This window comes from Papaver somniferum, chromosome 2 (genome assembly GCF_003573695.1).
Source record: "Papaver somniferum cultivar HN1 chromosome 2, ASM357369v1, whole genome shotgun sequence".
Classification (NCBI taxonomy): Eukaryota; Viridiplantae; Streptophyta; class Magnoliopsida; order Ranunculales; family Papaveraceae; genus Papaver; species Papaver somniferum.
The window spans coordinates 191,487,888-191,559,976 of record NC_039359.1 but is presented as its reverse complement, the minus strand read 5'-3'; the positions used below and the strand labels follow the sequence as shown (position 1 = coordinate 191,559,976).

General features: G+C 35.2%; 5 protein-coding genes and 1 non-coding gene across 7 annotated transcripts; 4 read left to right on the top strand and 2 right to left on the bottom strand.

Annotated features, from left to right (window-relative positions):
* Positions 1 to 32,973: 32,973 nt before the first annotated feature.
* Positions 32,974 to 33,886, bottom strand: LOC113354328 (non-specific lipid-transfer protein-like protein At2g13820). The gene is made up of 2 exons (XM_026597684.1): positions 33,484 to 33,886; positions 32,974 to 33,358 (listed from the first exon to the last, which is right to left on the bottom strand). Exons 1-2 carry the CDS (start codon positions 33,809 to 33,811, stop codon positions 33,282 to 33,284), a joined length of 405 nt encoding a protein of 134 aa, XP_026453469.1. The 5' UTR covers positions 33,812 to 33,886; the 3' UTR covers positions 32,974 to 33,281.
* A 399-nt stretch (positions 33,887 to 34,285) lies between these two features.
* LOC113354326 (classical arabinogalactan protein 1-like) lies at positions 34,286 to 35,371 on the top strand. The gene is made up of 3 exons (XM_026597683.1): positions 34,286 to 34,740; positions 34,841 to 34,933; positions 35,042 to 35,371. The coding sequence occupies exons 1-3, from the start codon at positions 34,407 to 34,409 to the stop codon at positions 35,233 to 35,235; spliced, it is 621 nt and encodes a 206-aa protein (XP_026453468.1). The 5' UTR covers positions 34,286 to 34,406; the 3' UTR covers positions 35,236 to 35,371.
* Positions 35,372 to 35,394: 23 nt separating this feature from the next.
* On the top strand, positions 35,395 to 35,476 carry TRNAS-GCU. Its single transcript has one exon. It is a non-coding gene; the product is annotated as a tRNA-Ser (tRNA).
* A 79-nt stretch (positions 35,477 to 35,555) lies between these two features.
* LOC113354325 lies at positions 35,556 to 37,564 on the top strand. Of its 2 annotated transcripts, none has more exons than XM_026597681.1 (3): positions 35,556 to 36,100; positions 36,840 to 36,884; positions 36,976 to 37,564. In XM_026597681.1, the coding sequence occupies exons 1-3, from the start codon at positions 35,662 to 35,664 to the stop codon at positions 37,224 to 37,226; spliced, it is 735 nt and encodes a 244-aa protein (XP_026453466.1). In that variant the 5' UTR covers positions 35,556 to 35,661; the 3' UTR covers positions 37,227 to 37,564. The 2 variants fall into 2 exon arrangements, with proteins under 2 accessions (XP_026453466.1, XP_026453467.1); XM_026597682.1 differs by having other exon boundaries at positions 36,959 to 37,564.
* A 180-nt stretch (positions 37,565 to 37,744) lies between these two features.
* LOC113350070 (probable RNA helicase SDE3) lies at positions 37,745 to 42,127 on the bottom strand. The gene is made up of 5 exons (XM_026594148.1): positions 41,931 to 42,127; positions 40,844 to 41,663; positions 40,395 to 40,565; positions 38,757 to 40,214; positions 37,745 to 38,342 (listed from the first exon to the last, which is right to left on the bottom strand). Exons 2-5 carry the CDS (start codon positions 41,621 to 41,623, stop codon positions 38,007 to 38,009), a joined length of 2,745 nt encoding a protein of 914 aa, XP_026449933.1. The 5' UTR covers positions 41,624 to 41,663; positions 41,931 to 42,127; the 3' UTR covers positions 37,745 to 38,006.
* An 8,946-nt stretch (positions 42,128 to 51,073) lies between these two features.
* Positions 51,074 to 52,846, top strand: LOC113354324. The gene is made up of 3 exons (XM_026597680.1): positions 51,074 to 51,501; positions 51,669 to 51,682; positions 52,462 to 52,846. The coding sequence occupies exons 1-3, from the start codon at positions 51,294 to 51,296 to the stop codon at positions 52,594 to 52,596; spliced, it is 357 nt and encodes a 118-aa protein (XP_026453465.1). The 5' UTR covers positions 51,074 to 51,293; the 3' UTR covers positions 52,597 to 52,846.
* The last annotated feature ends 19,243 nt before the right edge of the window (positions 52,847 to 72,089 follow it).

Here is a 72,089-nt window from a genome sequence, read left to right as displayed (position 1 = left end):
AACAATTTTGTTGAAAAACTTTAATACCTCTGATAATACCATTCCAAGTATATGAGCAGTTAACAACTTTAAAATTTTGACGAAGAATATCTCAATTACTGAAATATTTGCTGCCCATTATCTGAGTCCAAAGTGCATATGATTCTGTACACAGTCTCCATGCTAGCTTAGTAAGAAGAGATAAGTTCAACATTTCTAAGTCCTTAAAAACCATAACACCCATATCTTTAGGTTTACAAACTTTGAGCCAAGCAAGAGGATTAGAACCTCTGTTAGAATGATAACCCCAAAATAATTTTCTCCGGATAGTTGTAAGTTTACTGAGGAGATTATTAGGAAACCTAAATTTACCCATTTGATAAATTGGTACCGAATTCAACACACGTTTTATCATTATTGACCTGTCATACTGAGTGAGGGGTGTAGATGACCATGCTGAATACCTGTTCATGAAATTTTCTTCAATAGACTTGAATGCTTCTTGTTTAGAGTGACCCAAAAGAAAAGGAGAACCAAGATATCTTCCTTTGGAATTCATAGTCTTAACTCCTAAAATATGAGTAAGAGTTTCAGCTATAAAAGGGTTGGTTTTTTTACTGAAATGCACAGAAGATTTTTTCAAAGTTGATGACCTGACTTAATTGTGAGTTGAAGTTTTGAAAAAGTTCCAAAAGATTGTTGACTGAGTAGAGATTTTCCTGAGTGAAAATAAAGCAGTCATCTGCAAATAGCAAAATCATTAATGGATGAAGAGTTGGCATCCACTTTAATACCTTTGATGGCGTTATTTTGATGAGCAGAATTAGATTTTGCTAATGGACGAATTATGCACTTACCAAATTCCCCCACACTTAGCTTTTTCTAGTCCTCGAGCAAACTAAATAATACTAATCCTAAATACAACAACTCCATGTCGTTGAGAAAACGGTTGCACCTAGCTAATGCAACATGCCTTTAAACCCCTAGGTGTCCCTAGTGGACGAGTTATTGTCTCGTGAGGGTTTACAATAGGTATACCCACAAAACCTACTCCAATTTATCGCCTTGGAAGAACCACTAAGGATAGACACAAAGTACTAGCTAAATAATTATCCTGCATAAGTTCTTTAGCTGCAAACATCCCACATACATTCTAATCATCACATACAAGCAATTACTATACGTGTGACATTCAACCTGATTGCAAAACTCTACTAAGATAGTCATCGTACTTGTTGTAACGTTTGCCATAACATTCGCATACTGAAATCACATGGATAGATAAGAGAATGGAAATAGAAAAGTAAAGAGTGCAAATGTTAACTAAAGTGAAAGATGTTACCCACAATACTTGCACGAATGTCGTCAAAGGATTCTTATTTATAGCGAAATAGTTGAGAGAAGCACCCATTTAACTCGACCACATGATTAGATACTCTAAGCGCATGTTCCTTTTCAGCAAGTATGTGATAGTTTCCTTGGATTCTGAGTTCCACGCTTGTTTAGATAGGGACAACGTTTCACAAATACTGCTATCCAAGTGTCGAGAACCTCATCAATAGTCTTTTTGACTTGTTATATAATGACAATAGTTTTTTTTTTCATCGACTATATGATTACTCCGCAATTCCAGACTTATCATAGAATTATTAATGTCGATAAAAGAAGAGGTGCCTTATATATATATATATTTCTTTTTCTTTTTCTCTCTTTTTTTTTTCTTTTTTCGGCTCACTCTTTATGAGTGTAAGAAAATTGTCTATGAGGCTTTTATATACTCAACCAATGATTACCTTGATACAACATCCATGGCAGTATCAGGATCCCACCAAATCACTTTAGAAAAACATATAACTGCAAAAATAAAAAGAAAGTGATTTAGTAATGATTAATCGCGAGGATGAATCTTTCAAACGACTACCATGCCATTTCTAGCATCTGAGTTTCGCATTCAATTATGAACGTATGTATAAGGATTTTAGAACGATAAAGTGGAACTCAATCTATAGCCGTAAGAACTGTTTCAACCTAAAAAAGTTTAGAGTGTCATCCTAAATATCTCATAATTAACTCCAAAAGATGGAGTCTCAAGAACGCAAAAAATCAAAGAGTATTATTTATATATTTTTATTTTTATTTTATATGCAAGCCAAACATCCTTAACTACTCCCCCACACTTAAACCCAACATTGTCCTCAATGTTCAAAACCGAAAATTCTGATTTCTGACATAACAACCCTGAAAAACTCGAAAACTGTACAAATGGGTAGGGAACTAGGAAAAACATATTAAATGAAAGTTGTTTGCCTACGTCTTTTCTATGATGTGTCAAAAGGGAACAATGTTTCGATAAGAGGTCTAAAAGTTGTTGGAAACAATATTTATTAATTATTATTTTTAGGTTTTTAACTAAATAAAATTAATTTATTGTTTTCTTTGTGAATGAAACTTATTAGTCCCACATTGTGGAGTTTCCATTTTTTAGTAGTTTTAAGAGACTATATAAACCTTTTAGTCCCATATCGGGAAATTCACTACTTTTGTAAAATCTATGGGAAAGGGGTTTCTCTATATTTTAGAGGTACCCCCAAGGGAAAATATTTTATATTGTTTTCTTATGCGTTCGCGATTTTCCTTAAGGGTTTTTTCGGAGTTACCAAGCTCAAGTTGAGCATCTACTAAATATGCTAGTAGTAGGTGTAGTAGGGTGTTTTATCATGGGATATCTGTCCTGTGAGGGCTATAGCATCACTCTTGAGTGTAGTCGGGCGCTAATGTCTTAAGGGCAGCGTGTTGAACACGTGACTCACTCTGTTTTTCCAAAGTTTTGTCTTGTTGCTGTCGCCGAGATATGGGGAGCTTGTCTTTTTTGTCAAATCGATCACTTCTATTATAAAGGAGCTAAGTATCAATAACTTTTGCTTATTTGATTTTTCCTTGTTTTTGATTATTGCACCCAACAAAAGTTATGGCCTCCGACTGACAGACATGCAATCTGAAAAATTTCTGGAAAAATACCGAAACTCAAATGTCCAGGCCTATAAGTAAAACTTAACAGACTCCGAGTTCAAATTTTATTTTTGGAAAATAAAGGTGATTCTATCCTCTTTAAAATTTGGGGTCAAACACTCAAGTCGGACTCCGTATGAAGTCTCGAGAGCTATTTTCGTGACAACTACGCAGTCAGAATATTTCGACGAGAATTTGTCAAAACTTTCATTATAGATATAGGATTTTGTAAAATCTAAGATGGGAATACAGGATATGATATGAAAAACTAAAAAAACTAAAAACAAAATGGATAGAGATACAAAACCGATGGGTTGCATCCCATGTAGTGCTTGGTTTAACGTCGTCAGCCCGACGTTATTGTTATTGAAAAGGTGAGGGTACCCAAATATACCTCAAGCTAAAACTTTTCCTACCTATAAGTCCTATCTACGAAAGTGATTGTCTATGGACTGAGTCGAGACAATACAACTAATCGGTTTCGTGTGATCGTTTATGGATACGGGATCGAGACAATACAACAACGAAGTATGTTTACTTGATACAAAGGTTCGGACTTAATCAAACACAATAGGATTGCTTATCAAGTAAATAGGAATTAACGTTTGTGTAATTTATTTTAATTATAATAAAATAATTATAATGCGAAAAATAAAAGTAAATGACGCATCAAGATTTTGTTGACGAGGAAAACTGCAAATGCAGAAAAACCCCGGGACCTAGTCCAAAATTGAATACTCCCAGGAGTTGCCAAGCTCAAGTTGAGCATCTACTACATATGCTAGTAGTAGGTGTAGTAGGGTGTTTTACCCTGGAGATATCCGTCCTGTGAGGGTAATAGCATCACTCTTGAGTGTAGCCGGGCGCTAATGTCTTAAAGGCAGCGTGTTGAACACGTGACTCACTCTGTTTTTCCAAAGTTTTGTCTTGTTGCTATCGCGGAGATATAGGAAGCTTGTCCGTTTTGTCAAATCGATCACTTCCATTATAAAGGAGCTAAGTATCAATAACTTTTGATTATTTGATTTTTCCTTGTTTTTGATTATTGCACCCAACAATCTTAAGACATTATAATTTGTAATAATCATGGATGCTATTTGTGGAGTGAAAAACGAAAAACGAATTTTTGTTCAGCTGTAGAGTTTCGAGGTTATCTCTTAGCCTAAAAGGAATTTAGTTGAGACCTTTTGACATGATGTATGAGACATCCTTATAGTTAACCACACAAAATTTCATATTTTTTAGAGTTGTAAAGGTATTTTTTTGATATTTTACAAAACAGAGAAACGTTTCTGAAAAATTCTGACGAGCAGAAATTTGTTGTTGATTAAATTAGTTTTTATGGGGTAACCATGAGTTTTTTTTTTAAATGATGATTCAAACGAACTTTGTAAATCTAGATGTTATCTTAAAAACTCATATTTTACTTTCCTATTTGGAATTATGGTTTGTGAATAAAGGTGTCATCTGCAAGGGACATGTCTAATAGGCGCATGAGGCTGAAAATAAATCTTCCAAAGCTGACAAAGGTGAGAAAATCAGAAGCAACTCTAGTCGTAGTCTTCATAAGAAAGGTATGTTTCGTAAACCTAAATATAGCATTACTTTAATTAAGGATGATTTTTTATGTTTGTAAATTCCTGGCCATATGTCAGTAAATTGTAGACAACGTAAAAGCCTTAATAAGTAGAAAGTTAATGCTAATTTAGTAGAAACAAACTAGAATAAGTTCAGTGGCATGATGTCGAAAGTTATTTTAATAACTAATGTGAGAGATTGGTGGGTGGACTCTGGACCAAGCATGTTTGTTGAAATAGAGACCTGTTCACCTTCTATCAGAGGATAGAGGATGTTGAGAAACGTTGTATGAGTAACTCATTTGCAACAAAGGTTGCATAAAAGGGAAAGGTCGAGCAGAAGCTCATATCTGTAATATTCTCACGTCGAATGAAGTTTTCATGTTCTGGGCATATGCAAGAATCTTGTATCTTGTTCTGTTGTAGATGGTAAAAGATTTAACATTTTAATTGAATCTAGAAAACTTGTTGTAACTAAGGGAAGTGATTTTTTTAGGAAACGGTTAATAGACTTGGGGTCTATATAAGCTTAACGGAAAAACTGATGTGAACTAGTTGATTCTTGTGCTTTCTTTTGTGTGATTGAATGTTTTGCGTGGTAGACTTGGAAACGTAAACTTATAAGTCAATGCATAAACTGGCTAGCGTAGGCTGCGTACCCAAATTTAGGTTGGATATTGAACACAAAAGTTAAATCTTCGTAGAATCAAAATATGCTATAGAACATTTGAGTGATATTGTTCAGAGTAATTCTAAGCCTTTAGAATTAATTCGGTTAGACCTAGTTGACATGAAATCAACCCAAACTAAGGTGGTAAAAGGTGATATATAACTTTCATAGATGATTGTACGAGCTACTATCTTGTATACTTGCTTAGGGATAAGGATGATGCCTTAGAAGCCTTAAGGATGTAAACTTAAAATTGAATGTGAAGTATATGTTACCACTAAAAGGGTTAGGTCTGAACGTGATGGCAAGTATAAAATTCATATAAGAATCGCACCTCCTTATTCACCATAGTTTAATGGTATAGTTGAACTTAAGAGCAGAACCATTAAGGAGATGATATATGCCATGTTGATTAAAGGATTAGCTGCCAAATTATGGGGGAGGTCGTGCTCTAAATTTGTCCTGAATAGAGTAACTTTTAAAGGATCAGATAGAACTCCATATGAGTATGGAAAGATAAGCAACCTACTTATGCATACATCAAAGTGTAGGGGTGTTTGACAAAGATTGTCATTCCTCTTCCTAAAAGAACTAGATATAAACCAAAAATGTTGATTGTGTCTTCATATAAGGTATAATGGGTATACTTCTACATATAGATTTTTGGTTGTGTGTTTTGGTTTTTCAGACTTTGGTTTGATTTTTCTGACTTTGTTGTGAATATTATTGCGGAATCTAGAGATGTTGAGTTCTTTGAACATGTTTATTCTTAATCATGTACCTCATTAGAGATATGATGTTGATACCCTAGATTTATTTTCAAATAGTCAGAACTTATGTTAAAGTAATATGAAGCTGAGGTTGAGCCTAAGAGAAGTAAAACAATTAGACTTGAGACTTCTTATGAAGCCGAATTCATAACATACCTAGCTTAGTCTGATCCCAGAATTGTAAAGAATCCTTGACATCTACTGAAACTCCATTCTGGTAAGAAGTTTCATTTAGTAAAATGGACTCAGTCCGTCGGAACCGGACTTGATCATGGGATGTAAATGAGTTTCTAAGAGGAAATGTTAGGTATATGGAACTGTGTAAAAATATTAGGCTTAGTTGGTAGCTAAAAGCTATAAACTAAAAGAAGGTGTAGATTTTCTTGATTCGTATTCACTTGTGACGAGAATTACTTTTGTCAAGATGTTAACTGATATTGCTTCCATAAACAAATTTGGAGATACATCATATGGATGTCAAGACAGCTTTTCTGAAACCATGAATTAGATAAAGAAATTTACATAGACCAACCTGATGAGGACTTTGTAGTGAAAGGTTATGAAGAAAAAGTTTGTAAGTTGAATAAATCTTTATATGGTTTTTAAAATAAGCACGTAAACAGTGACATGGAGAATTTGATCATGTGATAATGTGTAGTGGATTTAAGTTAATGAATTTGACAAGTATATTTACAAGTAACTTGTTAAGGATGCCTGTATGATTGTATGTTGATGATATGCTTATACTTGATACAAACATAGTGTTATTAATTCCACTAAAAACATGCACTGAATGAGGACGTTAACTTGAAAGACTTAGGCCCTTTTGATGTAATCTTGGGGATGAGGATTAGAAGAAAATTTTAGATTTATAGTCTTAGTCATTCTCATTATGTTGAATTTGTGCTTATGAGATACAATTAGTCTGATTGTAAGCCTGCGTGTACTCCATACGATTCTTCTTGTAGACTCGAGACAAATAAGGGTAACAGAGTATCTTAACTTGAATACTCAAGAGTTATAGGATGTCTGATGAATTTAATGAACTGTAAGAGTCCAGAGATTGCCTATATTATGAGTAAGTTAAGTAGATATTCTTGTAGTCCAGAGCAAGAGCATTTGTATGCACTTAGTAGAGTATTATGGTATCTAAAATACTTTATTACCTTTTGTTTGATTTATGAAAGGTATCTTGTTATCCTTGAGGGACTTTGTGATGCAAAATGGATAGTTGACTCAGATGATTCTAAGTCTACGAGTGGATATGTTTTCACTCTAGCAGGAGGGTTTATTTTTGGAAGATTTCCAAACATACTTATATTGCTCAATTCATTATGGAATCTGCGAGTATTGTGTTAGATAAAGCACGAGAGGGGGCCGAGTGCCTAAGATGCTTTTTAGAAGACATTCCTCTCTGGCATAGGCCCGTGCCATCTATATCTATACATTGTGTTAGCCAAGCTATAATAGCTAAAGCTAAAAATAACTAATCTCAATTGGCGTTATTTCCATATTGATTGGATAAATTCCAAGGAGAATATCGCATAACCTTTGACGAAAGGTTTGTACAAAGAGATAGTTAAAAATGCATCGAGGGGGATGGGACTTAAGTGTTATGTATCTGGGGTGCTCTGAGTGTTGTTCCGGGTGCCTATATAATAAGTTTTTATTGGTCCACTGAGAATGTTAGGAGCCAGGCAGATGTTTCCACGCGTCTGTCTGAGAGTGGTAGATGTTAGGGCACCATATTGGGTGTATTTATTCTATAATAGAGAGAGAGGAGGATCAATGAATGAATGAATATCTTCTTTGGCTGCGTTCACTTGAACCAGTTTTCTTCTTCATCTTCCCCTTAATTCGTCTAATCTTCTCCTTGTATTCGTCTAAACTTCCCTGTCTATCTCTGAGAACCTTCTTATCTCTCAGATCTTAATACAAATTGTATTGAGTACAGTACATTTGGCATCAGAGCCGTTATTTCCTTCAACAATGGGTACCAACAACTTTACAATCAAAGAGCTATCTGATTTTCATAGACAGAACCTACAAAAATTTAATTATCTAGAAGCTAAAGTAACGAAGCTGAGTTAACAATTAGATGAACAATCAACAGATTCGAAAGCTTTTCAGGAGAAGACGAGTAATAGTTTTGATCTTCTAGCCAATAAAATGACTGAGCTACTTCAGAATTCTAGACGCAACAATGGCGATCCAGGAATTTTGGGTACCTGGATTTACACCTCCAGGAGGTAACATTCAATTTGGTCATGGATTTGCAGGAGATACATCTCATACTAGACAACAACGTACCCCAAAGCTCGATTTTCCTAAGTTTGATGGAGAGAATCCGCGTGGATGGGTACAAAAGAGTGAGAGGTATTTGCAGATCCATAATACTGAGGAACATCAGAAGGTCGGTGTAGCTTCTATTTATCTTGAAGGTAAGGCTGATAAATGGTTTCTTAACTTTCAAATTGGCGAACCTTTTTTTTATCATGGAAAGAGCTATCTAAGGGTGTTTGTGCTAGATTTGAAAATCCTGTAGATGATAAATTTATTGGGAGTTTTAATAAATTGTGTCAAGTCACCACTGTAGAGGAGTACTTTGAGCAATTTGAAGCTCTTAAGTCTCTTATGCTGAATAGTAACCCTCACTTGAGTGAGCAATACTTTGTGATGAGTTTTATCAGTGGGCTGAAAGCTGAAATCAAAAACTCTGTGCTCATGTTTCGTCCTGCTACCCTCTTACAAGGCTTTTCACTAGCTAGGATGCAAGAACAGAAATGTGTGCAACAAGATAAACCCACAAAGCCATTCTAAAGGCCTTTTAATTACTAATTTACCGTCAACAAGTCTTATCAGACTACTACTCCTCAATTCCCACCTAAGCCAATCCTAACTTCTACCACAACTTCTCATTCTTTCACACCAAGATATGGTAACACTACCCCAAAGTCCAGTCCCCCAATACCACCTATAAAAAGATTGACTCAGGAACAAATGAGGGCAAGAAGAGAGAAGGGTTTGTGTTACAATTGTGATGTTGTTTACACTCCAGGCCATATCTGCAAGAGGCAACAATTGTTCATGGTACAAGTATAACAACCTGAATCTTCTGAAGAAGTAAAGGAAGAAATTTATGAAGAAGCTGTGGAATCTCCAATGGATTCTGATATGGAAATATACCTTCATGCTCTCACAGGCAATGCAAATGGAGATACAATTAGAATACCAGGTACCATTAAGAAGCTGAAAATATCAATTCTCATTGACACTGGAAGTACCCATAGTTTCATTGATTGTGCTTTGGTCAAGTCCTTAAAGTGTCAGGTAGAACAGATAGCTCCGATGTTGGTTACTGTAGCTAATGGAGACAGAACTGTCAGTACTGGTGGTTGCACTCAACTTCATTGGTCCATGCAAGGTCACAAATTCTATGAAGACTTGAGGATGCTACCTTTAGGAAGGTGTGATATGGTACTTGGTGATGACTGGCTAAGGAAGCAAGGTGATGTAATATTTAATCTCTCTAAGCTATGCATTTCCTTCATTTACCAGGGAAAGAAGATTAATCTATAGGGAACTACTGAGAAGGTAACACTCCAGATGATGAGTTGCAAGGATTTTAAGATTTTCTTGTCCAAAACTTCCCATGGGCTTATTGGACAACTATCTTCCATAACACTTTCTGAAATTCCAACCTTAGTCCCTGAACCCTTTACAAAACTCATTCATGGATTTCAAGACATATTTGATGAGCCAAAACAGTTACCTCCCACCAGAAGCTTAGATCACTCCATTCCACTTAAACCAAATTCAGAACCAGTCAACCTCAGACCATATAAATGCCCATACATACAGAAGGGAGTTGTTGAACAATTGGTTAAAGAGATGTTACACTCTAGAATTATACAAAACAGCCACAGTCCATTTTCCTCTCCAATATTATTAGTCAAAAATAAGGACAATTTTCATGGAGGTTCTGTGTAGATTATAGAAGACTCAATGAAATTACTATTAAGGATAAATTTCCTATACCTATTATTGTTGAATTGTTAGATGAACTACAAGGATTCTTCATATTTTCAAAGATTGATCTCAGGGCTGGATACCATCAGATCAGAGTTTATGGTCCTGATATTCACAAGACTGCCTTCAGAACCCACCAGGGACACTATGAGTTCAAGGTGATGCCCTTTGGGCTCATAAATGCTCCAGCCACTTTTCAAGCCCTTATGAATGAAATATTTCATCCTTACTTGAGAAAGTTTGTTCTAGTCTTCTTTGATGACATTTTGTTCTATAGATCATCAGTGCAAGAACATCAAGAGCACCTTCACATGGTATTCTCCTTACCAAGAAAGCATCAGTTGTATGCCAATCTATCTAAGTGATGTTTTGGCCAAAGAGAGCTAGAATACTTGGGCCACATTGTCACAACAAATGGGGTAGCTTCAGACCCAAACAAAATTGCTAGTATGAGGGATTGGCCACTTCCAAGCAACATCAAGGAGCTAAGGGGATTTCTTGGTCTTACTGGGTATTACAGAAAATTTGTCCAAGGTTATGGAGCCATATGCAAGCCACTCACTGACCTACTAAAAAAGAACTCATTCCACTGGACAGAAGAAGCCACTCAAGCATTTGAGCAATTGAAGCTTTCCATGACCAAGACTCTAATACTAGCACTGCCTGACTTCTCCAAGAAATTCACTGTGGAAACTGATGCAAGCAACAGTTGTATTGGAGCTGTATTAAATCAAGAAGGTAGGCCCATTGCTTTTTACAGCAAGCCACTGGGGCCTAGAGCAAGGGCTCTCTCTACCTATGAAAAGGAGCTACTGGCTGCTGTGATAGCAGTAACTAAGTGGAGGCACTATCTGTTGGGGGTAAATTTATTATTCAAACATACCACCAAAGCATTAAATATTTTTTAAAACAGAAGATTACTACAATACTTCAGCAAAGGTGGTTAATGAAATTTCTTGGCTTTGATTATGAGATCAATTACAAGAAGGGAGCAGAGAATGTTGTTGCAGATGCCTTATCAAGAAGGTCACACCCACAAACCAATTGCAATATGATGGCATTGTCAAGACCTAACTGGACTCAAGAATTAGTTAGCAGTTACACTCAAGATGCTATGGCAAAACATCTAATTTCTATATTGATTTTAGCCCCTACATCTGTGGAGCACTACACTTATACTGATGAAGTACCAAGGTACAAGAACAGATTGTATGTGTGTGACAACAACAATAGAAGAGCCACCATTTTGGATTCAATTCATGCCTCAGCTATAGGGGGTCACTCAGGAAATCAGGCCACTTACATGAGAGCTAAGAGCTACTTCTATTGGCCAGGTATGAAGAAGGATGTGCTCTCTTATGTTTCTTCTTGTGATATATGTCAAAGAAACAAGGGAAATCATCAATTTCCTGGAGGTCTCCTTCACCCCTTACCAATTCCATACCAAGCATGGTAACACATTACTATGGATTTCATTGAACGACTTCCAATGAGTGAAGGGAGAACTGTCATACTAGTAGTGGTGGATAGGTTAACTAAGTATAGCCATGTTATAGGACTGCGACACCCTTTCACTGGTAGTGGTGGATAGGTTAACTAAGTATAGCCATGTTATAGGACTGCAACACCCTTTCACAGCAGCTGCAGTGGCTAAGGCTTATTTGAATCAATTTTTCAAGCTTCATGGGCTTCCTTCTTCCATTGTATCAGACAGGGACAAGGTGTTTACCAGCAATTTTTGGAAAGATGTATTTAAGGCTATGGGTACAAGTTTGAATTTAAGCACAACTTATCACCCCCAAACTGATGGGCAGACTGAAAGGGTAAATGCATGTCTTAAGAATTACTTAAGGTGTTTTATAGGGCATCAACTTGGTAAGTGGTTCAAGTGGCTGGCACTAGAAGAATGGTGGTACAATACCAGCTAGAACACAAGCCTAAAAATGACTCCATTCAAGGCCCTATATGATTACAATCCTCCCCATATGGATTTTCCAACCACAGCAATTACTTCTGTTGCAGGAGTGGAAGAGTATTTAAAGCAAAGAGATGCTATGATGGACCTGCTGAAGGAGAGTCTCCACAAATCCCAATAGAGAATGAAGTTCTTTGCTGACAAGAACAGGACTGACAGGTCATTTGAAGTGAGAGATAAAGTTTACTTAAAGCTGCAGCCATATATACAAGCTTCAATCTCCTTGCGCAAGAACTTCAAGTTATCAGCTAAGCACTATGGTACCTTCACCATTTTGAAGAAAATTGGGTCCCTAGCATATAAGTTAGATTTACCATCTAGTGCTAGAATACACCCTGTATTCCATGTTTCTCAACTGAAGAAACAAATTGGTCAGGCTCATATACCATCACCAGTACTGCCTGTAGTTGATCATGCATGAGAAATCATTATGGTGCCTGAAAAGGTTTTGGCTACTAGGTCACTTACCACAATAAAGAAGGAATATACATAACTACTCATCCAATGGACTAACTCGGCTCCTGAGGATGCCACTTGGGAGGACAAGTTGCAGATTCAAGCTCACTATCCAAACTTCATCCTTGAGGACAAGGATACTTTCTAAGGGGAGAGTAATGTTATGCATCTGGGGTGCTCCGAGTGTTGTTCCGGGTGCCTATATAATAAGTTGTTATTGGTCCACTGAGAATGTTAGGAGCCAGGTAGATCTTGCCACGCGTCTGTCTGAGAGTGGTAGATGTTTGGCACCAGATTGAGTGTATTTATTTTGTAATAGAGAGAGAGGAGGATCAATCAATGAATGAATGAATATCTTCTTTGGCTGAGTTCACCTGGACCAGTTTTCTTCTTCATCTTCCCCTTAATTCTTCTAATATTCTCCTTGCATTCGTCTAAACTTCCCTGTCTATCTATGATAACCTTCTTATCTCCCGTATCTTGATACAAATTGTACTGAGTACAGTACATTAAGCTCATAATTAAACTTTCCATGAAGGATACTCAACCTTGCTGACTTGAGATCCCAAGATCAAGGTTTCGAATGAGACAACTAATTTGTGGTGGGTAAAGGTAAAAACTATCAGAGAATTTATTCTCAGTCCCTTCCCTATGGTGTAGACGTGATAGTGCTACTGCATGTGAAGGATGACTTTTTAGAAGTCTTAATGAGGTTTATAGGTTCAATTTAAGATTGAAGTGGGGTGTAGCAGTAACATTCTTTATGGAAACTCACCTATCTGAATGAGGAAGTGGGGACACTTCCTATGAGAATATGAGCTTTGATTCTCTAGAGCATTCTGAGAAACATGATATGTCCAGGGGAGAAATTGTACAAAACGACACGAGCTTGGCAACAACCTTGGAGATATCATCCGTGGTTGTTATCATGAATTACATCATACGCTAGCAGTTCAAGACATAGTTCACTGTCTCTATCAAGTAATTACGGTAATATCTCACTAAGCAAAGGTTCAAGACCTCATGGACACCTCTGCCTAAAATGGTATTTCCTGCGTTTTTTATGTGATTTTCGTTTTTGATGGTTTTGGTATTACTGGATTTTAGGACCTAAGGGTTACTAAGGGTTCTAGTTCATTCATTTTCACTTTGGTGAAAGATACCTTTAGTCTCACCTATGAGAAACTAAATATAAAATCTCTCTATATTATTATGATTTGTGCAATCCATAGTATGGCCCTGGGGTCAATACACTTTTGTGTGAGAGAGAGGACGTAGAAATGACTAGTATGATTTCAACACTTTCACGATCCGTCTGTCTGTTCAGTCTGTTCGGGTTGTGAGATTGAGATGTCGATTTACCAGAATCTATCTGTGTTTTCATGTTTTATTGAGGTTTTCATTCATGTGCGGGATTGTTGGAAACAATATTTATTAATTATTATTTTAAGGTTTTTTAACTAAATAAAATTAATTTATTGTTTTCTTTGTGAATGAAACTTATTAGTCCCACATTGTGGAGTTTCCATTTTTTAGTAGTTTTAAGAGACTATATAAACCTTTTAGTCCCATATCGGGAAATTCACTACTTTTGTAAAATCTATGGGAAAGGGGTTTCTCTATATTTTAGAGGTACCCCCAAGGGAAAATATTTTATATTGTTTTCTTATGCGTTCGCGATTTTCCTTAAGGGTTTTTTCGGAGTTACCAAGCTCAAGTTGAGCATCTACTACATATGCTAGTAGTAGGTGTAGTAGGGTGTTTTATCCTGGAGATATCTGTCCTGTGAGGGCTATAGCATCACTCTTGAGTGTAGCCGGGCGCTAATGTCTTAAGGGCAGCGTGTTGAACACGTGACTCACTCTGTTTTTCCAAAGTTTTGTCTTGTTGCTGTCGCCGAGATATGGGGAGCTTGTCTTTTTTGTAAAATCGATCACTTCTATTATAAAAGACCTAAGTATCAATAACGTTTGCTTATTTGATTTTTCCTTGTTTTTGATTATTGCACCCAACAAAAGTTATGGCCTCCGACTGACAGACATGCAAACTGAAAAATTTCTAGAAAAATACCGAAACTCAAATGTCCAGGCCTATCAGTAAAACTTAACAGACTCCGAGTTCAAATTTTATTTTTGGAAAAGAAAGGTGAGTCTATCCTCTTTAAAATTTGGGGTCAACCACTCAAGGCGGACTCCGTATGAAGTCTCGAGAGCTATTTTCGTGACAACTGCGCAGTCAGAATTTTCCGACGAGAATTTGTCAAAACTTGAATTATAGATATAGTCTTTTGTAAAATCTAAGATGGGAATACAATATATGATATGAAAAACTAAAAAAACTAAAAACAAAAGGGATAGAGATACAAAACCGATGGGTTGCCTCCCATGTAGCGCTTGGTTTAACGTCGTCAGCCCGACGTTATTGTTATTGAAAAGGTGAGGTACCCAAATATACCTCAAGCTAAAACTTTTCCTACCTATAAGTCCTTTCTCCGAAAGTGATTTTCTATGGACTGAGTCGAGACAATACAACTAATCGGTTCACACTTCGTGTGATCGTCTATGGATACGGGATCGAGACAATATAACAACGAAGTATGTTTACTTGATACAAAGGTTCGGACTTAACCAAACACAATAGGATTGCTTATCAAGTAAATAGGAATTAACGTTTGTGTAATTTATTTTAATTATAATAAAACAATTATAATGCGGAAAATAAAAGTAAATGACACAGCAAGATTTTGTTGACGAGGAAAACTGCAAATGCAGAAAAACCCCGGGACCTAGTCCAGAATTGAATACTCTCAGGATTAAGCCGCTACACAAAATTACACTAACTTCGTATAGTCGAGACCAAGTAACTAACCCTATAGTTCACCTAGTTCCGTCTGTATTTCCACGCCTCCAACTTATAAATAAGTCACGTACTTGGATCAATCCCTTTGGTTCGTATTCCAAACAGTAAAGGAACAAGAAATCTATTTGGTATCAACTCTATTCAACCAAGTGATATGAGTCGGACAAAGGCTCTTCCGTTTATCTCAACGTAAACTCCTTCGTCAGGTCTAGATTTATCTTATGTTCAATCACCCAAAAGTAATCGATTAAGATTAAGCCAACACCTTTAAGTCGAAGAACCGTGTTGATGTCGATCTACTCAATTAATCAATTCAATCTACCACAAGGATAAACCGATTATTAATTGGATCCTCTTTTACCGAAACAAGTATTGTGCGCACCAAAGATTGTAAAACCCAAGTCAGATCTTCAATATCTTCTTTGTCGTCAAATCTTCTTAAATCTTCAATAAAAATCTGCACACAATCACTTGAATTTGTTGTGATCAATCACGCACAGAAAGGAGTCTGTTAACAATGGATTATCACAAGATCGTCTTTAGAACTGACAACAGTCTAAAGATCCCTGTCGAAACTCTGAACTAGTTTGAGTGAATCTTATATCAGAAGAGAAGATTCTCAAGAATAAACAAACTAGGTGCAATCATATTTCAACCACCGTTAGTCAATCAAATCAATCGAAAACAAAGATATACCGCAATTATCTAGTTTCCCACCAACGGGTCGCGCTAGAGCTTCTCAATCCCAAAGAAGACTTTAAACTGAGCGGCCGTAAGAGATTTCACCTAAGTAGATTACTCTCCTCTCCGATAGGCGGCTACACCAGTAACAACAACAAAAGAGTAAATCTGTTGTTACGAATGATTAGTTTGCTAGAAAGGAAAACTTAGTGTATTTATAGACAAGGAAGTTTGGACATCAAGGAATTTCCAAAACCGAAAACATTCTCAAGATATTCATAAAAGCACAAATTCGGTTTCCATAATTCCTGGAAATGCTCTGTCCAAAAATAACGATCGAAATCTCTCGGAAAATCTAATTAGTAAATGCACATTACTAATTCTGTAATTTCCCTACAAAAAGAAATTAATAACCTTAATTAAAAGATTCTTAACTTACTTATGTTTCGATCCTGGGATTCTCTTCCCTTAGCCGTTAAGGAATATCTTTGAACAATTATTCACAACACGTGTTCAAAGTTTGCCGACATCTTTACTTTGTAAGTTCTCTTTCACACTTACAACCTTGAAACCGATTTGCCACACTTCCAAACAAGTTTAGAATTGGTTCATCTGATTTTCAAGAACTATGTGATTGATCAAACCAACATTCAATCACAATCATGAGTTTAACGGTTCTACCAAAACAAGTTTCGGTTCTACCTCCATGTGAGTACTACGCATAGTCACACTAGCTTCCCAAAGATTCGGTTGACTAGGTACTAGGACCGGTTCCCCATATATATATGGTATATAACTTATATGTGTTGCACATGTCCATAGGATCGATTCCCATTTCTGCTATAAACCTTGTTGCACCCCATACAAGGATCGGTTCCCCTTGATGTACTGCACCCCTTACAAGGATCGGTTCCCTTTCCCTTACTAGGATCGGTTCCCTTTCCCCAAGGTCATACATAATATGATCATACCAAAGGTGATTACTTAAGATTGGTTTTACTAATAAAAGTTATACAAATACATAAGTCAGGACTTTGTGAATAGTTCTACCAAGAAGACAACAAGTTGTGAGAGGTTATACTCTATCACACATATTGGTTGTTCATAAGATATGCAATGAATAACAAAACCAATAACTCCTGGCAATTTCCTTTTCGGTTCACAAACAAGATTATGAACTTACTTCCTTAGAACACATGTAAACATTGTTCCCTAGATGAAATCCTCACCTCATACCCATACATAATCACAATAGCATTCAAATGATTATGGCGATGTCTTATCTACAAAGTTTAATGGTTAAGCAATAAACTTCGTATTGTATTCCTTAATACTATGTCTATCTAGAGTTCATATATGCTTCGCAGTTATGTTTTCAATATGCACGACTTGAAAGATACGTTAGGGAATAAAACAGTTCAAGTCAAATATCACTAACCCCAAGTGGAAGGATGATTGTTGTCGTTGTAGCTCCTTGCTTCTTCACATCTTCAAGAATTTGCAATACTTGTAATGTCTCATATCCTAATACTTTCAAGCTAACCTATACGAAGTTTAACTCTAGTACATAATCAAGCGACTCTTAACATGAGTTTTGATTCACTAAAATATGACAACCAAACTTGACATACCAACGCTTGGTGGGTTCAACCGAGCAATGCTCTAACATTTATCGTTCGTACACCAACAATATGAAAATTTGGTAATCCTTCCAAATAACAATCTGCAATTCAAATAACAGGTTCACAAAAACATTAGCACAAAAGATAAATATTGAAGATATCATTTTATTGAAGTTTCCCCCACACTTAGTCCTGTCTACACTCTGAAGTGGATAGAGAACATAGAATTTGGGAACTTCAAAAGGTTCCTCAGCTTGGTGAACCTGCACAATACTCGAATCAAACACATGAAGTGGTGTATACTTAGAAGAAAAATAATCCGTTAAAACTTTTGAAGCACACAACTCCAATCTTAGTGAGGTATTTTCTTAAAATTCGGGTTAACAACTCTTTCGGAAACTACTTCAATTGGATGAAAAGTATCAATAGATATAGAATTATGAAAAGGATTAGACAAACCTTGTATCGGATCCTCATCTTTCTTAATTAACATTGAATTATTTATCTCAAGTATATCGTGGTCCTCTATCGAACTATTATTATCTAGCTCAATTGGGTCTTCCACGACTTTAATCAATTTGGTTTTATTCTCAATCTTCATCTCTTCCACAACCTCGTCATCCGAATCAAATTCCACTCTCATGAAATCTTCTTCAGTATAAATATTGGAGTACTCTGTATGAGTCTCCATTGAGGGAATAATCGGGTCTATTTCTTGCAAATCAACCGGCCTAAAAATATTTTAATCCGGATATTCATTGTAACATTGATATGCATTTGAGTATGCCACACCGTTCATAACAATGGTTCGGTCATGCCAAGACTCCTCCTTTTGAATAGGCGAATGATCATTGTAATGATCGGGAGTCGGTATAACTTCATCATTGTTAAAACAATTCTCCAAGGGTTGCTCATCTTTTTCCATTTCTTACTTAATTTGATTCATGTCTCTTCTTAAGTTTTTCATGCCCTCTTGAAGTTCTTGGAGTGATTTATCAACACTCTGCGAATATTGGTCCAATCCTTGTTGATGTTGCGCCATTGCTTGGATCAGTTAGTCAAGACGTTCTTCAGAACCTGCACTTTCACTCACCACAAGATTTCCAGAACAAGTCTCCTCCTTTTGAATAGGTGAACAATGATAAAAACATTCATGAGTTTGGTTAGATATATTGTAGTAAGATCCGGTTGATGTATTGTTCTCCATGCTTTGTTCTTCATTCAGGGGTTCCGGCGTGGACAAACTGGCCTTTAACTGAAGAATCAACCAATTAAGCTTCTATTCATCATTGAAACATAAACGATTAGAAGAATAACTATCCTACCATCCTTGTGATTGTTCCCTTACATACCCGTCATAAGGTTGTTGACATGTATGAGAATATCCATAAGATTCCGTAGGATATTGATCGTAACCAAAAAATTGGTTTGATTATACCCATAGGATGGTTGGTAGTTTTTATATGAATGAGATTGAAAACCATATTGATTACCACTATTATATGATTGATCTTGTCCTCCGTACATGTTATTTACATAAGGAAACATGACACTCACAAGAACAAAAGAGAAAATAAAAACAAGAATCTAAAAAAAACAAAAACAAATAAGCTAAACAAATAACAAATCAATTAGCAACTGCTCCCCGGCAGCGGCGCCAAAATTTGATGTGTGTCGTTAATGCAACAAATTAATAAATATATTTTCCACTAATTAACTAGTAATATAGCGGCAATAAGAGATCGTTTCCACAGAAAGCTGTGTAATTGATAGGTTATTTGATCAACACAATAAAATAAATTAACAATGGGGTTTTTGATTGTAATATAAATATAAAGACAATAATAAGGAAAAGAGATGATTAAGGAATCCTTCACCGTTACCAAGCGTTAACAGGATTAGAATACTTATCTATCTTCCGTTGGAACCATTCATCACCAACTGTAGAATAGCAGGTACGCTTAGCTATCCCCAAAACTCCTTGTATCACCGGATAACAGGTACGCGTAGTCACCCTATCCAACTGAGCCGCCTTGAGGTACGCTTACAAGGTGTAACTCAATCGAACGTTTTAGATTTTGTGTATTTAGGTTTGATTCCAACAGTTAAACTCAGTACGCTCGGTTCACTTACTGGTGTTGTTTCTGCACACGATTGCTTTATAGAATCCCTCTGGAAGGTTTTATGTTTCTACTTGTGTAGGATATGCACGAAAATTACGGATCTCTCAACTCTCCACTAGCAATATAATGATCAATAGACTAATCTAGTTGCGCACCCAAATCAATCTAAGAATCAATCATAAACCCTAGATATTATGAAAACAAACGATGATGATTAAAACCTCAAATAGACTTGTATTATTAATAAAGCTTCACACTTAGAACATTGAATTCATCCTTAATCAGCAAGAATTTAGCTACTTATATTACAAAGAAGATGAATAATGGTGGTTTCCCCCTAAAAGGGTAAACCCTAGGTTTTGATATAGAACTTGTGATATGAGATGATTGTTTTCACACCTTCTATGAAAGGCCTAATATGTATTTGTACTAGCCCTTAACCCGTGTCGTAACGGCACGGGCCATGATGTTGGTTCATTTTTAATATATCGTATAATTTATTTCCCGAATACTTATCAACTCCTTATGATTTAATACGGGTTTGTCATAAAAATAGTTGGGATTTTCCTCTCTTTTTTTCTTGTTTTTTTCCTTTAATATTTTACCGCCGTAGATTTGTTCAAACGAAAGAAATATAATCTTAACTTGCAGACACTTTTTTATTTAGGTTCATTGCTTATAATGAGATAATGCTCTACATGAACATGGAATTTTAAATATTTTTTGGAAATATGTCGTCAGCAGCGCTCATCTCGGTGAAATCAACTAATCAATATCGTCCATATAAGTCTCCACATGCTCCTATTTCTCTCCAGATGACTCATCTATCATGGTCATGTTGTCGATCCTCCAAATAGGCAGAGAATAGTATTTTTTTTGCATCGAACGGATGATACAAACTCTCCAATGTGACATGATTTTCCTGTAATTTTTCAACACCCATTAGATGACAATGTTTAAAATGTGCACCCATTATCTTTTCGAAGGGATTGTATATATGCGAACCTCTGTTATTAAATCTTCAACAAAGTATTGTGCCCAGCAGTTCGTCTTAATGAAGGCTATGGTAACTTCAAAAGTCTTGGACATTTTGTCACTTCTATATGTTCCTACCTTCATTTGGAATACAATCTGGCGACACATTACCTCATAAAGAACCTTGAACACATATCGTAATCCATGATCCTATTTCAAATTAATAGGTTGTCAATAGATCCTTTACCAAAAGTTGACATCTTCTACGTTGAATATTTATAAAAAAAAAATTATGGTATTGTGGATCGTTGCTTTCTAAGATTGTAGTTTTCAAAATTGGCCTCTTCAAGTCCCACGACTTTCTAAGTTTATATATCCTATTTGTTTTTAACATTTAGTTAGCCATATTATGTTTGTTACTAACTTTAAACTTGATGTCATCTCTACTGTGAACTTTATGTGATTTCAGAATCGAAATAGTTATACCTCTTTCATTCGTATCAAGTAATCCGTTGTATATCCCAACAATTCTTCTACAACAATTCCATTATTTTGCCGTTTCCGTACCATCAGTAGCCATTATTGTCAAACGCAATCTGCCTATTTTTTGTTGATGTTATGTATTTGCAATGTTCATTTTTCTTAAATAAATAGATTGTGGAAAAACTAAAAAAAAAAAAACATAAGTATTACATCGGGTCTAAGTTACTATATCCAAAATACTCCGGACACTGCTTCTGGTGCCTTGTTTTCTCAAATTCCTCGTTGCATTCTAGACAATACATGCAACACTAATCATTTGCGAAGTGAGCTATTTGCGCAAATGTGGTCAATGTATCCCTTACCTGTAATAATAATAACAACACGTCAATATTTTTTCAAGGCATCCAGTTGTAAATGGTACGAATCTAATATATTTGAATTGTACCTCAATCTTAGATATCACCTTCTTCTCACATAACATAGCAATTGAGGAAGGAAAAATCTTGACCATTATTTACATAGACAGAGTTAGCCAAACTATGCTTTGTAATTATCTTACGTGGAAATCATTATTAATCCATATTTTAGTCGGCTCCTATCAAAGCCGATCTAATTAGTCCTACAGAAAGTTAATCTTAAAATTTTGACTTTATTTTTTGACCAAATTATTGAAGTATTCTCAGTCATGTTCTGCTTTGTGTGATCTACCCATTTGTATCTACTATAACTTCTAATCCAGTGAATGAAACCTATACATATTGATCCTTAATTTGATATTGTTGATCTGTAATCAAGAGGTCGCATGATTTGAGAATGTAAAATATAAAAAATATTCTATAAACATCGGAGGCGAAATTTAGATTTATGATTTAGAATTTTTTATGATGATTTTGATGAACAAACATAATTTTCAAACAAATATTTTAGAATACAAATACATTTTCCAGGTCAATAAGGTTTTATATCGGGAATTGAGTGAAAGTTGTTGTATTTGTAGGTAGTTGTCGCGAAACAACTCGACATTGATGTTCTTTCAGGAAAAAGAATGTAATAGTACTTGAGAGAGCGATAATGTTCTCTTACGCGGGTACACCAATTGACTTTACATAATATGGATACCGTTTCGGTGATCCAATAGTGATGATCATATTGTCTTATACGTTCCGGTATCATCCTCGAAATATTTGGTTTTTGTCCTTATCAATCCTGCTAAAAACAACCAATTACATCTTTCACAATACAATGTTGCATGTTTTGTGAAGATTTTTTTTTTACTCGGTCAATAAAACTCACTAAAAGCAAAAACTATTATTATCCACTACTATTACCAACACCCACCACCATAAAAACCATCCACCGCCACTATTTCTTCCATCAATAGTAATGTTACCGCCTCCACCATTCACAAACACCCTCCACCGTTTATACTAACCCTACTTCCACTACCACCATTAGAATTAATATAGTTTTTAGTAAAATTATTTATTAATAAAATTATGTATTTATATTAGATTATTAAAGGGACATTTATAATAGAAATTTAATTAATCATTATGAACAATCAATGAGACACTAATTAATAAAACATTTAAAAACGGTTAAGTTGAACAAACCCCAGCGGTAAATTTATCTTTGCCAAGGACAAATTCTGACCACTCTTTACATAGACAAATCGATAATAAATAATTTCATATGTTCTGATCTTGATTCGTGTCGTTCGTTTAGTTATTACATAACATGGCAATTGATTGCACCAATTTTTTAAAATGGACATGTGTTTTATCGAGTTTATTTTAACATTAGAATGATCAACCACGTTTTATACTTTATAATATAACGTTGCATATTTTGTGGCGTTACGAAATTAACATAATATGTTTTTTTTCACCAATACTCGCCACCACCATAAAACCATATGAATCCATTTTTTTATCCACCACCACCTAGTGGCAGAGCCAAGGGTTGACTAACCTGGCTCTAACTCCTTAAATTTTTAATAACTACATAAATTTTTTAGTTTATTTTATAAATAGTACTTTGTCCATATATATTTATGGTTTAGTACACCAAAGTTTACATGTTTCTTTTAAAAAAAAAAGAGTAGGCCTCCTCAATTTCAATTTTTGACTCCACCACTGACACCATCATTGCCGTCCACCCCATATAGGTTGTTGGAAGCAATTCTAATTTTCAATCACAAATGCCATGTATGAGGTTTATATTGAACAAAATGTCGTCAATTGATTAGTTTCATTATTTTTTTTCCGTGTATATATTCTTTTTTGTACTGCAATCAATTTTATTTTAACATTAAAAAATCATGATTTATACGATATAGTACCAAAGATAACAGGGGTACCATTTGGGTGATCCAACTACGATCATGAAAATATTGTCTTGTATGATATCATCCCTGAAATATATGGTACCTTCATTTATCAAAAGTGTTAAAAACAACCAACCACATCTTCCACACTACGATGTTATCGATGTTGTAATGACAACAGAGAATTAATATTGTCCATCACTACTCACCAGCACTCACCATCACTACTTCTTCCACCACAAACCAGGGGCGGAGACAGGATTTTGAGGAAAGAGGGAGAAAAAATTCTTGGCAAGTTGGATACATGTGAAAAATGGACTTTGTACCCCATTTTACGATAAAAGAACAAAAATAAATAAAATTGTGCTTGGCTCCGCCCTTAACCACCACTAATCTTTCGGCCTCCACCTCTTCTACTACTCATTGTCGCCAAAAATGTTTATTGATATTATTTATCAAAATTACTTATTATTATAAATAAATATTATAATTAATTAAGAAAACATTTATAATTAAAAAATGATTAGTCATTTATTATGAGCAATTAGTGAAACACTAATTAAAGAACACTTTATAATGAATAGATTATTTCTTATGTGCAATTAGTGAAACACTAATTAATAAAGCAATTATGATATTTAAGTTGAATAAACCACCAACGTTGATTTATCTTTTCTATTAATTCCAACCAAGGTGGAACACTAGTTAGAGGCCACTCTTATGACACAATAGGTCATGAGTTCGAACCTCCCCGTTATAATTTTTGAAAATCCATATCCTGACTTGAGTATTCATTTTTCATTCATAATATTGGAATTAATGCCACGTGTGCGAGTTGTAGGGGGTGGTTAGGAGAACCACAACCCTTGATTTATCTTTGTCTGGACAAATCCTGACCACCACTAACAAAGGCAAACTTATCCTAGCTTTGTTTTGTACTAATGATAGGTTTACATTGCTTTGCCATCAAGTATCTAGTTCGGTTCAAGAACCCAACCCGAAACTATGAAATAAAGACCTTAACCGTGAGTTTTGGCCTTCCATGGTATGCATACCCTTTTGCGTACCGGTAAAGCTAAGTACGTGTACCACAAAGTCCAGCAGAAATTCACGGAACTAAGTATGCGTACCGGTAAAGTCTTCGGCATTCCATCAAAAGCTTGTTTTGGCCGTAACTCTTCGTCCGAACTCGGAATGACCTCATTATTTTTGCATTCTTTTTATCTTTCAATTATATTCAAGATGATGATGAGAAATACTTAATTTGAATGAGTTAATCTCGGTCTTTGGCCCGTCTCTTGATTTTGAGCGTTTTGCTCCTTTTCGCCGCACTTCTTCAACTTCTCTTGGACTTGGGCACTTGGATACTTGGAATACTTATCTTATTAGATCTTTTTAGCAATTTGTAGCTCCTTTTTGGATGATTCACATAATAGAGATAAATAAGAGAAAACAAGAGTAATAATACGAAAATATGCAAGAATAATAGCTAAAACAAGTATGGAATGGACACTAAAATCATATGAATTATGCACTTATCATCTATTCAGATTGCCAAATGAAATATCGGGTGTGGTTGTTGTACCCCCATTTTTACAGTATTGCAACTGTTTTGCACTTTATCAATGTCTACATTAACCAACCTGACACAATGAAATAACATACATTCCATGGTTTCTGCATTATCACCACATATTGTACACTGAGTTTCCATCTTGGTATTGTATAGATCAAGCTTACACCGAGTAGAATTAATTTCATGTATGTATTTCCATGCAAAAAACTAAAACCTGTGAGTTATATTACACTTCCATAACACCTTCCATACAATGTTTGGAATAACTCTTCCATTAACTTGAACTTATGTGTTACTCATAGTGAGCTTCTTGTAAGCACTTTTAACAGTGAATTTACCATCCTTTGTTGGCATCCAGACCACTATGTCTTCCTTTGAAGTATTGAGAAATAAAGTCTGAATTCTCTGAGAAGTATCAGCATCAAAGAGCAGGTTAAGAAGTTCTATGTTCCAGTTATTGGTGTTTGGTAGAATTAGTTCTTCCACTTCTTGATAAAATATGTGAAACCCATTAACAGGTTGAGGTAGTGAAGTAAGACCAGGAACCCATCTATCCAACTATATTTTAGTCTTCTTACCATTATTGACTTCCATGAAATAATTTTGTTGAAAAAGTTGAATACCTATGATAATACCATTCCAAGTATATGAGCAGTTAACAAATTTAATATTTTGATGAATAATATCTCCATTACTGAAATATTTGCTGCCCATTATCTGAGTCAAAAGTGTATCCGATTTTGTACACAGTCTCCATGCTAGCTTAGTAAGAAGAGTTAAGTTCAGCATTTCTAAGTCCTTAAAAGCCAGACCACCCATATCTTTAGGTTTACAAACTTTGAGCCAAGCAAGAGGATTAGAACCTCTGTTAGAATGATAAACCCAAAAGAATTTTCTCTGGATAGTTGTAAGTTTAAAGAAAAGATTATTAGGCAACCTAAATGTACCATTTGATAAATTGGTACTGAATTCAACACATGCTTTATCATTGTTGACCTTCCAGACTGAGTGAGAGATGTAGATGACCATGCTGAATATCTGTTCGTGAAATTTTCTACAATAGCCTTGAATGCTTCTTGTTTAGAGTGACCCAAAAGCAAAGGAGAACCAAGATATCTTTCTTTGGAATTCATAGTCTTAACTCCTAAAATCTGAGTAAGAGTTTCAACTACAGAAGGGTTGGTTTTTTTACTGAAATGCACAGAAGATTTTTCAAAGTTGACGACCTGACCTGATTGTGAGCTGAAGTTTTGAAAAAGTTCCAAAAGATTGTTGACTGAGGAGAGATTTGCCTGAGTGAAAATCAAGCAGTCATATGCAAATAGAAAAATGATTAATAGATGAAGAGTTGGCATCCACTTTAATACCTTTGATGAGCAGAAGAAAGATGACTTGAAAGAAATTCCATGGAAAGGATGAATAGATATGGTGATAGTGGATCACCTTGTTTAATGCCTCTTGTAGGGTGAAATTCTTCACAAGGAGTACCATTAAGCAAGACAAAAAGAGATGTTGTGTTGATGCATTGATAAATAAGGTCACAAAAATCATCACAAAGGACAAAATACTTGAGAACTTTAATTAAGAAGTTCCAATCTAGTCTGTCAAAAGCCTTTGACATGTCTAGTTTTAAAGCTATCCAACCAATTTGACCTCTTTTCTTCTTCATGGAATGAATAATCTCTTGGGATATGACTGTATTGTCACTTATTAGTCTTCCAGAAACATATGCAGCTTGGTACGGAGAAATAATTTTCTCCATAATAGACCTCAGTCTGTTAACAATAATCTTGGATATCATCCTGTATGAAGTATTCAGAGGCCAATTATTTTAAAGTCAACAACACAAATTGATTTGTTCTTCTTAGGAATGAGAGAGATATATGTTTTATTAAGCTGTTTAAGAATATGCTTGGTTTCAAAAAATCTTGTGATCATCTGACAAACATCTTCACCAATAATACTCCACTGACTTTTGTAGAAGCCTGCTTGGAAACCTTATGGCCTTGGTGCACTCCAGTTCTCCATACTCTTGAGTGTCTCATGAATTTCTTGATGAGAAGGAACTCTAGTAAGTGACGAATTATCAACATTAGATATAATTATGGGAATAAGCATTAAGAGGCTTTCATCAAGAGTAACAGTAACTAAAATACTTATTTCCTTGAAATGAAAAGTAAGATGCTGAGCTATTTCTTCCCCTGTGTGTAACCAATTGTTGTTATGATCTGATAGATAATCAATATTGTTCCTCATTCTTCTTCTATTTGTCTTGTTGTGAAAATACTTGATATTATTATCAATTTCCTTTATAAAGTGATTTCTGGATTTTTACTGATAGAAATCACTTTTGGACTTCTGCCATTTAGAGAGGTCCTTGTTGGTGTTTGAAATCTTATTATAGTTTTCATCATAAGGGGGTTATTCTTGTTAAATATCCAATCCAAAAAATGTATCAACAATAATTTATGTTTTATATAAAGTACAGTTTAGAGTCTTAGCTATTTTTGCGCGTTTTGAAGATCTTTCAATTAATTGGGCACTATAATTTTTGTCATTAATCAAATTCATTCATCATTAACTGCATCTTATGTCAAATCAAATTTCACTACCTATAAAAGCAAAAAGATTTGTTCATTCCAAAATGTATCAGAAGCGGCTACTATCCCCATTTATTTTCACCTCTTCTTACTATGCGTTTATATGTTTCTCTAATCTCTGTTGTTGAGTTCATATGAGCGATCAAATATTGTAGTGCTAATATTTGTATTGGGCAGTTTTGCAACGGACTTAACTTCACTATGGGGTATTAAAATCGCTCATTATTAAGGTTTATTGGTAAAATAATTATGTTAAGGGGAACTTGATCATCAAGTAACTTTGTCCTTGGTACGGTGTTTGTCAATCAATGATCCAATTCAGTGTTCAGCAATTCTCTTTAACAATATTTTTTCCAGTATCTCATTGTTGTAGATCCAACAGATTACACTCCATTTCTGTAACAAAAGTTGCAGAAATAATCGTTCTCTTTGATTGCACACCATTTTGATTTGTTTACTAATGAAAGATTACACACCATTTCAATACAGAAATCAAACATATAATTCAGACTTCAAACAAATGATTTAAAGAAAAATAACATGATAAACAAAATAAACTCATGAGAAAACTCAGAAACTGGTGAATATTGAAGTACAAGAGACAACGAAGAGGAAAACAAGGAGATAACGGTGAAGGCTGCCCAAGTTAGTCATATTTCCATCAGAGGTATCTCCATCCTTGGTAGGTGTAGATTTAGATCCATTTCCTACACCAAATCAGTTATAAACAATTAGTATTGGTAAAGCCAATATTAATACATCAATAACTAGTGATTATCCCCCCAAAAGAAAAGCTCGCCAATTATACCTGCAGGAGAAATAGTCGAGGTTGGTGTTTCCGATTCTGAAGTATCTGTAGGTGAGTCTGCTGGTGAAAGAGAAGCAACCGGAGAATTTTTCGGAGGACTTGCAGCAGCTGAAGCATATATATAAGAAAGTTTATTTAAGGAAAATAATAGATAATCTCAATTTCAAGTCGAAATTTTAGCAATATATATGTACTTAATAGTACTGAGAGTCTCATAGAGTTCTCACGTGTGTCTGAGTGTGTGAGAAATGACCCTTATTGGCTGAGTGTGAGCTGTTCACAGCCTGTCCTGTTAGAACATCTCTTGTCTTAGTCAGGACATGTATAAATGCATGTCTGTCTTGTTTTAAGTGTGTAAGAAAGAAATCAGATTCTTGTTTTTCAATCAATATTAAAAGTACTACTATGGTATCAGATAAAGCTTCCGCAATGCCATTAATGGTGTTCAACCTATCAACCAATTTTCAGATCTAATTTCTTCAATACAATCAAAACATTAATCAATCATCTTACTTCAATTCAATTTTTCAGTCTACTTTCATTACTTTCTTATCTGTTCTTTCAATGGCAGCATATGAATCAAGAATCTCTCAAGTTCCTCTCAATCAAATTTCACAAATACTCAGTTACAAACTCAAGGATGACAATTTCCTTACCTAGAAATCACTTCTTCTACCACTTCTGCGTCGATACAGAGTCAATGGTTTTCTTGATGGATCTTTACCATGTCCACCTTATCTGCTCAATAATGGCGTCAATCCTGGTTATACAGCTTGGCATGATGATGATACTACTCTTGTACTCTGGATTCAGATGTCTATCTCTGAATCTGTAATTCCATATGTTGTTGGAGCTGATTCTTCAAAAGATTTATGGGATAATATTGATTCTAGGTATGCAAGAAGCTCCTCTACACATTCAATTCAACTTCGTCTCAAACTTCAATCCACAAAACTTGGGTCAGGTACAGTTTCTAACTTCCTAAGTGAAATCAAGAAAATAACAGATGAATTGTTTGTTGCTGGTTCACAAATTCTTGATGATGAATTGGTAGTTACTATACTCAATGGGTTAGTCCAAGATTATAGTTCTTTCTGTACATCTATTCGTATTCGCAATCCACCAATCTCTTCAAAGGAACTTCATAATCTGCTTCTTACTGAAGAAATAATTGTTACAAATAAGCAAAAGAACTTACTTACTGAGGCCAATTCAAAGGCATTTGCTGCTACAAGACCTTTTGTTCAAAATTATAGAAGTAGTGGCAGAGGTTATCATAATTCTTCAAGACCCGCAGTTTCATACTCTGGATACATCAGAACACCCCCATCTTTTTATCCAAGAGGTTATTCTCAATTTCAGATGCATTCTGCTTCTTCATCCACATCATCACCTCATTTCAATCCAAGACCTCACTATAGTTCAGCTCCTTCTTCTTCTGCTCCACCACCAATAACTGACAAGATTTGTCAGATCTGCAAAAAAACTGGTCATCTTGCTTTGGAATGCAGACACAGATTAAATTTTGCCTATCAGAACAACTATACTCCTCACAATCTCAGTTTCATGCTTGCTACTGCCAATATCATGGGTGAAAATCCTTGGTATGCTGACTCTGGAGCAAACAGTCATATCACTAATGATGAATCTGAATTTCCTGAAGCAACATCTTTTGAAGGGGCAGATGAGATTCAAACAGCTAATGGAGAAGGTATGCCAATTACTCATATTGGTCATGTGTCTAAAACAACTTCCTCTCATTCTTTTAATCTAAACAATGTGCTTCTTGTTCCAAAATCATCTCAAAACTTATTATCAGTGCATAAATTCACTAGTGATAACAACTGTTCTATTACTTTTGATTCTATTGGTTTTGTTGTTAAGGATTACTCAACTGGGAAGATCATTTTACAAGGGACACATAAAGGAGGATTATATCCAGTGAATTTTTCCAAGTCTACTAAGAATAAAGCTTTCTTTAGCAACAAGAATTCAGCTACAGTTTGGCATCAAAGGTTGGCTCATCCATCATTTCAAGTACTTCAAAAGGTGTGCAGAGATATGCAACTGTCTAGTTTAGTCAAAACACCACTATTTTGTAATGACTGTCATCTAGGGAAAAGTCATAAATTTCCCTTTACTCTATCTTCACATAGGGCTCAATCTCCACTAGAACTAGTGCATATGGACTTATGGGGTCCTAGTCCTGTAATCTCTTCAAGTGGTTTCAGATATTATGTTAATCTCATAGATGACTATTCAATATTCTGTTGGATATTTCCTTTGTCTGAAAAGTCTGAATTCAAAGATATTTTTCTACATTTCAAATTTATGACTGAAAAGTTACTGCATACTTCAATTGTTAAAATCAGAACTGATGGAGGAGGGGAATTCATAAATAATGCACTACAAGAATTTCTGAGTATACATGGAATTATTTATGAGGTTTCTTGCCCTCACACTCAAGAAAAAAATGGACTGGCTGAGTCCAAACATAGACATCTTGTAGACACAGGGAGAACTTTCTTAATTCAATCAGGTCTGTCAGAAATTTTTTGGGTTGATTCTTTTCATACAGCCAATTATGTTATTAATAGACTGCCTGTTAGAAGTTTGGATTACTTATCTCCTTTTGAAAAGTTGTTTGGTCAGAAACCAGATTATTCCTTCTTCAGATCCTTTGGTTCATCATGTTTTCCATGGATAAGGCCTTACACTACACATAAACTCCAACCAAGGAGTGTACACTGTGTTTTTATTGGTTACAGTTCTATGCACAAAGGATACAGATGTTTAGATATTAAAACAGGGAAAGTATATATCTCTAGACATGTAGTATTTAATGAGACTTTCTTCCCATTGAGATCTTCAGATACAATACTTCCTGGCATTACAAATTCATCAGCACCAACTGATACTGCTTCTACAGCTCCATATGCCAAGATATCTGCACCAACACCTGCAACATCAACCTCACCAGCTGCATCTATTGATACTTTATCTACTGATCCTTCAAACATTGTTAAGTCATCTGATGCATCCACTACAACTATTTCTGAACATACTTCAGCTTCTGGTATTTCTTCACTGGCTAATTCACACTCCATGGTAACAAGGGGTAAAAGAGGTATTTTTAAACCCAAAGTTTTTAATACAAAGTATGTTCTATCAACAAATTTTACCTCTGATATTCCACCACCAACACCTACTTGTTATTCTAAGGCAATAAGAATACCTCAATGGAAACATTCTATGGAAGAAGAACATACAGCCCTTAAGGATGCAAGCACATATACACTTGTTGCACCAGATCCATCCTATAATGTTGTAGGCTGTAAGTGGGTGTTTAGAATCAAATATAAGGCTGATGGTTCTTTAGATAAATGTAAATCTAGACTGGTGGCCAAAGGGTTTCATCAACAAGAAGGAATTGACTATACATAAACTTTCAGTCCTGTAGCCAAACCAACAACTATTAGACTAATCATTTCATTGGCAGTTCACTTCAACTGGGTAATGAAACAATTATATGTTAGTAATGCCTTTTTACATGGGGATTTAGCTGAAGATGTCTATATGCAACAACCTCCAGGCTTTGTTGATCAAACCAAGCCACATTATGTATGTAAACTACATAAATCCATATATGGTCTGAAGCAAGCTCCCAGAGCTTGGTATGATAAATTGTTACAAATTCTTCTCACTCATGACTTCAAACCCTCATTAGCAGATGCTTCCTTATTTGTTCAAAAGTTTGGCTCAAGGATTACAGTTCTTCTGGTCTATGTAGATGATATTATTATCACTGGGAATTCAACTGAGTATATTTCTCAGTTTATCAATCATCTTAAGACATACTTTCCTATCAAAGACTTGGGCTCTCTTCATTATTTTCTTGGTCTTCAGGTGAAAAGAAATTCAGAAAACCTTTTTCTTAGTCAAACTAAGTATGCCTTGGACTTATTGGAGAAATTCAATATGACTGGTGCTAAACCCTGTAGTACACCAGTCTCACTCTCTACTTCACTCACTGCTTCAGCTGGTACTCCATTAGCAGATCCAAGTGAATACAGATCATTAGTGGGTGCTCTACAATATCTTACTTGGACAAGGCCTGAAATTGGTTTTGCTGTGAATCAGGTATGTCTTTATATGCAAGCTCCTACTGATCAACACTTTATTGCAGCCAAGAGAATTCTAAGATACATCAAAGGCACCCTAGACTATGGTATACTGTTTTCCAAAGGTCTTCTTACATTACATGGCTTTAGTGATGCTGACTGGGCAGGATCAATTGATACAAGAAGATCTACAGGAGGTTTTTGTATATTTTTTGGTCCTAATCCAATTTCTTGGTCTAGCAAAAGACAAGGTAGTGTCTCAAGAAGTTCCACTGAATCAGAATACAGGTCTCTAGCCAATACCACAGCAGAAATTGTTTGGGTTTGTCAGCTACTTAAGGATCTTCATCTCTTGCTTCCTGCTCCAACATTGATATCTTGTGACAATCAAAGTGCGGTTTCTCTGTCATCTAATCCAGTATTTCATAGTAAAATGAAACATCTGGCCATTGACTATCATTTTGTCAGAGAACTTGTTCAGAACAAAAACATTCAGGTCACATATATTTCAACTTGGGATCAAATTGCAGATATTCTCACCAAGGGACTGGCAGGACCAAGGTTTTCTACACTCAGAGACAAGCTGAAGGTAATCCCTAGTCACAAACTCCAGCTTGAGGGGGGCTAATAGTACTGAGAGTCTCATAGAGTTCTCACGTGTGTCTGAGTGTGTGAGAAATGACCCTTATTGGCTGAGTGTGAGCTGTTCACAGCCTGTCCTGTTAGAACATCTCTTGTCTTAGTCAGGACATGTATAAATGCAGGTCTGTCTTGTTTTAAGTGTGTAAGAAAGAAATCAGATTCTTGTTTTTCAATCAATATTAAAAGTACTACTAGTACTTACCATTGCATCGATCAATAGATGGAGTTTGGACATTACAAGCACTAGGAAGAGCAAGAGCTAGTGTTCGATTAATTGCAAGACCTAATGCGGCACCAGCACCAGTTTTAAGGATTGAGCAAAGGCACTCTGGTTGTGTTTGAACCACATTAGTAAGTTGTGAACAACAGGAGGATGATGGGGTTGAGGAATTTCCGGTTATGTAGGTAAGACAAGGTGCCATGCCCATGATCACATTTGTACAACTAGATTGAGCCGTTACACGTGTCGTGATCGCAGTCACGAGGACTACTAAAAGAACCATTTCCATCATTCTCAACGGAGCAGCCATTTGAATGAATATCAAAAGAAAAGAAAGGAGTTTTGTGGGAAAATGTAAATGAAAAGGAAAGTGTTTAGAGATTAAATGTTCGACAAAATGTGGGTTTAACTTGGAGATAAATGTGAGAAACTGTGGTATTTATAAGAGAGATGGTCCTGTTCATGAAGCTGTATAGGCAGCAGGGTCATCGTCAGTTATAAAAGATTGGTGATTTCTGGTCACCAAACTTAGGATTTTAGTGATAAAACTAAACAGAGTTTACAAGATCACTAGGCTACTGCCTACTATGCTGTATAGGATTTAACTATCTGTACCACTACCAACCTTACCTAATAATATCCTTAAATTAAAAAAAATGAGATTAGTTAAACTGTTAGTTCAAGTAGTTCAACTTCAAGCCCAATTTCAAATCTAACTTTTTTCCCCTCCATGTATATATTTGCACTTAACCTTTTCATTTGCAATCATCTCTTTTATCTCTCAATCCACAAAAAGAAAGAAAGAAAGAAAAAGCACATCAATTCTTTCTTTTTTGTGACTACATAAGAAACTGTCACCGGGAATTCCTTAAAAGATCTTGGAAGAAAATAATATTGAGATCAATATGGCAGACTCCAGCAGTCGTGTATTTGCGATTTCGCTTATAATACTAGCAGTTTCAGTATTACCAGTTTATGGGCAGATTACTACAGCATGTTCAGCCCCCACGGTTACTAGCTTCACGCCTTGCTTGAATTTTATAACTGGTAGTAGTGGAAGTGGGAGTTCACCAACATCTGATTGTTGTTCTACATTTAAGGAGATTATGGGTAGTAGTATGGATTGTGCCTGCCTTTTAATTACTGGAAATGTTCCGTTCCAGTTACCAATTAATCGAACACTAGCAATCTCACTCCCTCGTGCTTGCAAAATGTCCGGAGTCCCTGTTGAATGCAAAGGTAATTTGATTTGATGCTAGGAAATAATTTAATAATTCATCCTACAAATTTGGTGTAAAAACAAGTGTAATAATTGGCAGTTCACCTTTTTCGTTTGCAGCTAATACTGGCAGTCCTCTGCCAGCTCCAAGTCCATTCTCATTTGGTTCTCCCTCGCCTAGTCCACTATCATCATCTAGTCTCACTCCCTCTGGTAATTACTTCTTTTCACCCTTTACATTTTATTCACTATTATTTTCTCTTATTGGAAACGAATACATTCAGCACAATTTATTTGTAAATCATTTCTCTTTTGGTGCAGCATCATTTACTCCTGAATCGGAAGCACCTGAATCAGTTCCACTGCCAGCATCTCCGCCACTGGACTCTACACCCACTGCCATCTCAGGACGTCGGCCAGTTTTGACACCTACTAATGCAGCATGTACCAAGCTCCCTCGCTTTTCTACCACATCTCTCTTGTTTGCTTTTGGGGTCTTGCTTCTCAAGTACTAACACCCAATTTGAGCTCTAGCCGATTATGTCTGTTTCAGTTTCCTACTTCTCCATTTGTTGATTATTGATTATTCTCTATTATATTTTTTCGTGGGTTCTTTGCTTCTTGTGTGATATAGAATTTACAAATTTTGCATATATTATTGAGAAACCAACCAAGTCGCTTTGGCCGAGTGGTTAAGGCGTGTGCCTGCTAAGTACATGGGGTTTCCCCGCGAGAGTTCGAATCTCTCAGGCGACGAATAATTTTTTTTACCTAAATCAACTGTGACACGTTTTTTTGTTTTTTTTTTTGACGTAAAATCTACCAACAAGTTGATGTAATTACAAAATTACCTATCAAAAGGGTCTATTTAAACACCAGTCTCATGGGCAAACCCCATTTACAATTACAATCAAATCTTTTCGAGAAATCAAACTCAAAAGATGATGAAATTCTTCTCTTCTTCTTTGCTTCTGGTTCTGATTTTGATGTTAACTATAACCAGCCAAACCACCGTCACCGTCAACCACACCTCCATTACCACCACCACTACCACCACCTTCTCTCCTATGTGTGCTGCTGCTGAATCTACCACAATCGTGAGTTCAAAAGAAGGATGTAGTAATGAATTAACAGAACTGGCAGTATGCTTGCCTTATATTTCTTCACCACCGAATAATCTTACTGATGAAGTTCCATCTTCTTGCTGTGATCGCTATAAATCTTCCTATGGAACTGGTTACGTTACTTGTTTATGTCATCTTGTTAGAGAACCTTGTTTGCTTGGATTTCCTGTTGATATCACAAGGATGTTTGCACTCTCTACGGTTTGTCATTCTGCTATTCCGGTGGATGGAATCTCTCTCGAAGTTCTATGTGAGGGTACGAATTTCTACTTTCTTTTGATTTCATATTCAAGTTTTGCTTATCAAGAAGTAGTCTCCATTCTATCCAAGTACGTGTTCTTAACTAGTACTCGTTTTATTTGAGCCTGATTAGTGCAGACTCTTGAGATAAAATTAGTACTGTAATTTCTTGATTTAGCTTAAATCTTGTTTCGGAATCATGTGTTGTGATTTAGGTTTTCTTTAATCTTGATTGGAACTTGTTGTCTCTTCAATTCATGATAATCATTTCTGTTAATTTCTGTATGTTCCTTAGATTTGTGTATATAACTGACAAATTCATCTGTATTTTATTTTCTTTCTTGATTCGATTTTATCTGTTATAAGTTTCTTTAATTCAATCATAAAAAAGAAATGATTCTTCAATCCGATGGATTTCTTCATAATTCTGGTAGTTTGTTTTTCGGATCTAATCGGAGTATTACCTGAAATTTGATCATAGATTCTTAGCACCGACTAAATCTCAGGACACTGAAATTGGCGCCAAAATCAAGAGAGAGAAAAATCTGTAAACAGAGAAGCAATTGCGCAGGGCAACCACTTACTTTCTGGTGCCACGTGTAATTCGTTTCTGTTAGAATCTTTTGCACACCGATCGCAATTTTTAGAATTACATTATTGTCCTTTACCTTCTTCTTAAAGCCACCATTTGTAAAGGGTATTTTTGTCTTTATTGGAGTATGATTAACGTTTATGACAACTGTACCATTTTTCAGCTATTTTGCCGAACTTGCGCCCTCTTGGAAGCACACTTGGATCAGGTACATTCTCGTGAGTGTTCTAATTTTCTCTTATGAAGAGTAACTATAGAATTGCTATTTACAAAAGTTGTCAGTGATTTCATTTTTACAGAGCCGTCAGCATCGCCATCAGAATCCAATGGGAGTCCAGCAGCAGCAACAACTATCTTGCCAGCAAACGAAGCACAAACAAATTCATCCTTGCCAGCAGATGAAGCACACACAAATTCATCGACACCGTTTCCCACCCATACTGCCCACAGAAGCTTTGGAAGCAAGCTTTTACCTGAATTGAAGCCGAAGAACGTTGTTACTTACATCGGTTGTTACTCGATCTTTGTACTATGGCATGCATTTGCTTAGCGATGGTGAGTATGTATTCTCATGGGTGCACCCATTGATTTTTTGTTTAGCACTTGGGTTGTTTCCCAATTGTGATCTGTCGGTACACTTCTTAGGATCATGTGTTTTCACCTAGATTGATGATGTCTGGTTTGAGCTCTTATTGCTGCCTACCTGTTATGAGTCTTCTCTTCCACATTGTTGTCTACCACGGTACTGTTCTTTTATTTTTAGTGTTGCTGAATCGCCAAACTGTAATAATCTGTTATCACGATTGTTGATTTTGAAAATGTCATGAAATAAAAACAACAAAAACCGCAGTAAAAAAGCTCTAGCACTTAGCGCATCTAACTGATTCTCGAAATAATAATACTCCCTCCGTTCTTACTTTAATTTTTTGGGACCACTTTTCTCTTAATTTTTTTGATGACAAGTGTCATGTGGACCATTTCACTTTACTTTTTTTTTGTTAACAAGTGTTATGGGGACCATTTCACTTCACTTCTTTTATTGACAAGTGTCATGAGGACCACTTTCAATGATTGGTTCTCTTAATTTCCTTAAATTTTTCTAAAAACAAAACCAGCCTATTAAAAAAGCTAGGAGTAATAGTTTAGGTTTTTCTGTAGAAGAAAGTGATGCAAAGTTAAACTGTAGTCACCAATTACTAGACCATCACCAGGTTCTAATCAAAATATATCTTCCTACTTAAAAACTATCCTAACTTTCTTCTCCTCAACATTTCATTTATACAACCATTTAAGGAGCAATGTTCATGTGCAATTATCAAAAACTTGAACACTAATCGTTCCATCCATCTGTCCAGTCAGCCTCATCAGTGACAGGCTTACCAGCATCTTCTGCTTGCAGGGGCTCAACATATGTGCCTACTTCATCCGAGAGTACAGGGTTTTCTTCGTTCCAGTTCCCATCTGACCACTCAGATTCATTACTGACAGGCTTGCCACAATAGAAATCCTGCTGTCCTTCAGATGTACTGTTGACGTGGTTATCTACTTCAGGTGAAATATTGATGTCATAAGGCCCTTCAGAACCATTCTGATTTTCAGGAAGATCACAGCCCTGATATGAATCATTGTCAAAGCAATACCTTAGAAGCTTATCCCAGTATGGATCCTGAAAAACACAAGCCAGATCAGTAACAAAACTATGCAAGAGCTTTTAATGTAAACAATCAGATAGCATTAGCTTTTCATAAGTTATCAATAACTTTTAAATTCCAAAATAAGCAGCAAAATCCAGTAAATAACCTTGTTTTTTTTTATCATCCATTGTTTTTCAAAATAAGGGATACGAAATATCTAAAGAGCCCCTATCATTATTGACTTTTCTCTTAGCAGTAGTAGCCCCCCAGCAAAATGATGCACGCAGTAGGATAAAACGTGAGACAAAACTCAAGTTAACAAAAAGAAAAGGGAAAGGACGCAAATCACTGTCCCATGCGAAGGTGACAGTAACATGAACAGTGTCTCAGAAAATAGATCGATAATCTAAAATAATTCGTACTTCTAAAGGGATGAGGAATACTACCTTACATATAATGTGTGGGTTTCCGACAATTATAAGCAAGGACTTAGCACGAGTCACAGCAACATTGAATCTCCTTGGGTTGCTAAGAAATCCCAGATAGTGTACCTTATCGAATTCATTATGTTTAACAGTCGATCTGACAGTGGATATTATTATGACTTCCTTCTCTTGTCCTTGAAATTGCTCAACACTTCCAACTTTTATGCCGGATATATCGAGTGCTTCAAGAGCTTTTTTTAACTTTGCTACTTGCTGGCGGTAAGGAGTTATCACTCCAATATCTGTCTCCTTCAGATTAGAGCTTTCTGTCAGCGTCTTGATAATCTGAATTACTTTACTTGCTTCTATCCGATTAAACCAAGACGGGTTATTGCCCTCCCTCTCATTACATCCTTGAACACCAGCAAACAGAACAGGAAATTCTTTGTTTGGAAGGAGGCTTTCCCAAGCATCTGTGAAAGAACATTTTTCTTCTTTACAAGCTACCAATTCTCCATTGTAGAAAAGGTTGGACGGCAGCTCTAGGATTGATGGGTGGCACCTATAGTTCCTTACCAACTTTGTCACGAAGTTTTCATCCTCATTGTTATAAGATTTACATTCAAATAGCCTTTCCAAGTATGACTTGCCTAATCCATGCATTTCTGCATTCTTGGAGTATATAACAGGACCCAGTTGCATCGGGTCCCCTGCCAAAACTACAACAGTTTCTTTTCTACAAAGGTTAGCTATTGGGATCATGGTCTCTGGCTCTGAAGCTTGACCTGCCTCATCCAAGAATATATGGGAGTAATTATCCTTTTTAACACCTTCAGCATAAAGCAGAGAAGCACTACTATACGTGGATATTACGATCCTAAAACGTTTCAAAGCCCCAAGTGGAGGACATTTGAAGGTAAGATCATCTTCGAAGTAGCAGAAACATAGATTGTCAGGATGAACATCATCATAATTTCGACTTGGTGCATTTAATCTGAATATCTCACTCTCTTTAACTTCGACAATCTCGTGGTCTATTATCCGATCTAATATATGATCTGCAGCACAGTTAGAAGATGCACAAACAAGAACCCTAGACTCTTTTCGCGTTGTGTACAGCTGCAAGATTGCTTCCACAAGCGTCATTGTCTTACCAGTTCCAGGAGGTCCATGAATCACATACGGTGGTGCCCCTTCACAGCCTAGGATCATCTCAACAGCAGACATCTGCTCTTCATTGAGATTTCGAGACAAAGGAACCACCGGGGTTGCATTAATAGATCTTCCCAAGGACTGGGACGGAAAAAGAAGCTCAGATGGCAAACCTTCAGCTGCTTTAATAGCCTGATATAAGCGCCTCACACCCACCCTATTGTATGTGAATCTAACATTATATAAGTCCCCACCATTGTGACGGGCATGCATGCCGTCTGCAAACCTCAAGAACACTTCATCTGACTCGACCCGGTGAATGTACCCCTACAATAACACAAGTTGGACTTTAAGTTTCGGAACTAAAGCTAGGTAATTGGATATTCTCCAAAATCATGATCATGAAAAGAATATCTACCCATGAGATAGTAACATGTTACATGCGGGTAGTACAACAAATCTTTATCGCTCAATAATTCACAATGCTTTCCAAAAGTGAGTTCAAACCTGATATGAACGAGAATCATCGTTAGCATCAGAAGATAGCTTCGCAAAAATGTAATCACCATTAACAAGTGAGGGCCTTCTTTCAGCCAGCCCAGGGACTTCAAGGGCCAAAAACTGATATGCCTTTTTCCGCATAGTGACACACTCCATGTCGTAGCTTCTTATGTCTTCCTGGAATAAATGTAACAAATAAAATAATCAATACTCCACAATGTAAGAGACTCCAAATTTTTTGTATATTAGCTTTTGCTGTTTAGCAGGATGCTTTCAAGTTTCAAGTAACTAGTAACAAATTTGTTTAACATAAGATATAAATTGTGTAACATTGAGGATATGCATGTAGACAGGAGAGAAAAGGTTACAACTATCATGACAACAACTTATTAATGTCGTAATTTTCATTGTTTTCTTACATCAAAAGCCATTTAAAAAAAAGCATCAAGAGTTACCTCCATGCGTAGTTCTTCCATGATCAGTAAAGTTTGAAAGTATGAGTAATAATTATCCTTTACAAGTCCTTTAAAGATAGCTTCAGGAACCTGCTTACTGTCCAAAATTTCTCTAATATCTTTTGGAATAGCAAACAGAGGAAGCTGATGTTTATAACCATTAGAAGTAGGTTTTGCAGGACGAGAGCCTTTCACAAATTCCTCCACAACAAAATGTTTCTTTTTATGGACTCTAGAATATGGGTTATTTGAAGCAAGGGATTGAGACACTTTATCTTCAGCTACAAGAAAAACCACACGCTCAATCCTTTGATCCCCCACATCAAAATGTACCGCTGTGGTATGTATCCCTATCTCCTTTGGCTTACACGATAACCAAATTGTCAAAGTCCTTCCTGGTTGAAGCACCCTATCATCCATTGATGTCGTCTCCACGAACGCTCGAAGAGCTTCAACATCTGACTCATCTTTAGGCGGTTCCATCAGTGACAAAGTATATGAGTCTTTAGGATTCGAACTATAAATTTTAGCACCCCATAAATCAATAGGTTCTTCAGTAGTATTCTTAATCGTAATTGAATCCGCTATGGTCTCACCAACAAGGATGGACTTAGGTTTCCCATTAACAAAAGGAAATGGTACTGATACAATAACCGGACCTTCTTCCTCCGGATTGTAATTACATACTGACTTATCATCTTCAAAATCTAAAAACCCTATGTTCCCTTCATCTCCTATTACCGAACATTCTTCCCAGTCATCTTTCCACAGATTACTCATCGCAAAAAAATCTCTACCTAACAACTTAACACTACAAATCCTGCATCAAACAAGTAGGAAAGTCACCACTATTGCCATAAATGAACCATTTTTATGCACTAATACCTAACATATAAACAAAAAATCATTCTTTTACCACACAAAAACCAACCAGATTAAACCCTATAACTAGGTCAAGATTGGAAAGAAATCCAGTAAAGATCAAGCACAAATGAGGATGAAAACGAAACAAATACACAAAAATAACCGTAAATAAAAAAGAATTTCAAAAACCCAAATGTAAAGAGATTGAGATAGACCCACTTACTGGTTTTTGTTCAGGAGATTCAAAGGAGAGAAATGAAGGAAACCCTAGACTGAGATGAAAACAACGATGAACGATTGAGAGAGAGAGAGAGTGAGAAAGTAGAGGGAAAGAGAGAATCTTTTCTCTACTCTCTAGTTTTCTCCAAATGACAGAGTTTCATAATTTGAAGCTTTTAGAGCAACTGCGATGGACGACTAAACCCAAATATTTGGTCTTTTGGACAGACGTAGTGGAACGTACTATCGATCAAATTTTGATCAACGACTAAAGCGCAGACTAAATTTGATCGCCGACCAAGACCAAACCCAAATATAGTCGAACGTTGATATAATCTCCGTTTCACAACGGGCGTTGATATAATCTCCGCTTCTCAACGCGCGTTCGTAAAGAATTCGTCCAACGAACAGGCGGGTATATAAACTTTGCCTGTATAGGACGTTGATTAAATGTACGCCTGATGGGGCGTTTGTGAAGTTAACGTCTGACTCCAGGCGGTGATAAAGTTAACGCCTTAATGGGACGTTGATAAAGTGTACGCCTGATTCCAGGCTTTGATAAAGTGTACGCCCCATGAATGATTGAACTTGTACAGAATTCAAATTTGAAGTGTGAAAATATTGGGGAAGAGCAAATATTTTGCATCTTATGCTTCCACGAAACTAAATGTTTTCATTTTGGTTTCTAGGTCAAGTGCAGCATGTCATAGCTAATTTTGTTTTTGATTTCGCATATAACACCAAATGAATGTTGGAAGCATCACACAGCAAAGGTAGAAGTAACCATAGTTTGGAGGGCCAGGAGTACAAAGTACAGACAACAAGCTTTTCAAAACACATCCTATATACACGTCTCATGGGGCGTTGATTATAAAAACGCTTGGCTTCGAGCGGTGACTTTACGTACGTCCCATGCGACGTTGATTATACAAACGTCTCTTTTCCCGGCGTAAACCATAAAAACGCCTTGTATCGGGCGTAATCTTTATCAACGCCTTAATTGGGCGTAATCTTTATCTACGCTCCACGATCAAATGAACATTATACGTTCGCTCGACTAAATATAATCGCCTACCACTACGCCACTCGACGTCCTAAACTCAAATTTGATCTTTTTTTTTAGTCTTTGGTCTTTGGTTATACTCGCACCACTGTGGACGCTCTTAGAAACTCCCCAAGGAATACGAAAGGGGTAAGTTTGATATCTTTATATAGCAGAAAAAATGATGCTAGGACCATCGATGTTCAACCACGTATATCTTGTGTAAATATAATGCTCCATCTGGGTTGTTGGATTAGTTGATATTGTATTCGGACTAGTTTTGGACGTTAGATGAACAGCTAGTTTCGTGTTCTGTATTTAATAATTGCCAGTGCCTAGATGATCCGGAAAGAAAGGTAAGTGGAGTACTAGGAGGAACTGGAAAAGTAAATAAGGAACCGTAAGAAGCCAGTCATGCCATTACTGTGTGCAGTCAACAGTAGTGAGGTATGAGGTATAGATATCCGAAGGTAATGCGACAACACACGCATTTATAACCCAACAATATTATTTACTATTATTAATACTTACTGTTAAAAATTCAATGTGAAGGTTTACTTTAGCCGAACTTAGGTGTGCAATAAAAGATAAAATAGAATTATTTTGATTCAATTTTGAAAATTCATTATCCACATTTTTTTTTTTTTGGTTAATAGTGAATTTCTCTTTTACTAAGCAAGTGTTGGATCGTTTTTTTTTAATTATTATTATTGATAATCAACCATTAGTATTTCGCATTCACAAACTTGATCAATTGACCCAATAACGACAATTTCTGGGTGAAAAAGACATGTAAAATTTGATACTGTTTAAATGGACGAGAATGTAAAAATAATCAGGATGTAAACAGTTTCATCCTTCCCATTTTCAAATACTTTTTCTTATTTTTAATTTACTTAGGATGCGTCCAGTTTCACCCTCGCTATTTTTTAAGTTTAAGCCAGGATGAATCTAGATTCATTCTTGCTATTTTTTTGGTGTCCATTTCACCCATACTAATTTTTACTCGTCCATTAGAACCATGTTTTAAAAATATTTGGGCAATTGACCCAATTTTCGTATTTCATTCCATTAAGAAACATTTACATCATGGTTTTCAAGAACAATGAGTACATCATAAACATGAAACAAATACAATAAAAGATGCTAAATATAAATAAATCGCAAAGAGAAAGAGCGATCCACAATGGTAGCATCCAAATCTTGTACGGAGAGATTGGAGAAGGAATGGTACTCGAAATCACGGTTCGACCATTTTGATTGATTTTCTTCTTGGAAAAGAGATACGAGTGATTTGTCCAAAACTTAATTAATTAGTGTTGAATCATGCAATTAAGTAATGTTAATTAATCATTAAAACATTAAAAAAAAAACTTTTATTAAGGACATCTAACTAGAATCGGCGGATACGATAACACGTATGTCAACCTAATTTGATATTCTTCGTCCATTAAAAACGCTAAAAATCCACCGATATTAGTTAATATGTAGGTGACTGTTACAATATAATGAGCGGATGCTCATATAAGTCGATTTATGTATACTTTCCTAAAGAAAATTTTCATTCACGATTTTAGGAAATTAGCGTGTAATTTAGTATATATAGTCTATCATTTCGGTCATTAATACATCGTTAATGAATTTTAGAGCACGTCTCCTCAACATGAATATTTTTCCATGTGCATGAACTATCATGCACCATTCTGCATACGCAATGGACTCGCAAATCGATTAACCTCAAAATTCAATGAACTACAACTTAGTTTGCAAAATAAAATTACGAGATAGGAATAAACATGTCAAATTACTCACTTTTTCACAACGAGGAGCTTGGGGATGATGTCATTAACCATATCTATTTTGATATTGTTGAATCTAAATACTATTTCTCTCCATTCACGGTATTTAGGATTCCCAACGATCTCATTTAGCACCACGTCATCCGCAAGGAGCATGCACCAAGGGATCTCCTCTTTAGTATCCCTTGTAACTTCATCCATCACCAAGGTGAAAATGTAAGGGCTTAGCGTTGATCCTTGATGTAATCCCATCTTAAGAGAGACGCCACTAGTTTCGTCTTCGCAATCCCGAACAATGGTCACAACACCGTTGTACATATCCTTGGTGAGGGGAACGTACTTTGTAGGGACTTTCTTCTTTTTAAGAACCCACCACATCACTTGTTTCAGGACCTTTCCATACACATCCAAGGCATTTTCACACCTCAATAAGGATTTTATCATGCCCCGAAGCCTTCCCTATTTTATCCTAATTAACGCCTCATTTACCTCCGACTTTTCGATTCTCTTAATGAATCTTTTGTTGGTATCATCAAAAGATTCATCTAGTTCAATCACGGTGTTGTCATCATCTCTATTAAAAAGCTTATTAAAGTATTCTCTTCATATATTCTCTATCTCGGCATACTTTATGAAAAGTCGATTATTCTCATTTTTGATGTATTTAACTTGGTGGGAGTCTCTGGTCATCTCATAAACGTTCTTTTCTCCCTCGTTGTATTTAGCTTATGGTAGAAATCTTCATGTGCACGACCACTTGCTTCATTTACCGCTCGTTTGGCGTTTTTTTTTGTCGCTTTATACTTTCATATGTTCTCTTGTGATGATGCAATCCTTTGTAGCACTCGTTCTTCTCCTTGACCGCATTTTGTACCTCCTCTTTCCATCACCAATTCTCTTGGTTCACACCTATTTCCTCTTGTAACTCCAAACACCTCTGCAACCTATTTTCGAATATGAGTTGTTATTTCTTTTCATATGCTATCTACTTATGCTCCATACTATTTCAACAAAAACTATATCTTTAAATACCTGTGAGACGTTTTCTTTGAGATTTCACCACTTCACTTGGCACTTGTTCAGCAGAACACGAGTCCTAAGACGAAAGAAGGATACAAGTAGTTGATGCTATGAGACAACACACTCTTCAGATATAACCTTACAATTTATACCTTCTTGTTTATCTTCTCTCTTAGTAACACAAAATTGATCTGGCTAAAGTGTTGACCACTACTTAAAGTCACTAAATGGGATTGTCTCTTTCTAAATAAGGTGTTAGCAATCATGAGGTCATTGGATATAGCGAAATTCAAAATTTCTCATCTTTCTTGGTTTTTATCACCATACCCGAACCCTCAATACACCCTCTCAAAAACCTCCCTACTTATGCCAACGTGACCATTAAAGTCTCCTCCAATGAAAAGTTTCCCGCTGCTAGGCACACCTCTAACTATGTCATCTAAATCTTCGTAGAACTCTCGTTTGGCTTCCTCACTTAAACCTACTTATAGAGCATACACACTAATGATGTTCAAAAGCATATCTCCAACTACGAGTCTGACTAGGATGATCATATCACATTGTCTTCAAACATCGACCACTCCGTCCTTGAAGCTCTTGCCAATTAAGATGCCTACCCCATTCTTGTTTCATTTTTCTCCTGCGTACCATAGCTTGAAACATGTGTCCCCCACTTCTTTCGCCTTCTTTCCCGAACATTTAGTCTCTTGAATGCATCAGATATTTACATGTCTCTTAATCACAGTATCTACTACATCTCTTAGCTTTACTAGTAAGGACCATATATTCTTACTTACCTCGGCTAACTTCCTTACCCCTCATACTCGTAGATTAAAGTACGAAACCCACGCTCATTTATCACTACATCCGGGCGCCGATGAAGCGCCCCACTAACAGGGGGACCATCCGGCCCTTGTTTATTTAACACACACCCATGTCCCAATATGACGCGTCATATAAGAGGTTATGAACCATCCCTTTCTCATTTAACACCACACCTGGGTACCGATATGGAACATCGCTAAGAGGGTGACGCACCAATGATTTCTATCTATTTTTACGTTGGTTTCCATACTTATCACTACTTTCCTCCTTTATTCTGGTTTACAACAGGTTGCGCATCAAACTAATAAATATAGCATTTTTTAATTCGAAAATAACAAACTTAAATACATATATTAGAGTCTTAAAAGAGAATCGAAACATATATTTAAAAATCAACACCACGACCAACCAGACCTAGTTTAACAGGTGGATTTGGAGCTTCATCATTACCATTACCATGATGTTGGTCATATTTTCATGGCCACTGCTTGATGCATCATGAATACTTTTTCTCGCTCTAACTTTCTTGCTTGGCACCTTCTCCGTTTACCCACGCATAGTACCAACTTTTTTATTTTCCAAATTGTTGTATATGTTAATATATTTTTCATTTACTAAAATATTTTCTCATTTTCCTACACATGCTTTTTCCATGTTGATCATAGATGTGATTCGACTTCTGTATTTTCATTTCAAGTAACTAAATTTAAAAAATTAAGCTGAATTCTTAACACCATAAGAGACTAACAATATGAATCATAATATCAAGAGCCCTATTTGGGTCCTTGATTAAATCTCATAGCTATGTGAAACTTTTTGGTACCACGCCATGTAATTCGGGGATGCCTCATTATTTGAGCTCTTAGAAATACTCAAAATGATTGTGAAGAACCTCTTTTATTCTCAATCCTTAGATGATGGTAAAGGTTCATGAACAAGCACAATTATGTCATTGTGTGACTGACATGCGTTCTTGTTCAAGTCACACTTGTGTTGAAAAGATTCTTAGGGGAACTTTTCTACATAACCACATTTTTGCGCCACTCTTGTCGGGGTGTATTATATATCCTTTGGGGTGAGAGAGAAGTCCAAAATAACGTTGTTCCTAGCACTGTAATATTTCCTTATGTCATTGCTTGCTTGTAAGGGTTAAAAACAACATCTTCACATCACCCCCGCATTGTGTTACTCGTTTTATCAATAATGTCAGCAAAAGTTTTCTCACTAACCCTTCTCCATTGTAAAGGAATACCTAAGAACTTACCAGGATTAGTGGCAACTTGAATCTGTAGAGCATTAGCCATGCCTCTGGTAAAGCTCTTACCCAAGTTGGCAGAAGCAAGAAAGTAGACTTGCTAATTCTTTGACCAGTCCAAGAGAAGAACTTGTCCACCAAAGATCTAAGATTAAGGGTATTCTTGTAAATGACCTTCAATAAAATGATGTTGTTATCAGAAATCAAAGAGTGAGCAATCGTTGGATCTCCTCAAGTAATAGTAAATCCAGACAAAGATTATTTCCAATACCAACATTTATAAGTCTAGTAAGGCTCTCCAAACAAAGGATAAAATGAACAGAGGATAAAGGATCCCCTTGTCTAAGACCATTAGAAGGTCTGAAACTAGAACTAGGAAACCATTAATGAGAACTTGAAAAGATACATAAGAGATAAACTTCATGATCCAGCCAACAAAGTTATGATCAAATCCATTACATATCAATTTTTTTTTAATAAAGTTCGACATCATCCTACCATAAATCTTATCAAAATCCAATTTTAAGGACATCCACCCTTTCTCGCCTTTTTTAGCTTTAAAAGACTGGATAATATCATTCCAAATGTTTGCTGGATCAAATATACCCATACCAGGAATAAAGGCATGATGATTATGAGACACAATCTTATTAATCAGCGGTCTAACTCTATTATTTTTAATCTTAGTATAATCTTCATACTAAAATTACATAAACTAATAGGTATGTACACTTTTATATACAATTAGGATTATTCACCTTATGTATCATAGCAATATAGGTTCTATTGAGTACGGGATCAAGATTTTATTGGCAAGAAATTCTTGACCATAGCAGTGACACTATTTCCTACATACTTCCAATACTTGGTATATAAAATATGCCTTGAAGTTTATATGGTCCCGGGTCTTTAAGAGAATCCATTTGGTGAATAATTATCTTGATCTCATCAATACCGACCTCTCTAGTAAGCTGAACATTATGGTCAGCAGTGATAGAAGGAGGAAACAAAGAACTAATTAACATCGGAGTTAGAGGAACTAACGAGGTCACAAAATAATTAACAATATGAGACTCAATGTCCTTGGCAGAATTAATCCGTTCACCTATTTCATTCTTTAACATAACAATTGAGTTTCGTTTCCTTCTAATCATAGTTGAAATATGAAAAAACTTAGTATTAAGGTCGCTTTCTTTAAGCCACCAGACTTTGGATTTATGTTTCTAAAAAGTCTCTTCAAGTCTAAGATACTCGATTAAACAATTGGTCATATTATTTCTAACATCATTTGAACGCCAATTATCAAACTCATTTTGAGCGATCCTAAGATTCTCACGAGCATCATCAATCTGCCTAAAAAGGTTCCCAAAAACATTCTTATTTCGCTTCTTAGATTCAACCTGAATCCTAGCCACGTTATGTAGAAAATTATTGCTAACATAGCTAGTAATATTTTGGGACCAACACTTTTCTATAACAGACTCATATCTAGGATCTTCGGTCCAAATGGCCTCAATTCTAAAAGGTCTAGATTTAAATTTACACTTAGGCTCAAGGTCAACAAAAAGAACACGATGATATAGTAGGGGTGATATAACTGAGCTTTATGAAATCTATTCTTCCATCTAGATTTTTCCACGGCTCTATCAATCCTCTCCTTAATATTGGCAACACCAACTCTCTTGTTGTTCCACATGAATTTTGGACCATCGGCACCAAGATAAATCAGACCACATTTATCCAGAATTTCCTTGATCTCAAAAACTTGATCAGTAGTCGGATTTTTACCCCCCTTTTCTTATGGCCACCAAAGATGGTTTGCAAGTCACCAATGACCATCATGTCAGAAATATCACTCAGCTCATCCCATAACCTTTTCCTACCAACCTTATTAGTACTACCATAAACATAAGACAAAATCCAAGGTTGTTGGAATTTTGTGGTAACAACAACATGGATTGCCCACCTAGACTTCCTAGTAGACTAAATATCAACTTCACCATTATTCCAGATGAGACACAGGCCATCAGAGAACCCCTGAGAATCCACTATGATGGAATGAGAAAATCCAAGTACTAACAATCTCAGAAACAATGTCTTCTAACACTTTGGTTTCAAGTAAGGTCACAATAGAAATATTGCCTCTTAATCAGCTTCTTCATAACTCTCACTAAGGAAGGTCTGGCAAGACCTCTATAATTCCACGACATAATATATCCTTTGATAGTTCACATCCAAATCCAACAGGGTAGCGATCAACATCTCGAACTGCCACATACCTTTTGGGATTTTTATTAGGGTTGACGTCTCCACTAGTGGTGCCGTGATCACTTCAGAATTATTGCATCGGACCAACTCCTTGAATCGTGTTCTGCTTCTCCCCTCCCTTGTCTTAGGAATGCTGCTGGATCTTGATGCTCACAATTGGCCCTTGAAAGACTTCTTCTATTTATGTGCAAAACGTGTAAATACAAAATAAAATCCCATGTCTTTTATTCAAAATGGCTTGGACCGCATGCCTACTCATACTCTGATCCATCGCCGACTACTATGTCCAAATCCCATTTATATTTCACAAAATTGGTTAAAAAGACCAAAACCAATAATTCCTGGGTGAAAAGGACACTTAGATTTTGATACTGTTTAAATGGACAAAAATGTAAAAATAGCCACGATGTAAACAGTTTCATCCTGCCAATTTTCAAATATTTTTTCTTATTTTTTAATTTACACAGGATGCATCCAGTTTCATCCTCGCTATATTTTAAGTTTAAGCCAGGATGAATCCAGTTTCATCCTTGCTAAATTTTTTTGTCCATTTCACCCATACTAATTTTTACTCGTCCATTTGAACCATGTTTTAAAAATATTTTGACAAACGACCCATTTTCCGTTTCTATTTCAGTATTCAAAGCACTCATTTGTATGAGTTAATGACGAGAAATATTTCCAGTCATATATTTCGAGTTTTGACGGGTGGTGTTTTTACATCCAGTGCACCAATGTACTCAGAGCAAAATACTACCAAGAAGGTAAATTTGAGAGACGCCTCTGGACCGTTCTTTATTTTCCAAAAATGTAGATCCCTGTCCAATTAATTAAACACCGTTTGCTCATAGATCATAATTGAACTTGTCAAATAAGAAAAAACAACTACCACCTAATTTTTGATTTAGTTAAAGAAGATTTTGCTTAAACTTTGGATCTCATCTTAAGAAAATATATAATGACCAAATATAGAAGAACCCGATTTCAGGCTTGTAAAATTGAAATCAAGCAGGTTTTGTTAAAAAAAAAATTGTCTTCGGAAGAATATCTTTACACTTTTGAGAACACAAAAAGCGAGATTCAAATCAATAGAGAAAGAGAGGGAGTGAGAGAGAGAGAGAGGATAGTTAAATCATCTCTCTCGTACAATTAAGGCAGATGAAAATGGCAACTAGCTTATTAATGTGCATTTTGGTCCTTAGCATAGTTGTTCAGTTTTGCAGAGCGGACGATGATGACCTTTACAAAGGTGAAGTATATCAAAAATGTTTCAAAGATTGTGACGATAAATGCAAGGGGGAAGGATATGGGGAAGTTTTCTGTCATATGAGGTGTAATAAACCTTGTGAAGCACAACAAAAAATGCGTAAGTATATTTCTTTCAAATCCTATATTGTTATTTTTAATAGTCCAATTTGAATGCAGCTCGTATATTCATATAAAGAATCAAAAGATTAACCATGATTTTTGACTTTTTTTTCCTTTCTTTCTTTTTTTTTTTTTTTTTGTTGGTTTGTTTGTTTGTGTATGCAGATAACATAAACGAGGTACAATTTATACCCCGTACGAGGTGAAATAAGTAGTTTTTAGTTATCATTTTAACCAACTACAGTAGAAATTCCATTACTTAATACTCGATTGTTTAATAAACTCTCTTAACTAATATTTTTAACCGATTTCGAGTCGGGGACAACGTACCAAATTAATAATTCGCTAATATAATAAAATAATACATCTTGGATAATCTATGTAGATTTCATGTGAAACATAAATTATTGATTCATTATACATATATCCAACATATTAATGGTTTATGAAGATTTTTTGAAAAATAATTCAATTATCTTCTGTTTTTTTGTTAAAATCAATATCACATTGAATTTCATTTCTAATTTTTCTTATCATCGTAAGAAAATCTTGCTTTGTCTTCTAACATCCAAGCAAGAAATTATTTAATGTGATAATAAAGTGGGATATTGAAGAGCTTTATAAGTTGGATACTTAATTGATATACATTGAACAATGAAGTAAAATGGGAGATTGAAGGGTGCTTCAAAATTTTTGATATTATATAGTATTTTAAAAATAATTATTTGACAATAAAAATATTTATAAGTTGATTAGATATTTATTAATATATATATATATATATATATATATTAATAATTATTAGCTTATTTTTTAATTACGCTTAAATTTTGATGGTTGTAACCGCATTAATCTAGAGAGTTTGTAGTGTAGTCGGGCTAAAAACCATATTTCAGTAACGTATCAAAGATTATTTTTACTATTTTCTCTGATATGGTTTTCTGTAATTTTAAATCAGACTTTCAGGGCAGTTGATGATATAAAAAATTTCATTAAGAAAAGTATCAATGGTGCAACAACTAACCGAATACTAAGCAGTGATTCCCTTATCTCCATGTTTGGTATCTTCGTGCTAGCTTTCTTATGTTACTAAGGTGAATACGAATATATTTTGTGATGGAATATTTTCAGAAATGCCAGAGTTATACGATAAATTTACATATTCTACTCACTAATTAATTAGAAAATCATGTTTACTATATGACAATTGAATAATACGGTAGTGATGAGAGTTGATCGTCTAACGTTTATTTATCTTTACCATATTATGTATTCGGGGTTGTAATTAATTATTAATGTGAGGTTGTTAAAAAAATATATTTGAATGCTTATTTCATTTATTATCTCCTCCTTTATGATAACATTTTTTATTTCCGTACGTATTTTTCATTGGTATTATTTGGCAACATACATAATTTTGAAACGATAACTCTCATAAACGTTCTCGAAATTATGGCAAAATATAATCTTTTTAACAGTGTCATCTAGCCTTGAGATTAGTGACGCATATATCCGTTACGAGATTGGTGATGCATATGACTTTGCTAATAATTTAGAAAGGCAAATGTTTATTTGAAAATCATGCACCTACAATTCCTCGTGTGCGTAAACCGCCGTGCAATGCACATACTCTCCATCTGCATAATATAAAGGGAAAATGCTATAATTGTGTAAATTTTTTAGTTTTGATCATTTCTATTCCATTCTCATGCAAGTTTGCGTAAGAAATTGTGTACTTTCTTTTAACCAACAATGGATTAGTTTAAAGGATATGACAATTATATCGACAAAATACGCGAGTTAGAAAGTGTTCTGCACGTAAGCCTATAAGGCTATATTTGTTATACTTCTAAATTTAAAAGTTTTATATGCACCCATTAGTCCACTCCCATCATTTCACATGAATCTTATTATTGGGGCTTGATTCTTTTGGGATTTGGGGGCTTTATAAGATATCTAACATCCTTAGGGTGGATAAGGGGACCTAATTTAAATGAAAAGTCCCATGTACCATTTGATTAAAAGTAAATAAAATTTCAAAACTAAAATTAATTCACCAAACCCATTTTATTCTTCTTCTTCTCAAAATCAAACAACAAAACCCATGACAAAAAAAATGATTTTTTTTAATCAAATCTTAATCGGTTTTCGGATTCTCAATGTGTCAAGATTAGGACAATTTTGATTGAATTATCATAGACTTGTTATGATTCTAATGTTTATGAAGGTGTTGAACCACAGATTGAAGATTGAATATTCGTTGAATGAATCAGTCCAAACACCATTAAATCCTCCAGAATGCTAAGAATTCAAAAACTCACCATTTATTTTGCCTTTAAATTGGTTTAATAGGTAGGATTGAAGAATTTAGGTCTTAGGAAAACTGGTTCTGGGAGGATTACGACTAGGAGTACTTTTCGACCTAGCCGAATGTGTATCAACAGTTTTGTTAGAGCACTGCTCGTTCAAACTCACAACCGTTGCTATCTCAAGCTTATTTGTCAAGTTTAGTTGATCAAAACTATATACTTGATTTCTAGTCTACTTATAGCTATGTCTCGGATTAGGATAGAAGTGTGTAGTTGAGTTTCAGACTTCATGACGTTCACCAATTGAAGAAGAAGATCTACTGAATAGCTTGGAGGAACTTTAAAAGGTATGTGGAGACTAAACTTATATATCACTCAGAAGTCTATTTTATTCTATATTCTAGTGAGACTAAGTCGTATACCTATATATACTTTTAAATTATACACATTTGATATTTCAACCCGAGTTTATCTCGTTTATCTATTTCTCGAAATACGTGTTGGAAGCTTTTAGTTTTAGCTAAGTTCATCGTATACTTGATAAGTTCAGTTGGAGACAATTTATTTGTTGGAAACTAAACATTAAGTCAAAGATGATCATGTGAAATTACCTTGAACATCTTATGTGATTTGTGTGAGACAATCATTTGATGTTAACTTGGGAAATTTCGTATTGATCGATTAATCACTTGAAAATTACTTGAATCTAGTGGTATGTGTAAGATAACCATTGTTGTCTTCCAAGGATGTTTCAATGATTAAATGAGAGTTTTAGAACGACTACCATGTCTGGATATAATACAGGTTGTATACTTTGTATGCTAACTATGTAAGTCTAATTCAGGTCCGGAACTATTGTTCGCGAACCTTGTTTGCGAACTGGTTTACCTGTGAAAAGGCCCGGAACTATTGTTCGCGTACCTTGCTTGCGAACGGATAGAGAAGGCCAAGTCCAGAATTGTTGTTCGCATACCCTGTTTGCGAACGGATGGACAAATCCAAAGTCCGGAACTGTTGTTCGTGTACTCGGTTTGCGAACACAGTGGTCAAGTTCGAAAATAGACAAGTATGGATTTTCATACTCATGAACTCAGTTTCGTTTACGAACTCAGTTTCGAACTAAAGTCCCTGGAACTTTAATGTAATAAGGTATGTGAACTAGTTTTACAAACCTTGGCATTATTTTCATGAATTGGTTCTTGTATAAGTATTTTCTACAATTACAAACCAAACCGATGTTGTTTCAAATGGTTCATATATATATATATTTCTATGAGATGACGAACATTTGAACAACTCTCTAGAAACATATCAGGATTGATTGATTATCATATTTGATCTATAAGTGTTAAATGAATGTGGCTAAACTATAAGTGTTCATGTGGCTAACTTCGGTTAACTATTATTGAGCCAAGAAGATATACACGTTTGGGTACGGTTCATCCATATCTAAATATATGTATATTTCATCTGTGTATATCAAGCTAATACCATCTAACGGCGGATATTGATGCATAGTTTCTAAGCATACTTAGCTTGAATCTTAAATCAGGAGTTCATCTAACGGTGAATATCAATTTCTATGTTACTAATCTATCTTAGCTTTGTTTGTAAGCAACCCTGATTTGAAAGACTATATAAGGGAGAACTCTAGCATCTGGGAAACCTAATTCCGACACTTCCGTGCGTCCTAGTTGCAAAATAGAGTCGAATATCCTTTTACCTAGGTTTCCAAAACCATTATTAGGTTAACGACTTGAAGAGTTCATTTGGGATTCGTGAAGCCAGATCCAACTATTTTCTCTTAGTTGTGTATTCTGATCTTACTTGTTCTATCGTATTGAGTTTTATCTTCTCTAAGATTTACTCGAAAATCATCTCCGATAGGTAAGATATAAAAATTAATCACAACAGTTCGTCGTCTCGGACTCTTGTGATTCCCCAATAGCTTTTTCTGTTAATCAGTTAGGTTTTATGACGTGACTAATATTTCTAGACTGCTATTTGGGAGTATAAGACCAGATTATTAGTTGAGTTTCCTGTTCACCTTGATTTTATAAACAAAACCAGAATAGACATATTTGTTTATAAGTCTTCTACTTTGGGTCGTAGCAACTCTTAATTGTGGGTGAGATCAGCTAAGAGAATCAAGTGCGCAGAGTCCTGTTGGGATTCAAGAGGCGTACTTCCATTAACCAAATTCTAAAGAAATTTTATAATTAGTCAAGTCAAAACAAAAATTAAAAAGATGATGGAAAATCACCTGGGATTTCGTATCGGTGTCATTTATTCCTTTTCCTTTTATCTATTCGCCAATATGGTGTTCCTCCCAACCTTTTTCTTAACGGATACAAAACCAGGATGAAATAGTATCGATTATCAATCTCGTTCGTTTTTTCCATGGTTTTAATAAGAAATAGAAGGATGGTTCGGGTTATCTTAGATCGACAAACTTATTCGAATTTGAAGTAAAGTTCAAAAAACTTTCCTACAGTGGAAAGGCTCGAGTTGTTGGGGATTCTGTAAATGTTATTCAAAGCTAATATACATATTTCAAGGTAAAGGGTATAAATGTTATATGAACAATTCAAGGTTAAGATCGGTATTTGGCTTTTCATCTGTGACATCCCATAGCTTAATTTTTTTCCTGGAGTTAGTAGATCTAAGCGGAAACCATATTTTCATGTAACGCAAGCCATTTTTCTTATTTAAATGAATTTATTTCTACACCAAACTAAAAATCCTCACAGATTCATGTTTTAGGGGATGATAAGATTCAGTTGAAAATAACGTCTGAGTTTTATTTTAGCTTAGAGACTTGACTCATAGCCCTACATAGGCTATGTGAAACCAAAAAAGCTTAAAAATATTAATTAACAACACGTGTCCTTATATCACCTATTAGTTAGTTGGCTCCGTGTCCTTTGTACCGGATATTGCTTGTATTTTTCTCTCCAATCAATGGAAAAAGGCTACTTGTTTTCCTCTAACAGTTTATAAGTAATAATTAATGTTGACAAACAATGTAAAACAAGACCACATAGTTACACCTAATTTTTTTACCAGAAGACAAAACGATCTTCTAAAACAATATAGTATTTACTTTTGAATCATTAAGTTGAACTTCGGTAATGGTTCAGTAAAGAGATGATAATTTTACCAAATTCATATAAAATTCCAAGATAAACGTTTTAACTAATTCAATCAAGAAAGATGAGAGTAACATTAGTTGGATTATTTTTTTATTTATATCGTGAATTATAAGAGGGTAAATCAAATGGATTTCAAATGACTTCCGAAAAGTTTCCAAATCTACTGTTAGTCCATAGAGATTTTTGGAGAGTCTCTTAATTCTCTTATTAATGGTTAAAGGCTTTTCTTAATTCATTTAAATTCTATGAAGCTCCATGTTATTGGATTAGATTTCATAAGAGTCACTACAACACCCTTGTTATTAGAAAGAGAACTAAAAGTCATTGGTTTGTTGTGTTTCAGAGATTTTGGGAGACTTTTTTAGAAAAATAGGCATGGTAAAAATCTCTGTCCAAGAGGTGATATTTTGGGAGACTTGAAAATTTGGGGAACATTTATTTTTGAAAGTAGAGCCAATTTTTATCTTTTTTGTTTGTTTGAGTTGATGACCAAGGAACGGGCCATTTGCGCAGTAATCCAGCCGACCCATCTGAGTACATTGGACATCTCCTCTCTCTTCTTTTTTACCCTCGTGTATACCGAGCTTTCTCTTTGAAACTTTGATGCATAGTTGTATTTATGAAATACCATTTTTATCCTCTCATTCGTGTTCTCCAGTCTACCCATTTCTTTTAGTTATTTCCTTACACATTCTTTTATATCTACTACATATTGTAAAAACCTGGATCTACTTTAGTAGGCCAAGTTGGTGTTGTTTAGAAGAGGTGTGAGAACCTTGATCCTTACTTATAGAAGAGCCTCCATCACTTTGTTATTTCCAATTTGAAACTCGGTAGAGATTACAACTTGTACGAGATGCCTCTTTTATTTCCTATTTTCCAATTAGGTAGAAATTTGAAGTATAATTAGAAAAGAACCTCAACTCTTTGTATCTTCCTTGTTCCAAGAGTAGAAGAAGCTTCATTTGAAGGTTAGTTCCTTGTGTGTCATGGTGTTTGTTACAATTTTTTATTTTTAATTTCAATTATAAGTATCACTTCACATTAATTGGTATCAGAGCTTTAGTTTGATTTTTTGGTGGAAGGTTTGGTAAAGATATTAATTGTTAGTAGAAACTACTTATATCGTCATCAAGTATTTTGGGTTCTGTTTCTTTTACTTGGTAGTTTGTTCAAATTGGGTATTTCAATCTTATGGTTTTTTTATCAAAAAGAATATTGAAAATTGATAGGGAAAGAAAACTAGGTAAATTTCAAGTGATGGAATGGTTGAATAAGATGAGACACAAGATGTTTGATGAAATTCATCAATTAGTGGAAGCGAAATTTAAGAATATAGAATGTCTTTATGTGGATTCATTTGAACTTTCTAATAACTATGAAGATGAAATGGAGCTAAAGAGTTCAATTTCCTTGGTGGGTATGAGCGTCAAGAAGTTGCCCACAGGGTGTTTGATAAAGTGTCTCCACCAGAGTTTGTTACTTTTTCAAGTTGTGGGGAAGGTGAGACTGGTGACGACGTTTAATTTGATCCTATGTCGACACCCATATTTGATGAAGAACCTAATGAATAAATAAAAGAAGAATTTCTCACCTGTTATCAAATACAAAGATTGGGTGTCATAGACAAATACTCCATGCTTGGACTTGATGATGTTGATAGAGGGACAAGGTATGACACATTCCATACCACTTGTACCATGGGAAGAAAGGTAAGCAACTTGTTAATGTTTACGGTTGTTATGTTTACGCCATATATCCAAAAATGTGACTAAAATGATGAAATTGGAAGAAAGTTTACCTAACAACAAGATCTTTATCAAGTTTTAGCAAAGAAAATTAGAAATTTACTTATATTGATAAAATTTGGGCTTCCTTTAAAGACATCCACCGTGCAAAATTGGGAAACCTAGTTGATGTCTTGCTGCTTCTTGCGTATGCACTTGACTATCACCACCAGATCTTAGACTCAGTGAGTAACTATAAAGGAAGAAATTGAAGTCGAGTAGTTTTGAAAAAGGGAAGAAGTGCAAGCTCTAACAAGTTCATATTATCTTTGGACCGCATAGCATTGGAACACGTCAATTGCCAAAATAAGCTTTTCCGAGGAATGGTAATTTGGTTTCTTGTTTGCACTAATTCACTTGGTTCCATACTGGGTTGACTATGTTACAGATAAAGAAATTGATAATTCGAGGGAGAATTATCTTAACAAGGGGAGGATGATACATAATGGTATTTATGAAATACCATTTTTAGCCTTTCATTCATGTTCCCCAATTTACCCATTTCTTTTGGTTATTTCCTTACACATCCATTTATCTCTACTACATATTTCAAAAATCCTATCTCTACTTTAGTAGGCCAAATTGGTTTTGTTTAGAAGATGTGTGAGAACCTTGATCCTTCTTAGAGAAGAGTCTCCATCACTTTGTTATTTCCAATTTGAAATTGGTTAGAAATTGCAACTTGTATGAGATGCCTCTTTTATCGTATAGTTTTCAATCTTAGAATTGGGTAGAAATTTGAAGTACTATTAGAAAAGAACCTCAAATATTTGTATATTCCTTATTCCAAGTGTAGAAGAAACTTCATTTGAAGGTTGGTTCCTTGTGTTTTATGGTGTTTGTTACAATTTTATATTAAAATTTCAATTTTAAGTATCACTTTACATTACACTTCAAAGCACGTCAGCTTGTCATTCCCAACCTTGAGAAATTCAGTAATTCTTTTCTCATAAGGACTATCTTTCCCAAAATCAAACTCAAGGGTAACAACGAGAAAATCCTAACTAGCGTTGAGAATGTAACTTAGGCATATGACAACGAAGGAAATTAATTTTGACAATGAACATATATTTTGGTAAGGTACTTTTATTAACATTATAACATGCATAATAAAATAAAAATCAGTAGATGTTTTGAATTTTTAATTAGATATTATACATATTTTTGTTTCTACAAATTAGAGAGACTCTTCACAAATCTCATTTTTTTTGTCCCTACAAGTCACAAAGACTCTCTATAATACTCTTATAGAATCACTAGAAATCTCTAGATTTTCAAAGAATCTCCGAAAGTGACTAAAATATAAAATCTCTGAAAGTATATTTAGAAATCTCATTTAACTATCCCTTATTAGTCTTTGATAAAGTTTAGTTATATTCCTGATTTTAAAACTCCACAATGAAATTAATTTTTCGATTTTTACATAAGCTCTCTGTTTTAGTTTAAAAAAAATTCTTAATCATGACATCGATTTGTTATTTGGGAATTAAATCTTAATTATCTTTGACTTATTTTCCCACACTTATTTTATATTCTTTTTGGATTTTTTTGTTTTAAACTTCAAAATATTTGTTCTATGAATAGTTCAAGCAAGCTGGGTCGACGGACTATAGCAAGGATTTCTATTTTATTTTTTGATCAATTTATGAAATGTTTTCTAAAGTTTATCTAAAAAGAATATATTCTTCTATAATCGTAAGATAAGAAAAGATAAGAAAAAAAAAAAGAATGAGATTTTTAAATGTTTTAGTCAATAAAACTAACTCTTTTAGCTAAACATAATAATATCGTGAACTAAAATATAACAATCTTATATACTATAATAAAGAAAATTGAGACTTTTCGACCATGGTACGGATTTGGTCTGGAGGCGCGAAATTACTAATTTAACTTTCACTACGAACACAACCTAAGATGGTAAACAGCGTAAATTGCAAAATACTAAAGGGTATAATCATAAGAAGGTCTATATTCTCCCTTCTATTTGCTTCTTCACCCTTTCTATTTGCTTCTTATTCCCAAATGAAAATCGGAAAACAATTTTTTCCCCCAACTGAGATTATATAAATAAAATCTTTTTAAGAAAACCCAAAAATATATACCCTAATTCGAATTATTCAAATCAAACTCTTTCTAAGAAATCCCTATTTGCAACATGATTTGGATGTTGTCTACTAGGAAATATCTTATCAAACTCTGCGCTTTGATCCCTCTCAAACAAGTTGTTGGGACACCAAATCCAATTAGGATTTGCGTTAATATTATATATATTTGTTTTAGAGATTTTGTGAGAGTTTTACGTGAGAGTTTTTCCAACATGAAGTCTCGTTATTTTAGGATTAGTTTACTTGCTTTCCAAGGTTTATTCTCTATAAATATATTAGTTTGTTCTAGGATTCGAATTATGCAATTAATACAGTCAGAGTTTTAAATCTTGTCAACTTGGTGGCTAATCCCTAAACAAAGGAATTTTATCGTTCGGTATAGGTTCCTACCATCTGGAGTCAAATCCAGGTAATTCTCAATCCCATTTTACGTTGTGCCATTGCCATTGTCTCTTCGTTATCAATCAAAAAGCGTCAATTCCAAATAAATAAATAACATATATATATATATATATATATATATATATATATATATATATATATATATATACATACGTATATCGTAAACTTACTCATGTCTTACCTTATTGTGTCAGCAACTAGGTATCTTCCGTCAATTGAACAAGGTGATTATATATTTGATTGGTTTCAGTTTGTAAGTTTCCATCATCAAAAAGCTATACATATCATAGTTGACTGAACTGCACCAATCATATCCAACCATCAATTAATATCTACAACAACTCTATTCTCACAACATTTATATATCAGTATCCAACTCAATTTCATCACAGTACCTAGTTTGAATATTCTTGTAAACCACATAGCTCTTTACGGCTAAAATTAATTAATTATCAAAGCATTGTTTGTGTTAGTGGAAAAGTGAAGTTCTTGGTTATTAAATTTGGTTAATTGACATCATCATTAATATGACGGGTGTAACTAATACACAATTAGCAGAACGTATTGATACTTTGAGTGCATCTGTATCATCGGTACTTGAACAGATGCGGGCAAGTCGTGTCAACATGGAAACTATGCAAAACACTCAAACTACAATACTCATTGAATTGCATCAGACTTGTGAAGACGTAAATCGTCACATGGAAAATCTTCTTATTCGATTGCAACCTCCTGGAGGAAACAATGAACGACCTGATGCTAATGGTCGTCCTAATCAAGGTGACAGTGGGGATGGTCTTATCATTTGAGGAGGTACCATTAATTTGAACTTTTCTACATTAAATGGAGATGATCCTGAATGATGGATTTTTTTAAGCTGGACAGTATTTTCCTCTACATGGCGAAACTGATTTAGCTACAAAATATCTTTATGGTGATACAAACGTATGGTATCGATGGATCAAAAACTCTCTAGGAGAATTAACATGGTAACATTTTTCGCGTGTTCTTTGTTCTCGTTTCGGTAATTGAAAGCATATTGATGCATGCAGTACTTTATCCAAGACGTCACCAAAACATATTGTTTGCAACCTTATTACTGAGTTTAAAAAGTTATTGAATTTTGTTCATGGGCTGGCCGAAGAGCATCAAATTAGTATATTTATTTTAGCACTTCGTGAAGATATAAGAGCAGGTGGTCGCATACGTCGACCCGGGAGCTTATCAGAAGTTTTTGAATTAGCACTTCTTCAAGAGGATGCCATCAATGTAACATCCAGTTTTAAAGCTGCAGAGTCTCCCAAAACTGGATCAACACCCGCCATGGCAACTACATCTGATACGATTCTTGTTTGTCAAATTTCTAGATTCGAGCAAGAAGAAAGGTGAAATAAGGGTTTATATTTTGGTTGTGATGAAGTTTATAAGCCAGGTTATCGGGGCCAAGGACAGGTCAGTTACTACTATTTGAAGGGGTTGACTCTGATGATGTCATCGTATTAAATTATTCAGACAATCCAACTTGAGGACAAGCTGCATTTCAAGGGGCTGGGGATGTTGGGACACCGACTCCAATCAGGATATGCATTAATATTAGAAAAAATTGTTTTAGAGATTTTGTGAGGTTTTTTCGTGAGAGTTTTTCCAATTCAAAGTCTCGTTATTTTAGGATTGGTTTACTTGCTTTCCAAGATTAATTCTCTATAAAATATTAGTCTGTTCTAGGGTTTGAATTATGCAATTAATACAATCATAGTTTTAAAGCTTCTCAACTTGGTGGCTAATCTTCGATTAAATGATTTTTATCGTTCGGTATAGGTTCCTGCCACAAGTTTACCATCAACATAATAAACCACATGTTTTCATCTACAAATTGGGTGCTCCATTTCAAATTTCATTGTACACAACCTACTTCACGTTGTCTGGGTGGATTCAGGTGATTTGGATTGAAAATTTTGGGTTCCTACACTTTAACTGTTTTTTATGTTAATTTCCACCTAATTTTTCTTTTATGTTAAGCCGAATCATATATTGATGTATGTTTGATATTGCTTCAATAGGTAAGTTCATTATGCTAACGCTTTCTTCTTATTGATGTATGTTTGATGTTTGCTTCAATCTGAACATCAACTGTACAATAAAATACCCGTATGGAAATAACCATTTTGGTTATGTGGGTGTTTCAATTGGTACCTTATAGTGTAATGTATCATTTGACTATTTAGGTCCCTATTCCAGTGAACATTTGTTCAGTGTTGGGGTTGGCTAAGACAAGTCCCTAATTTTATTTTTGTAGATTCTACTTGATACCTTCAGCACCGCATGAAATTTGTTGGCCTACTTGATAGCTAAGTTACAGGGAAAGTGTCCATTTCATTTTCCGGAGAACATTAATAATTTGCATATGTATGTAATTGTTCCATGATAGAGTTCAGATGAATGGTTATGGAAAATCTTAATTTCTTCTGGAAAAGTGAATACCTATTATTTGAATTTGTTGAAGGATTCAAGATATTTGTGTACGATTTTATCTGTTTGTGGGCACTTGACACAATTTTAATTCTCACATGGCTAAAACAAGGGTTCCTGAAAATTTTAGAAATAAACTCGTATTAGTTCATGTCTTATAGTTTGCATTTTATTTTTCCATATAAGTATATAGTGCATTCATTTTTTTTTATTGTGGCTGTTAGTTTTCTTATGAAAAAGAATGCAACAATCAATATTTTTTCCTGGCTGACATAAAGCCTTGGGAATGTGAACAAAGTTGTGAAAGGGAATTCTCAGCCTGCATCGCGAGAAGCTGTTGTGATGTTTTCTTTTACATTTAGTGAGTCACAGTGTAAATAAAATTTATCCCAATTTATAAAGCATGCTGGTCCCGGCTGCCGTAAAGGGTTGGAAATGTGAACAAGATTGTGAAGGGGAATTGTCGACCTGGAAAGCAAGAAAGTTTTGTGATGTTTTCTTTTACATTCAGTGCGTTACGGTGTAAATAAAATTTATAAAGCATGCTGGAGAAATAAAAATGATAAAGTGTGCTGGAGAAATAGGGGAAAGAAGGTTACTTTGAAGATGATGTTACTGGTTGTTGAGGTTTATCAGCTTAAATACCAGTGCATGTTCCAATGAAAATTTACTATGGGAATTTTTCGGTGTTATTTGTAACTTATATATACTTAGATGTTATATAAATCTTATTAGTGTTGGACTAAATTGGAGATTAACGTTATTAAATAACATCCTTAATTGAAATCCTTATATATATGAGTAATAAAAATAAATCCTTATGGATGATAATTTGTTGGTTATTTGGTTATTTTCTAACAAATCACTATGTTTGGTTATGCAGCAAACGAGCAATTTGCTGTCAAGAGTAAAACAGATTAATGGGATCCGAGTGGCAAAGAAAGCATTACAACTCCTCAAGGTAGTGTGGTAATTAGTGGTAGTATAATATTTGTTCAGTTTAAGGTTGACAAGATATATGGGCCTTGTTTGGTAAAATTATAAATAGATAAATAATTTTAGGATAATCATTTTTATAATAAATTTTTGCAAACACCTTTCTGAAATAATTGATTATCTTTGAAAAATGCTCTCAAAAAGGAGAGGAGAAAATATTGATTTAGGATTTTTTTTTTAAATCCCCTATTGTTTTTTTAGCTCTCTCTTGATAGTTTAGAGAAAATAAGAAGAAAAACTCCAACTTAATTTTATTAAAAAAACTAAGTGATTATAATAATTTTTAAAAACAACTTTTTTCTGATCCTGAAAATAATGGATTTTTTAATTATAATTAAAATAATAAGCTATTATAATGGTTACCAAACACATACATAATCCATTATGAGCTATATAATGGTTAGGGAATGACTCGTGCCGTTACGGCAGGGGCTATTTCGCATTTCCCTAAACTGGGGTATTGATTCTTTTCTAAGGGCGCTTTTTCTAAATACCAATTAATTTATTGATTGTTATCATTTCATTTCGGCATTTGAATTTCGTATTGTGTCATCCAAATCCCCCATAGCAATCTGATTTCATCGGAGAACATGCATGACCACATTTCTGATATGCTTTCCCTTTTTTTTCCTCCTTATTAAGTATACTAGTTTTTCACCCGTGCTGCATGGGTTTATTTTCACTTATGATTACGAAGTATTGGATCCATGTAGTGAAATTAGTTGATTAAACCAGATAATATCATTAGAATTTCACGACCCTAAAATCTATTAAACATTCAATAAACTAATTAGTAGAAAGAAAAAAATGTCATGAGATAGTAATCCAACGGCTTCAAAGACTACAACGCTTGTTGTATAGTTGACTAAAAGTTATCTTGTTCATCTCTTCTCTTAATTTTGATATTCTTTGAATTTCTTAAGCTCGAGCTTTTCTTCTTATTTATATTTTTGCCTCTTTTGGTTTACCCAATTATTATTTGACTTATCCATCTTGATTACTAATAACGTATAATAGTGATGTCACTAAAGTATAGTGGTGAAGTCATTGGGTGATGATAATACCAGTGGATTTCACTAAAGTATAGTTCAAAATTCATCAACATCAAATTCTTTGACAACAAAAAAAACAACTAATAACGCAAAATGGATATCGAGCGGTGATTATCTTTGGTAACTCAATGACCTTTTTTCAATTTTCTTTCTTTCTACACAAACCCAAAAATATTTTTACATGTAAATTATCAAACATATAATTAGAATGAAAAAAAGAATCTTGAAATGTACATGTATACAGAGTAAGTGAAATCCATATATATCAAGGGCATTTGAATTTGTGTTCCCGTGAATTATAATATATTGTGTATTTTAACAATCCGGTGAATGTATTAACTTGATGAGAATTATACAACAATCATTCTGTATGTACTCATGATTTCCTATATATTAAGGACATTGTGTTTTTTGTTTCGGTGCAATAAAAATTATCTCGGATCAACAAAAAATTAGGATTATATATATGTATAGGTTGAGTGAGCGTATCCATGCATCTGTACCTTGCAACTCCAGAATGAACCCCATAATCATCGGAAGAACCTCGAATAAACATGTATTGAAAGAGTAGGATAAACCCATGAATTGTAGAGTGTATATGTGAATTGGGTGATTGTATATATAGATGGATATGTATTCAAGAATTCTAAGAAATTAACCCAGCGAATTTTTTTTTATATGCACCGAGTACCCGTAAATTGCAGGTGAATTATACATGAGTTTCGTTAATATGCTGCCCTGAATTTTGTAATGAAAAATATTTCATGTTTCTCAAGTGTAAATATTTTTCACAAATTTTGATTAAGATATTGTTAGTAATAAATTATTTATACATCTGGTGTTCACAAGTCTTTAATTTACTTGAATAAGCTGAGGCATTTACTCAGGAACCCTGAAAATTAAAAAACACACTCACATCACATGGGTACAAATGAAAATGACGCATGCACCTTTTTTATCTTGTTCACCTTCTTCAAATCCTCTTCGTGTTTATGGTGCCTTGCCAAACTAAAACAAATAAAACCTGACAAAATTTAACTCCACGTTCTTTCACGTGAAGTTTTTATCATATGGTGATGGTGCTTTCTGTTGGTGCTACTTTAGGCTGGGCTGCCAGTGGCCCCATCAATAGCACCACTACCTGTCCAACACCAATACATAACACTTCAGCATTCTCCACCGGCCCATCGTGCAACGCCGCCAATACCAACTCCAATAGACAACCTCCAATTATACCACTACCACCAGTCAACCACTGTTGTTACTAAAAGATGATAGACTTAACACAAAATTGACGTGGTTCGACTGCAGCCTACATCCACAGGAGAAGAAAGGCTTAGGGTTTCTTATATCTTGTCAATGGAGTTTTACAGGACTTATATAGATTACACATATCTTGTATAGATTACAGCATATCTAGAGAGAATATATTGCCGTATATTTTCTTACTGTATAAACCAACCATATATATAGAAGAGAAACCACCAAATATTCTTCTTTGTTCCAACACTCCCCCTCGAGTTGGTGCGAAGATATCAATGGAGTCCAACTTGGATAATATTCCATTGAATTGCTTGACGGGTAAACCCTTAGCAAAAACATCTGCCAGTTGTTGATGGCTACGAACAAAGGGAGTGCAGATTACTTTGTCAAATACCTTCTCTCTAACAAAGTGACAGTCCACTTCTATGTGCTTTGTGCGCTCATGAAAGATGGGATTTGAAGCAATTTGTATCGCAACTTGATTATCACAGAACATCTTAGCTGGCTGAGATGGAAGACACCCCAATTCTTTCAATAATGCTCGAAGCCAAACAATCTCACATGTAGTTGAAGCCATGGCTCTATACTCTGCTTCAGCACTCGATCGAGAAACAACATTTTGTTTCTTACTTTTCCATGTAACTAAGTTACCACCAAAGAAGATGCAATACCCTGTTGTTGATTTACGATCAACTGGACATCCAGCATAATCAGCATCCGAGTATGCTGATATACAGTAACTAGAAATTGAATAAGCTTCATTTTTTGTCATCATAACTCCTCTGCCTGGTGACCCTTTTAAGTATTGTAAAATCCTAGTTACTGCATTCAAGTGTTTAACACGGGGTGCATGCATATAGCGACTAACTAGGCTTACTGCATATCCTATGTCAGGTCTGGTGACAGTAAGGTAAATTAGCTTGCCAACTAACCTTTGATATGACCCAATATCCTTTAGCACATCACCATCATTATCAAGTTTGTTGCCACTTTCTGTAGGAGTATCACAAGGTTTTACTCCCAATTTTCCTGTAGCCTTCAACAGGTCCAACACGTATTTTCTTTGATTCGGAAAAATACCCTTCTTTGAGTAAGCAATTTCTAAGCCTAAGAAATACTTCAGTATCCCTAAATCCTTGATATCGAATCTAGAATGAAGCATTACTTTAAGATTTTTAATCTCTTGTTGATTATCTCCTGTAATCACAGGGTCATCAACATACACCAAAACTAAAGTTGTACCAAGATTACCTCTTTTAATAAACAAGGAAGAATCGGCAGAGCTCCTTCTGAACTTATTCTGGATGAGTACTGAGCTTAACTTTGCATACACGCACGCGGTGACTGCTTTAAACCATATATTTCCTTCTTTAGCTTGCAAACCATATTGCTCTCACATTCTCGAGGATGTCCAGGTGGTATACTCATATATACCTCTTCTTCTAGATCACCATGTAAGAATGCATTCTTCACATCCATTTGAAACAACTTCCAATCTTTATTAACTGCAAGAGACATAAGAACACGAAAAGTATTCATCTTTGCAACTGGCGCAAATGTTTCTGTGTAGTCTTCCCCGTATCTTTGAGTGAATCCTCTAGCCACTAATATCGCCTTATAGTGCTCCACTGTTCCATCACTTTTGTATTTAATTTTGTACACCCACCGAAAGCCAACAGTCTTCTTCCCAGGAGGCAACTTGACAATACTGTAAGTATTATTTGCATCTAAGGCCCGTAACTCATTATCCATTGGTGCCTTCCATTTCGGATTAGACTTTGCTTCATTGTAACTTTTAGGTTCTTGATGACTGGATATAGCGCTTAGAAATGCAGAATGTGAAGAACCTATATGATCATAGGTTAAATGTGCCTGTATAGGATACGCAGTGGAATGATAGGTAAAGAAATCTTTGTATTTCTGTGGAGCTTTCTTCTCGACTTGAAGTTCTGACAGTTGGTACCACAAGTTGTTGATTTTGTGGAACCATATTGTCGTTAGTAACATCATTTTATGTAACTGAAAATTGTTGCGGCACATTTTGCATCACTATATTATCATCAGTAACATCATTGTCTGGAGTTATGTCATGAACTGCTTCATTATGCGGTTCCAACAATACATTAGGCGGATCCACCAATTCTACCATAACACCATTGTCTCTGTGGGAATCAATTGCAGTAGGTAACTCACTGCTAATAACTGGAAGTGGTGCCAAATCATTCCAACACTCCCCCTGAGACCGACTGCTAGATTCACACTGAAAATAAGCCATTGTTTCATCAAAAACAACATCACGTGAAATCTGAAGTTTTCTAGTAGGTGGGTTATAAAAAATGTGCCCCTTTTTTGTAGAAGAGTATCCAGAAAACACACATTTGGTTGCCCGTGAGTCCAGTTTATCACGATGTTTGGCCTGTAAATGCACATAACATACACAGCCAAATATTCTTAGATGAGAAATGCTAGGTGGATGATTCTTTAATACCTCCAATGGATATCTAAAATCAAGCACACGACTAGGAAGACGATTGATCAAATAAGTGGCTGTCAAAGAACCATGTGACCAGTATTTTTTTGGAACATTCATTTGAATCATAAGAGCACGAGTTGTTTCCAAAATTTGCCGTAACTTCCGTTCAGCAACACCATTTTGCTGTGAAGTACCAACACAACTAGTTTGATGAATAATGCCATGACTGCGAAGATAACTTGGGAGAAGTCCTTTGACAAACTCAGTGCCATTATCTGATCTGAAAATTTTCACTTGTGCATCAAATTGGTTACGTATCATAAAAATAAAATTCCTCACACACAGATGAAACTTCATTTTTGGATTTGAGTAAGTATATCCATGTAGCACGTGACCAATCATCTATAAATATAATAAAATATTTATACCCATCATAAGAATCAATTGGAGCAGGACCCCATAAATCGGAATGAATTAATTCAAAAGCCATAGTAGATCGAGTCACAGAATTAGGAAATGAGAAACGAGATTGTTTAGAAAATTGATAAACATCACAGACTTGAGACTGGACAGGAATTGTGGGAAAAATCCTAGACAAAATACGACCAGAAGGATGTCCAAGACGTTTATGATAAAGAGAATGCTGATTAGAGCTTTCAGTGAGACACGCCATGTTACTGGAGCGTAACAGGTACAATCCATGAGAAAATATGCCTTTACCAATCGTCTTCTTCGTTTTTCGATCCTGAAAGATGACCGAAGTAGGGGTAAATGTAACATCACAATTCAGAGAATTAGTGAATTGACCTACAGATAATAGCTGAGTAGGAAACGATGGAACAACAAGTGCATTAGAGGACGGGAAATTTGGAAAAAAATTGATTTTCCCACTGCCCAGCAGAGGGACAGTAGTGCCATTAGCAACAGAAACATCTCTATGAGAACTGGGAATAAATTGATGAACGGATGAAGGATCATTCGCCATGTGATCCGTAGCTCCTGAGTCAATAATCCAAGTGTGACATTTTGAAGCAGTCGAGGTAAGAAAAGCTAGTAAGTTACCTGAAGCATGTGTTGACTTGTGCTCCGTTTTGTTACCCAACTGTTGAAAAAAATTCTTCAATTGATCCATGGTGAATGAAGTATTATCAGCTACTGCGGCTCGAGCAATCTTATTTTTTTCAAAATTAGATTTAAGATGAGGATAAATATCCCAACAGCGGTCCTTGCTGTGACCAGTTTTATTACAATGATCACAATGAAAAACATCTCGCTTAACCTTAGCACGTAATTTTTTATCCTTTTCTACTGGCAAAGATCTTCGTTTATCATCTTTCTGGCTCAGAAGAGCGCTGGATTCAGCTGCATCCAGGTCTATTGTGCCTTTAGAAACAGGATTCATGACTTTCTTTCGTGTTTCTTCGCGCTGCACAGTTGCACAAACACTTGACAAACTTGGTAGTTCAGCACTCATGAGAATAGTGCTTCTAAGAGATTCGTACTCTGGTTTGAGGCTGCTGAGCACATCAAATATTTTATCTTCCTCAACCCTTTTCAAGAGAGTTTTGGCGTCAGTTGTATGAGAACGATATGTATCAAGTTCATCCCACTTCTTCTTTAAATACCCATAGTGCTCAGTAAAACTTTTCGTACCTTATTCAGCCTCAGCAATCTCACGTTTCAGTTCAAACACTCGAGCAACATTATTTTTTAAGCCATACAGACTGGCAACAGAAATCCACAAATCTTTTGCCGAATCTGAGAACGAAAAAATTTCTGAAATATGTGGTTCCATCGACTGGAGAAGCCATGTGTGAACCAGTTGATCATCAGCAATCCAATCATCATATTTTGAATCTTTAGCATCTGGACCTGTACTGTTTTCACTAATATATCCAGATTTCCTCTTACCCCCAAGAGCAAGAGCAGCAGCCCTTGACCAACTGACATAATTGACATCATTCAACAGAACAGAGGTTAACCGTAAACTAGTATTATGATCTGATTGTGCCATCATAGACACAAAGGAAAAAAAAAGGAAAAAAAAATTGTTTAACTGTAGAATAATGGCCAGGATCGTTAACGATCCCCTGATACCATGTTGTTACTAAAAGATGATAGACTTAACACAAGATTTACGTGGTTCGGCTGCAGCCTACATCCACGGGAAAAGAAAGACTTAGAGTTTCTTATATCTTGTCAATGGAGTTTTAGAGAGCTTATATAGATTACACATATCTTGTATAGATTATAACATATCTAGAGAGAATATATTGCCGTATATTTTCTTACTGTATAAACCAACCATAATATATATAGAAGAGAAACCACCAAATATTCTTCTATGTTCCAACAACCACCAACTCCAACAGTACGAACAAACTAATGCCAATTGACCTCAACCAATGTTGAAGGATATTTTTCATTTTTTGTTTTTAATTGATACCTACTAAACCTTTGGATGCAAGGAAGTCAAGTTATTTTGTCCGAGTGTGAGCTCTTTGTTAGTATAAGCTATATTAGATACCATGAGGCACATTCATCCTGATGTTTTGTGTAGTCACTTAATCCGTGTTTT

Bases quoted from the DNA above. Each gene is read 5' to 3' on its own strand.
- LOC113354328 (XM_026597684.1), bottom strand. From the start codon at position 33,811: ATGGCTGCTCCGTTGAGAATGATGGAAATGGTTCTTTTAGTAGTCCTC. The intron at 33,359-33,483 runs GTAAGTACTAGT...ATGTTCTAACAG, and splicing joins ATCTATTGATCGATGCAATG to GACAGGCTGTGAACAGCTCA.
- LOC113354326 (XM_026597683.1), top strand. From the start codon at position 34,407: ATGGCAGACTCCAGCAGTCGTGTATTTGCGATTTCGCTTATAATACTA. The intron at 34,741-34,840 runs GTAATTTGATTT...TTTCGTTTGCAG, and splicing joins AGTCCCTGTTGAATGCAAAG to CTAATACTGGCAGTCCTCTG. The intron at 34,934-35,041 runs GTAATTACTTCT...CTTTTGGTGCAG, and splicing joins ATCTAGTCTCACTCCCTCTG to CATCATTTACTCCTGAATCG.
- LOC113354325 (XM_026597681.1), top strand. From the start codon at position 35,662: ATGATGAAATTCTTCTCTTCTTCTTTGCTTCTGGTTCTGATTTTGATG. The intron at 36,101-36,839 runs GTACGAATTTCT...ACCATTTTTCAG, and splicing joins TCTCGAAGTTCTATGTGAGG to CTATTTTGCCGAACTTGCGC. The intron at 36,885-36,975 runs GTACATTCTCGT...TCATTTTTACAG, and splicing joins TGGAAGCACACTTGGATCAG to AGCCGTCAGCATCGCCATCA.
- LOC113350070 (XM_026594148.1), bottom strand. From the start codon at position 41,623: ATGAGTAATCTGTGGAAAGATGACTGGGAAGAATGTTCGGTAATAGGA. The intron at 40,566-40,843 runs GTAACTCTTGAT...CATTTATTCCAG, and splicing joins TGGAAGAACTACGCATGGAG to GAAGACATAAGAAGCTACGA. The intron at 38,343-38,756 runs GTAGTATTCCTC...TGTGTTTTTCAG, and splicing joins ACCCACACATTATATGTAAG to GATCCATACTGGGATAAGCT.
- LOC113354324 (XM_026597680.1), top strand. From the start codon at position 51,294: ATGAAAATGGCAACTAGCTTATTAATGTGCATTTTGGTCCTTAGCATA.